The sequence below is a fragment of the Pithys albifrons genome, chromosome 6 (assembly GCF_047495875.1).
Source record: "Pithys albifrons albifrons isolate INPA30051 chromosome 6, PitAlb_v1, whole genome shotgun sequence".
Lineage (NCBI taxonomy): Eukaryota > Metazoa > Chordata > Aves > Passeriformes > Thamnophilidae > Pithys > Pithys albifrons.
In genome coordinates, this window is record NC_092463.1 from 64,756,518 (window position 1) to 64,828,606 (window position 72,089).

Below are 72,089 nucleotides of genomic sequence, written 5' to 3' on the forward strand. Positions count from 1 at the left end.
CCACTGATTTTACACAACCATCATTGTCTTTTCCCTACCAGCTTAACAAACAGTTCTTCATTTGGCAGCATCCATATATTAAAAAGTGAAGTATGTTAAGCAATAGATGTAATTTCAGGGGAGACTTCATAATGCTTTTGCTGCCTTTCTGGATGAAAACCTGCTCATGTCATACACAGTAGCTCCTGAGAAAAACCCCAAACAAGCTACCAGAAAGGCATAGAGAAAACAAGTAGACAAGGGAAAATAGTAATCTCAAGGTCTCTGCCAGCTGTTTTTCCTGCTGTCTTCCCCAGCCTGGCTGGGCAGATAAGATGTGCACTGAAACCAGAGGGGTGCATTGCCTTCAGAGCCAATCCTTTCAACATTCTTACTGTGTTTCTTCTCATTTCCGTGTTTCTCATTTCTGCATTTCTCATTCTTCACAGTTTTTTGAAGAGTATTACACCACTCTTTTTCACCTTGAACTTCTAATCCTGCACTTGTGCCATCCTCTTTAATTGCAGGGAAACAATGCTGGCTGCCAGTCACTGCAGAGGCACGTTCAAAGCCATATTCTCAAAGGGCTGTTTGCATACACAAACCATGGAATTCTTTGGGTTGGAAGGGAAGGGTGAGTTGCACTGGAGACAGCTTTTCTTTGGCTGGTGTGTGGAACTAGGCATTGATGTCAAGCCTTAACTCATATAAGATCCCTAAATTGAGAGGAATACATTGGTAGTAAGATTTCCCATGTCAACATGTGTCAGTATGGGAAAATAAGTATTCTTTTAAAATTAACAGTCTATTTCCAGCTCATAAAAATGGTACAGTGTGTACCAAAAATGGCACACAGCTGTGATAAGTGTTTTCTTGATCTTACGTTGCATTGGGAATTACCAAACATATGAAGTTAATGCACTAATGAGAAAAAAAAATGCTATTCATTCTGCTGTGCCTGCTATTTATCAAGATAGAGCATTTTTTAAAAATTCAGTTATTATGAAATATAGTTAGTCACCTTTCTAAACGGAGCATTTCTGTGAGGGTTCCTGAGTGTTTCTTCAACTTTCTAAGGAAGGCAAGTAGGCCAGTACATGTTTATGACTAATACTTCATTCATGAGTAAGACAAGATGTAAAGTAACTGATTAAGGATCAGTGCTAAAGTGAGATAACACTCAACAGATGTAAAATTAGACTTCATCAAAAGGACCAGGAGAAGAAATTTGCATTAAAAATTACAGTAAAAAGAGAAGCAGTGGAAAACAGATACTGAATTAAATCTCATCCTCCCATTTTAAAAAATGTTGAATTCAGAACTTTTAGCCTTTAATTCTACTCTTGGACCATGGACACCATTTAGGGGTTTTTTATTTGTCCTCAATAACAAAGTCTACCAAATCTCATTCCCTCCCACTCCAAAACCCAGAAGAAAAAAATACACAAAAGCTCCAATTTTGCAGGTATTTTCCTTTTTTTTTTGTAATGATTACCCTTTTTTTGAGTAGGGTACATAGCAAGAAAAGGAAGAAATGATGATGTTAGATTATTAAGGAAGTGAAACCAGAAACACAGTAAAAAATTGTAATTTGAATGTTATGGGATAAAAGCTAATTGTATTTAAAAGTTATTTCAGCTTAGGAAAAATCATTAGTATACACTGGTAGGGAAAGGGATAGGGATAGTAAAAATGAGAAGCAGGTAAAATGTTTCTCTTTCTAGCTGTCCTTGCTAAGGAAGAGCATTCAGACACATAATGCTGTAAATACAGCAAAGGGAAATCTCAACTTATGGGATTTATTTTATAATGCTACTGTTGTTCTTCAAGAAATTTCTAGGTCACTTTCTAGTGTCCTGAGGGAAAAAATGGGATACATGAAAATTATTAAAATATGACTTGTTTTCTGACTGCAGGTTAGCTTTGGGAATGGCTGAAACACTTGAATTATTGTTCAAGTTAAACAGGAATATTTTCATCAGTGGATTTGGGGGTGGAGGGTTCTGTATAGAAATGATGGAGTCTGAACACGGGGTAAATTAAATAGAAACCTTTTCTCTTCAGAGTAAATATTACTGTTTCTTCTGCAGCAGTGCATAGGGCCTGAAGGAAACAAAAGCTGTGATCTTTGGGCAGGGTATTTTTGTGTATTGTGGGCATAGATGCTAACAGGTGTCATTTAAACATTGTTGAAGTTTTATACAAAAAGTGAAATTATTAATGAAAGTTTCAATGGCCATTGCCTTTTTGGACTAATGCTGCATGAAATAAAACCCCATTGCTCTTTTATAGCACCTTTGAAGGTGCTTATATTAACTCAGTTAAACTTCAGGATCTCTGTCTCTTTAAATAGTGTGATGCTCACACAGCAAGACACACCCACACTTGCAGTTTTCCCACCTGCTGCTTACGGTCAGGCAGTGGGAACTAGTGGTGCACAGAGCACTGAAAAGAGAGATGAATTTACCCACTGTTCTACCACTGGAAAAAGTCAGAGCTGGCCAGTGTTGCCTTGGCTTCAGATCTCCTGCTCTGGGTACCAGCCCACAGGTTTTTGGATCACACAGGATAGATCTGACATGCATTGCTACAGCTGTGACAGGAAAAGGGGACTTTCAGAAGGATAGACACTAGTCCTGGGTATAAAAGTATACAATATCATATTAAAAAGTGTAGAGGATAAGGAATGTGTTTGGTCATTAATTTTATTTATAGAGTAAGGGTAGATCTCATTTACCCAAAGAGTCTTGCATTAGACATCTTTTTTTTGTATTTCCTCAGTTGTACTAAATGTGAAATACTGTACCTCTGAATTCACAATTCCACTCAATCACTTGCTGGAAAAGATGAAAGAACAACACTGAAAAGGAGATTTTATTTTATTTTATTTTATTTTATTTTATTTTATTTTATTTTATTTTATTTTGTTTTATTTTATTTTGTTTTATTTATTTTATTTTATTTTATTTTATTTTATTTTATTTTATTTTATTTTATTTTATTTTATTTTGTTTTATTTATTTTATTTTATTTTATTTTATTTTATTTTATTTTATTTTATTTTATTTTAGTAACAAAGTGGCTAGCTCTAAGAAGGCAATGCTAGAAGGTTTTCTGAAGGAACTGTAACTCTCTTCAGAAAGTTATTGTGTTAAACATATACATATATCTATGTATATATGCACAAAGTCTTTCACTTTGTTTCATAGAATGTTTTTCAGAGTGTTTTTTCATAGACAGAATTATTTTGCCACTCTTGTTCCAGGAATTTTCAGTTTTAGGTGATTTCTTTTCAAAGTTGTTTTTCATTCCTCATGTGAACATGCTGTGAGCTAAGAATGCAGCATGAAAAAAGCTAAAATTACATTAAATGTGAGAACTCAGGGTAAGTTAATTACAGAAGAATTTCATTGCAATATCAGAAAATAAAAATTTGACATTTATTAGCAATACAGACAAAATTACATTTGGAAACCCATTCCCCTGCCATCTGTCTGAAAGTTACTTTTTGAAAAGAAAGACTTGAAGGAGAGAGTAGGGCATGGCAAAGGAACTGCACCAAGAGATTTGCTTCTCTGTGAGCTTCTGAGTGCTGCAATGCTGAGAGAAGTTTATCATGCCCATGTAGCAATTTAAAAAGGGATGAGATTTCCTGTGCACACGACATAAAATCACGATAAGAGCCTGATGCTTGGTTAGTCAGAAGGGGAACAGCTTTTCAAAAAGAAAGTAAATGTGGCTGAGTCATCACCTCTGGGAGCAGGAGGATTAGTGAGGGAGAAGCAAAGGATAAAGCATGGAGTAATGTAAGATTAATGGAGACCATTGCTATGTTTCACTTCCAGGACTTCAGCAGAATTTTAAAAACCTGATAAGATAATTTTCAGTTGATTCAAAATTTTCAGAGGAAGGAGAAAATCCAGATCTATAGTTATGATGGCAAACTCTTGGGTTGAGATAATGACAGATTAACAGGGAAAGCAAAAGCTGCACACACAAGCAAAGCAAAACAAGGAATTAACTCACTGCATCCCGTGGGTGGGCAGGTGTTCAGCCATCCCCAGGAGAGCAGAGCCCCACCACAGAAGACAAATGGCATCACCCCAAACATCTCCCACTGCCTCCTTCTTCCCCCCCACTTTATATACTGAGTGTGATGTCCCTTTGGTTGGGGTTGCCAATCCTGACTGTGTGTCCTCCCACCCTCTCATGCACTCCCAAATTCCTCACCAGCTTGGCAGTGTGAAAGGCAGCAACAGCCTTGGCTCTGTGTAACACAACAAAACCTTCCATGTTACCATCACTGTGTTCAGCACAAATCCAAACCACAGCCTCACACTAGCCACTGTGAAGGACATTCACTTCACCTCTGCCAGAAACACCCCAGGAGGGCAGGACACAGCCCCAGTGCTCCAGGGACAGGTATCAGGCTGCCCAGGAGGGAAGGACAGAGCCCCAGTGCTCCCGGGGCAGATGTGAGGCTGCCAGGAGGGCAGGACACAGCCCCAGTGCTCCAGGGACAGGTGACACAGCCCCAGTGCTCCAGGGACAGGTATCAGGCTGCCCAGGAGGGAAGGACACAGCCCCAGTGCTCCAGGGTCGGATGTGAGGCTGCCAGGAGGGAAGGACACAGCCCCAGTGCTCCAGGGGCAGATGTGAGGCTGCCAGGAGGGAAGGACACAGCCCCAGTGCTCCAGAGACAGGTATCAGGCTGCCCAGGAGGGAAGGACACAGCCCCAGTGCTCCAGGGACAGGTATCAGGCTGCCCAGGAGGGAAGGACACAGCCCCAGTGCTCCAGGGGCAGATGTGAGGCTGCCAGGAGGGCAGGACACAGCCCCAGTGCTCCAGGGACAGGTATCAGGCTGCCCAGGAGGGAAGGACACAGCCCCAGTGCTCCAGGGGCAGATGTGAGGCTGCCAGGAGGGCAGGACACAGCCCCAGTGCTCCAAGGACAGGTATCAGGCTGCCCAGGAGGGAAGGACAGAGCCCCAGTGCTCCCGGGGCAGATGTGAGGCTGCCAGGAGGGCAGGACACAGCCCCAGTGCTCCAGGGACAGGTATCAGGCTGCCCAGGAGGGAAGGACAGAGCCCCAGTGCTCCAGGGGCAGATGTGAGGCTGCCAGGAGGGAAGGACACAGCCCCAGTGCTCCAGGGACAGGTATCAGGCTGCCCAGGAGGGCAGGACACAGCCCCAGTGCTCCCGGGGCAGATGTGAGGCTGCCAGGAGGGCAGGACACAGCCCCAGTGCTCCAGGGACAGGTGACACAGCCCCAGTGCTCCAGGGACAGGTATCAGGCTGCCCAGGAGGGAAGGACAGAGCCCCAGTGCTCCAGGGTCGGATGTGAGGCTGCCAGGAGGGAAGGACACAGCCCCAGTGCTCCAGGGGCAGATGTGAGGCTGCCCAGGAGGGAAGGACACAGCCCCAGTGCTCCAGAGACAGGTATCAGGCTGCCCAGGAGGGAAGGACACAGCCCCAGTGCTCCAGGGGCAGATGTGAGGCTGCCAGGAGGGCAGGACACAGCCCCAGTGCTCCAGGGACAGGTATCAGGCTGCCCAGGAGGGAAGGACACAGCCCCAGTGCTCCAGGGACAGGTATCAGGCTGCCCAGGAGGGAAGGACACAGCCCCAGTGCTCCAGGGGCAGATGTGAGGCTGCCAGGAGGGCAGGACACAGCCCCAGTGCTCCAGGGACAGGTATCAGGCTGCCCAGGAGGGAAGGACACAGCCCCAGTGCTCCAGGGGCAGATGTGAGGCTGCCAGGAGGGCAGGACACAGCCCCAGTGCTCCAGGGACAGGTATCAGGCTGCCCAGGAGGGAAGGACACAGCCCCAGTGCTCCAGGGACAGATGTGAGGCTGCCAGGAGGGCAGGACACAGCCCCAGTGCTCCAGGGACAGGTATCAGGCTGCCCAGGAGGGAAGGACAGAGCCCCAGTGCTCCAGGGGCAGATGTGAGGCTGCCAGGAGGGAAGGACACAGCCCCAGTGCTCCAGGGACAGGTATCAGGCTGCCCAGGAGGGAAGGACACAGCCCCAGTGCTCCAGGGGCAGATGTGAGGCTGCCAGGAGGGCAGGACACAGCCCCAGTGCTCCAGGGACAGGTATCAGGCTGCCCAGGAGGGAAGGACAGAGCCCCAGTGCTCCAGGGGCAGATGTGAGGATGCCAGGAGGGCAGGACACAGCCCCAGTGCTCCAGGGACAGGTATCAGGCTGCCCAGGAGGGAAGGACACAGCCCCAGTGCTCCAGGGGCAGATGTGAGGATGCCAGGAGGGAAGGACACAGCCCCAGTGCTCCAGGGACAGGTATCAGGCTGCCCAGGAGGGAAGGACAGAGCCCCAGTGCTCCAGGGACAGGTATCAGGCTGCCCAGGAGACAGAGGCCAGCAACAGCTCTTTGTCCTCGCCCCTTTTGTGAGGTAGCAATCCTTGTAGGTATTCAGTGTTGGAGGTGGATCCCAATGTCAGTGGTGGGCACCTGAAAGAGGATGAAAGTGCCTTTCCACGAGAAGGAAAGTGCCAAGCTCCACTGCTTCAGGTGCGGAGGATTTGCTGCCCAGGAGAGGTGAAAACCAGCAACAGCTGTCCAGACACTTTTTGTGTTGGAGAGGTTCTCAGTTTTTGTACTTGAAACCATATTTTGAATGTGGAGTCCAGAATGTGAATACATACAGTGCCTTTTCTTGTGAAATAAAGGATGCAGCAGCATCATGAAGGTCATAGGAAGGAAAAAAATGAAAACCAGGAATATAAGAGCAATCTCTTAAGAAGACATTGCAGTCCTTTTGCAAAGAATCTGCTCCTTCTTAACAGACACCTTGTTACTGAACTGAAGGTGAAAGGAAGGCAAGGCATTTTGCTATGTAAGAGCTGCCTAAAGGTTTTTAATCTGTGTTTAGCTTCATTTACTGAGTAGGGTGAGGAAGGAATCTCATCTTCTCCTACTAAACCCACACTGTATCCTGAGGCAGTAAATCTTTCCCTTCTCAGAGTATTTTGAGGGAGGAGAGGAACTGAGGAACAACTGGAAGCAAAATGGGGGAAAAGCCAAGTACTCACCACATTCCAGATGCTCCCAGACACTAATTCATCCAGTGGGTGCTGAGGAAGAACACGGGTATATCCTGACTCACTGCTTGTCTGCACTCTGTCCATCCCTGAACTTTCCAGAACCAGGTTGAAGTACAGGAACAATCAGGACTTAAAACAGACACAACACAACACAACAACACCCCTTCTATCATGAGCAATATGGATGAATTAACAGATTATCTCTCTGAAAGGAAAATTAACTTGATACTTGGATCCAAAGTCAAGGAGACCTTTCTTAATTCCTAAATTTTTGGGGAACATTTGCATTCTTTCTCTTCATATGGTGTGTAGTAAGGACTTTTTCTAGAAATCAAGCAAAATATTTCAGGAAACCTATAACTTTTTATAAAAGTCTGTTTTTTTTTTCCTTTGGAGAGAAAAGAGAAAAAGGAGTGGGTGTACTTTTATCATCTCCAAGTTTTACACTAGGCTGAAACACTTCAAATGGAAACAGTTATTTTCATCTTGGTCTTTAATGTCTTTTACCACTGCAAAGTCTCTTATTTCAACAAAGTAAAGTGGGAGTTGGAATATGAGTAGAAATAAATAGTGCTAAAAGAATGTGCAAAGGATGTTTGATGCTAGAAATTCACTTTATAATCTGGTAACTGTTTAGCCATAATTATATCTTCTTTATTTTGTCCTTACATGGGAATTTGCTTCTTTTTTAATTTCTGATTTCCCAGGAGTTCTCATTAATGGTTAATATCATTTGCTTGAGTTCTCACACCAAAAAGTCTTCTGTCTTTGCAATAAAATGCAATTTTATAAGTAAGAATACTACCTTATTTTCTATGCTTTGTTTCTGCTTTATTTTGATTTTAGTATCTTCCCCAAAAGTAAAAATTTAGGCTGGATAATTAAAGTTGAAAAGAAACAAAACTTTTACCAGATTTTTCTCCCAATTGTTTTATTATCTACTGCTTGTATTTTCTTATCTATGAGCTTGTATTTTCTTTGAATTATTGCTAAAATTTGTCAGATAATGAAGTACAGATTTGAAATGAGAACTTTCTGTAAGTACCCATTTTCTTCCACCAGTGAAGATGGAGCAGAGCAATAGTGAAACTGAGCTTGATACATTTTTGAAGTGTATCTTCATTCTCTTCACACTTTTGTACAGTTTGAACATTCTGTCTCCTCTAGTTTGATGTTATTACTCCTGATTCATATTCTGTTGTCACCTGCAAACCCAGCATAGCCTCTCTGTGCTAGAGCCATGTGGGGAGATCCATCAACAAGTAGAAATTACAGTACTGAGAAGCGATGTCACTTATCAGGGGTAGAAATGTATGGCAAATATTAATATTTTTAATTGCACATTTATTATGCAGTCCACAAAAGTGCATTGCCTCCATTGTTAAACATGAGGTTCTTACTCTAAAGATGTCTTTTTCCCGCTAATAAAACCCTTACCTGTAAATCCAGACTTAAGTTTTGCAGTTGCCTGTCATCAGAATGATTAATTTTAATGGTTTTCATTTCCTACTTCCCAACCCTGTGGCTGCTTTTTGACTTCTTTTATGCAGATCTGTGTCCTTTCAGCTCTTAAATGTATCTGCTCATTTATTCATTGATTGATTCGATAATGCAAGGGGAGATTTGCAGTTATTAACTCTTGTGATGTGAAAATGGCTGAGAATAGAGGAGACCAGATACCTTGAGGACACATTCTTAGTTTTCTTTGTGTTCTTCTTTAGACTTTGGCACTTTGCAGCTTGAACAGTCATGAAAGCAAAAGGAGTGGAATGGCCAAAAGCATGAGTTAAAAATCTCTGGGGTATTGATCTAGAGGTCAGTGTTTCAAGGGGTTTTTCCTAACAAGCCATAACAGGGCAGAGTGACACCCACGTTCAACAGTGTCTTCTGCTTTGTGACATTTTCAGCACAAAGTCCTACATCACAGAAGACTTATTTGTGTTTGAAGTGCCAAATCGTTTTGTCAGGAGCACATGAGCATTTCTGCTGCCACATTCCCTGGGGACAGGTAAGGGATGTACTGGATCCCTTTCTTCACTGCAACACCTGCATGGAAACTACAGAGTTCCTTACAACAGGAGGCTTAAGAAAAGCTTCACAAACATTTGCTTTGTGTTGCTCCATCGAGAAAACTGAATGAAGTTTCTGTTTCTTTTAGGAGCTTCCCACTTGATTGTGAGTATCAGTGACGGGGAGAGCCAGGGAGGGAAAAAGTCAGGGTGCAGGTTATTGAGAGAAAGTGCAGTTGGTGCCTTTTCTGCTGTCACTGCCTCAAGCCGCTGTCACAGTTGGAGCAGGGAGCTCTGATGGATCTTCTGGAGGCAGTTTTAGGAAGTGCTTGTGAATTAATTACTCTTTCTTTGGTTTCCCTTGGGTCTGGCTTGCAATGCAGTTTTTGGCAGTGACATGTGTGGGTAGTCAAGGAATTAATGATATGTCAGTGGAAAGGATTGCTGACACTTCATGCAGTCAGTGGGTACTTCCCAGTGACCTTCTCACTCCTTCTGTTATAGCAGGAAAAGCCTTTTTATAGGCGTGTACAAACAGCAGTTCTAGTGAGGACACTTTATGCTTTCCTTTTAGCACTCTCCATCCACACAGTGCTCTTTGCATCTGAGATTTAGTGTAGCTTTCTTTGCTGAAGGTATTGAAGCTCATACCCAGAGCTCGACCTGCATCTGAATCTGCAGCTTCCAAACCTACCTACCCCCACCAGATGTACCCTCAACAGTTAATTCTTCTTATCTTTAGAGAAATAAGACATTCTGCAACACTGAAACAACTTCTAAGGACAGGGCAGAAGAGGCCAGAACTCAAGAACACTCAGAATGTCTTTTCAGACCTAGACTACTATTTTTGAAGATAGACAAACCCTGCCTTTTTGACTTTTTAATTTTTATTCATTACTTCCCAAACATTTTAATTAAAAGCAGTTGGAAATTTAAAAGGTAACATTCATTTGCAAAAATAACATTAATGGAGTTCTGCCAGTGGTATTACTTCCAGAATTGAACTTCCACACCTACAGAGATTTCACAAATTTTTCTCACTTTTGATTACTCAAGATTTGCATTTCTCTGAATAAAAAGCTTCTGGGTTTTTTTTCCTAATTCAATCAGATCCACAGCTGGCCTACCACCATAGGGAACATTTGTTGTAAAAATGGCCAGGACATACATTTTCTTGTTGTTTAATTTAGGCACAGAGGAAGCTGAAACTAAAAAGGAATATAGAACAGAAGTTTCAGTATTACTGACTGAGCTAAGTTTGCCAATGAATACATCAAAAAGGCAAATTCTCAAAGACATAAAAACAGAGATTGGCTAAAAGCTTGGCTATAATACTCTTAGTGCAATTGTGACTTTTTCTTTTAAATTCTTTTATGTATCTTCGATGATACATTTTAGAGATAAATCTCACTCTCTAGAAGTATCTTCAGTTACATCATACCAGAAGAGTGGAACAAAAAAAAAAAGAAACCTAAGCAAAGAATCACTTATTACTCTAATCTAAACACACATTCAAATTCAAAATTACCTACATTTTAGGGGAAGAAATCCAATACCCTTAGAAATGGAATGTAAGAAACACCTCACATGTCAGGGTATGAATGCCTGTGTGCACCATGAAGTATTTAAGAATAAAAGCAAGGTTTACTTTGTAAGTATGTAAAAAACCCCTTGCATTCCACAAAAAAATTTAGAGCAGGAGTCAGTATTTTGATAAGTAAATGCTTTCAGCATACAGGAAATTAGAGACAGAGACAGAAACAAGGACATAAGGTGGGGGGAAGGTTTGAAGTTTTTAAATTATATTCATTTCATACCTTGTTGTGAGAATGATTCTCACAAACCAGACTCTTCCTTTTTTATTTTGCAGAGTCTTGTACCTGTAAGCAGAGATTGAAAACAGAACTGAGAGTAGCTCTAAACAGAACTGAGAGTAGATCTCTTCAGGACCTTTAGTTATCTCTGTTTGCTCTCTGAAACTCTTAAACCTTTTCTCTCCCACAAATACAATCTCTGATCGTGCTTTTCTTTTTTTTTTTCCCTTTCCCAAGTAGCAAAAGACTTGCTAAAGCAATAAGGTAAACTTGAAGCATTTGAACAGTTAAATGAAATTTAGTTTTCGTCTGCAATTTTATTTTGTCTGCTCATTTAATTATCATTAATGTCATATAACAAGGAATATGAGGTCACGGTTTTCCCTGATGTCCTATATTGAGAATTCACTGACTTTGCTCAAATCCAGGAGTGGAAAAGAAAAATAAAAAGAAAAAAGAAAAAAATAATTCTTGAAGTAGGATTTCACTTTGGCTGTGAGACTGATGTCAAGAAGCCTGTTGACAAATCAATGCTAGAAAGAGGATTTAAGAAAGAGGATTACTGTGTCAGCATTCTGCAGCATGCATTAGGCACAGTTTTAAAATTCAGTTGGTGGTACAGTGTTTAATTGATGCTCTCGTGCTCACTATTTAATTTACAAAAGACACTATTTAATGGAAAGCAGGATAACACTGGCAGTTGAGCAGCACCTCTCAGAGAAAATCCTGGAGTGGGCCCCAGTTTGTCATTACAGCCACATCATAAGAGCCTGGGGCCGGTTCTTTCAGCAGCCACCAGGCTATTGTCCTTCAGACAAGGGTCTCAGGATGTTCATGGTCCCATTAGGGAAAATCCTCACATTAAAACCACTTACAAAACAGGTGATCATGGTTAGAAACAGGAATGCTTCCTTCTGCTCCAGGGGCTCAGCTTATCGTCTCAACAGCTGATGGTCCTCTAAAAAATGTTAAAACCAGTGTCAATAGATACATTTAGAGACAGCTGAGCTGAGCGCCAGCAACACTCTGATCTAAGGGAGTCTGGGGCTCTCCAGATGAGCACTGCAAGAGTAAGAGCAGCTAATAATTCCACTGTGCAGGGCTCCCATTCTCAGGCAGTTCTGATCAGAGGAATTGCTTGTGCAAGGAGCTCCTCTCCAAAACCAGGAGTGTTCATAACCTCACTGAACAAGTGCCCTGGCAATTCTCAAAGCTCATCCATACAAATGAGGGGAGATTTGGGTTGAAGCAAAATGTCCCAGAGTAATCTGCATCTGCATGTCCAGGAATACAGACCCCAAGAGCTGTTCAACATCTTCTTGTGCTGGTCACATAAACCCCAATCTGTTAAGAGATGGCAGAATGCAAAGTGATATCATAGAAACTAGTTTTCAAATACACTTTCTGAAATGGTAGAACAAAAATTTGTCTAAGATGTGAATGGTTCTCAGTTCACATACAGCGACTCTCGGTTTTCATTTGGTTGGTTTTTTGTTCCTTTGGTTTGGGTTTTTGGGTTTGTTTTTTTTTTTTTTTGGTGAAGATGGCTTGCATTCGAAACTTAAACCACTGCAGAAAACCTAGTAAAAGAAATTTATTTTTCCTCATTGTCAATACTTAGCAGCAATATCATTGAGTTAATATGCAGAAACTTTAAAAGAAGTATGCTTCAAATCTCAATTATTAGTGTGCATCTTACTAGGAGATTATGTCAGCTTTAAAGAAGAAAGAAATACACAACTAACTCAGGCCACTCACTGGAAAAAAACCCTGAAATATCTCCACATGATTCTAAGATAAAAATGACCAGCATTAAAACACACACACACACATTTAGAACATAAATATTTAATCTGTTGGTGTTATTGCCTATCATAGACAGAAAGATGTTACTACTTTTGACTTTCCCCTCTCTTATATGAGCCTCATCTGTCTGTACCTGTTTCTATATTTGTCAAAAGTGGTGTAATGCTGGCACCAAGAAGCTTCATAATTCTTGTAGCCTGGATTTAAATTCTGTATTATCTCAGAGGCAATTTAAGGAGAATCTGTGCAGACAGAATGATTGCATTATAGGCAGGAAAAAGAGAAAATGTATCAGTATACCCTGTTCAGAGCTGGATGGACTGAAACACACATGTCAAAGTGGAGGTTTGCACAAATCTCAGGAAGAAAATCAGTGGATGTATGTTGGAAGGGAAAGGATTAGTTAGAAACACGTATTTGTTTCAGCTTTAGTACATTTCTCTTTTGTACTTTTAGACTTGTTATGCAAGTACCTGAAAAAGAGAAATTCATCATTTATAGCTTTCATAAAAGTCCTTAAGATCTCCTGCACCTGGTGAACACTTTTTAGCATGAAATAATAGCTTTCCAGAATTGTAGATTACTTTTCTCTCATATTTTTTCTCTGGAACTGCAATACATGTGTACACTGAATTAGAGATACAATCTTTCCACTTCAACAGTATGTCTAGGCCAGCGATAAACCTGCCTAGTGCCTGGTTCAACTCCATAGTAACGAAATGATATGAGCTTTGTAAAACAGAAATGCGACACAGCACTCAGCCTACTCTCAGAGCTCAGCACTGGAAGGCTTTCCTGCCCCTGACTGGATTTACATCAGGTGTCCACAGTGACAGCACCACAGGATCAGCTCTGGGGAAGCTGGTCAGGCACCAGCAAAGGAAGGGCAGGCACTGGGCTGTTGACACAGAGCTCTGGCACACTGGGAACCGTCTCTGTCACTCTTTATCACACACTGAAGCCTGCAGTAGGTAATTCCCACCTGGGCCCTAAGCAGCTCTAATTAGCTCTGCAGCTGTTTTATTGCTCCCTATCAGATCCTGCTTTATCACCCAGAATTAGAGCCACTTCTCTCAGCCCTGAGAGCCCCTTTACTGCTCCTGTGGCCACCCTGGCACATCCCAAGGGCCCAGGTGAGCTTGGAATGAAACCCTTGTACTGCTAGTCCTTTGTTCTGCTATTTAACTCAGCCAGAATTTTGACATGCAAAATATCTGAAATATTGAAGAGCAGCTTTTATTGGGTTTTTAGGCTAACATTTCACAAACTTCAGGTTTTGTTCATCAGTTGTGCCAATTCAGAAAAATTGCACGATTTTATAAATGTATTCATTTAATTTTAGCCTAGCAGCTTGACTGGCATTTGGAAGAAATAATGAACTACTAGGCAAAAATTTCTTTAGAGAAAACACAATGTTAAATAGCTACTAAAATAAGGTCTGATATTCATTTTCTAAGCTTTTCTCAAGTAACACAGCAGTGAAGCAAATATTAAAAGGTATACAGGCATGAGAGCTTGTTATCAAATTTTAATTAGAATAATAAAAAGCATTTGGTGGAGTGTGTTTGGTAACATTTATATTGTAAAAAGGGATATTGTTTAATTTATTAATTTTATTAGCTCACTGATACATTACAATTGTGACTTCTGTATTCCATCACAGCTGGAAAAAGAGATTGCCTTCAAGGTGCAAAAATGATGGTTGTTTTTTTAATGCTAAAAGCACAAAGGAATAGTTGACATATTTTTCTTATGTCATTGCTTAATGAGTCATGAATTGTGGAACAAAATGCTAAGCCAAACAAGTGCAAATAAAGTTAGCCATAATTCATTGTTTTTTAAAGGATACAGCATGGTCTTATCTTTGAAATCCTGAGATATTTATCCATAATATGCAAGGTAATACCACAATTCAGTAGCATCCTATAATATCATGCTGCATCCAGCAGAAAGCATCACAAAGGGAAATTTTAAATCATGTTCTGATAACATTTCCTAAACTGTTTTCAAACAATATAATCCTTCAGAAATAAAACCTGCAAATCATTCCAGACATGGTTGATGTTTTTTGGCAGTCCCACACATACCAAAGCTTTGAGTCACACAGTCCATGCTCTCCCTCGACAGTATCATTATCAAAGAGTAGCTCAGTCGAAGAGCTGAAGGAGCAAAACCAGAGGTGTCTGTAACGAAGGCACAGTGAGAGCAAAGTGTGATGTGCAACACCAACAGATCCAGCACAGGGTCAGGGTATCCCACGGCTTCGTTGGTCACTGATCCAATAAAACTCTGGGCTGTTTACCCCAGTAACCCCAGTGGAACACCAGGCCTTTGCAGGAGCCCCTGTGTGCTGCTGTGGCACCACAACCAGCTGCAGCAGAGCACTAATAACCACTGTGCACACAAATCCTTCAGTTGGGTTCCTTGTTAGCACCTGCCAGGCTCTTTCCTTGAACATAACTACTTTATCTCATTTGGTAGATGGCTTTTTTTTTCTTTAAATCCCTTCTCTCTCACTTGGCACTCATACCTGTGGAATGGAGCTGTTCTACTTTTTTGAAAGTAGGGCAGATTAAAAAAAATATGTGTTTCACTGTTAATCCTAAGATTTAAGCACTTGGAATCAACTTTGATTCTTCTAGCAGTAAAACATTAGAATTTCTGCTGAAGTTGCTGGCTCGAGTATGACACAGAGCAATGCAGATGTGGGTAGCACTGTGCTGAGTTTGGCTGGCAGCTCCTCAGTTACAGCTGGCAATGAGATTCTACCTGTGTTTAGTTTGTCACAGCATGCTAAGCTGTTCTGTTGGTAATTCAGTATCCCAGGGAGCTTCTTGGCAGAAGTGCCAGTGAAGGTCGTCCGAGTAGTCCACGCTTCAGATCAAAGCAAAGGTGTATGTTAAACTTTTAGTCCATTCTAAGATCAATCACAGCAGTACAGAATTACCTATCTTGGCACACTGCTAAAAACTCAAATCTTTCTTTCATAGCCAGATCAAGAAAATTAGGTCAATCAGAGATCAAACTGGAATCCTCGGCAACCAAAGCTGTGCCAAGAACAACCCAGCAATAAGCGATTTCATTCCACAGAATTTCACCTGCAGTTCAAGTCTGCATTGATTATTTGGAATATATGTACTCAAATTTACAGACTCTGTCCAGAGTTGTTAATGTCAAGATGCACATTAAATGAAAAAAGTGATCCCTCCCAGCTGCCTCACTTGGTAGTATTTTCGTTTTGATTTTAGAAAAAGGACAAGTTAGTCACTTCCCCTCTCCTGGAACAAGTTTTGCCAGGTTCCTTCACCTCTGCTTGTCAGTCTCCCAAACACATTTATTCACCAAAAGCCTATTCAACTTATTTATTGTAGAAGATGAACCCTATGTTAAAGGGATATACAAGCCATGGAGCTGAAAGAGCAAAATTTGGGACTCTGTGTAACGTCTTATAAAACTAAGCTGACCTTCTCCTAAGTTTCTTTTGCATAAGCACTGCAGCCAAAATAAGAGCTTGTGGGAACCATCACTCATTTGGAACAACCGTATTGTTACCACCAAAGCCTTTTGAAGATTTGGAGGTTCCAGCTGCAGTTTGAGGCATCTTATATTCAGAGCAGGATCCTGGTAAAGCAGCAGCAATACTGTTGCCAAGACTACTTTAATGGAGTTGTGAACTAAAGGGTGAAGCACTAATTAGCTGGTCAAATTTCCCCCCATGCCCCCAGAAAGCAATGAGAGATACTATGATACAAAAAAAAGTTGTAATATTTTTTCAAACAGTTTATAGAGACTTTAGGGCTGGGTTCAGCATCATAGATGTCAGTAGGAAATGTGAACAGTGGAAGAATCACAACCTTACAGTGAAGTAACTTCTTTTCAGTATTGTTACTCTTGTTAGAGGTCCCAGTTAAATTCAGCAAAGTTATTCCAGATAGAACTTGAATAAGTAGGTCATGGAGATCTTTGGTTTGTCTTTAATCCAGTCATATGAAGAGCTTATTATGACAAAAATAGAGAAATGGGAGAGCAACAGCTATTACTATGTCAGTTTGAGCCACAGGGAAAACTTCAACAGGGATTTTCTACTTTAGGTGTCTTGTGTCTCATGAATGTTTATTAAGAGATATAGATGGTAGGTATTAATCAAGAGGAAATTGTTCTTTCCCTGTTCTCCATTTAATATGTGGCCTGTTTCACTAAAACATAAATATTTTCAAAACATTCTATTAATCATATATCACAATATGAGGTGTTTTCCATTCCATTTGCGTCTCTTAGCTTGAAGTATTATTTTCCTATAGTTCCCCATTATTTTCTTATAGATGTTTGCCAAATAATGAACAGAGTACTTTACAAACACATACCATTCAACTCCAAACTTACACAGTAAAACAGGATTTTAAATTGGCTAATAATTCATTCTTATAGTGAAGATTTAAAGAAAGAATGAGAAGAGACATTTCATTTATTTCTCTATCAGAGAATGATTTCAAGAGAGAATAATGTTCCTGAGACTCAAAGGTATTCAGGAAAAAAAAATCTATTGAACTGAATTGCCCAGGGATACCCAAAGGTTATTAAACCAAAAGCTCACAAACATCTCAGTACTGCAAGTAATCTAAGTCAACTTCATGTTTCTAATTACCATTAATCTAATTGACATTGGGTACCCAAATATCTTACAGATCAAAGCTCTAATAAAGTCAAGCCTTACTCTTTCACATATTTTATGAGTAGTCACACTGATTTTTCATCTTTTGACATTATGATGGGTCAATGCTTTTAATATTTGACTCTGTTCTCCAGGAATGTTTTATTTGACTGGTCATAATCCTAGTTGGGAGGTCTTTGGGGTTTTATTGCCATAATCTTCTGTCACCCTTGAAGGGATTGATCTTTCCTTGTCCGTTAAAATCAGCAAAGGCTCCTAAGGATCGAACTGAACCAAAAAGCCAATTTTAAAGCAGTGTCAGGGGTTGTTTCATTTCACTGCAAATAATGTTTCCCCGTAGGTTCTCCGTCATATAAAACACCAACCATCCAGGCTCTGGTCTGCAGAAACAGGCAAAATGTTCAGCCTGTTCTTAGCCAAAAGCAGGAGCTTTGACAGTGGCATGATTTGCAGTTCCGTTTGAGAGTGGTACAGCTCAGCATGGATTCTACAGACACTGATATTTCACTTTATCTTGAATTTCCTACTAAGCAGAGGGAGGATTTGCACCACCAGGTTGGAGAGACCAAGCTGCAAGAAATGCCCCTTCTCTTCATGTCATGAAATCTTGCTAAGTTGTTTTACCCCTTTCTTATAGGAAATGTAGTTCTTCAAATAATTTTTTTTCTAAAGAAAAAAGCCACCTATTAGAAATGAGCTTGAAGAGGTGCATGACAAAACTCACTGTGCCTATTGGCAGCAAAAATGTAATCTTTTCTTGTAAAAGTTTCCACAAAACATTTAAGACTTCAAATTTACTTATTCCTTTAAATGTAATAATTCATTTTGTATGTTAATTATCTATTTGTATACAAAGTATCTTTTAGCATACAATTCCTTTTGAAATAAAGACATGGTTATATATACTGCTGCTAACATCTCTGCTAATTAGCAGAACTAGAGATGGAACAAAGCAGAGTTCTAATTAGCAGAGTTCTTTGTTCCACCTCCCACAATGTATTTCCCCTTTTTATTTGAACATGCAAATATAAAACTCCAGAACCTAGAAAATCCTCACAATATGTCTGGGGTTTGTTTCTTCTTAATAATAACTCTGATTTCAGATATTATTTTCCCATATTTCTCTCAGCCTCTCCTTACTGAAAGAAATTCAAACAAGCTCAAACCCAGTATGTGTTGCTCTCTCAGAAGCAGCCCACAGAAACCTACTTTTCACTGTTTAATCAATGAATGCAGAACTTGATTAATTTTTTTCCCTTTGAAACCTTAATCCTATGCAGTTAAGGTTTGAGGACACTGCTGCCTGCTTGCAAATATTCCACAGGGTGATAAACTGCCACATTAGTAAAGTGAATTATTCATTGCAAATTATTTGCTTCTTTTTACAGAGCACATTGCATTTCATATATAATTGCCATTACACATTCTCCTCAGAGTGCTGGCTTTCTGTTTTTCATTGAGCTTTCCATGCTCCCTCATGCCCTTCCTCTATTAGGATGCTATTTTACTAAAATATCTTTTCACAGCTGAAGTTCAAATTGTTTCTGTGTGAGACATTAGAGCCACTTTCTTCCACTGTCCAAAACAGCTCTTCAAATTAAAAACCAAAAGGAGACAGTCACCATGATCTCACAAAGCCATGACAAGGGGAATAGTGCTGGGCAGTAGCTCACTGTGAAGGCAAATAATAAAGACAAAATCCAGGCAAACAGTCCAACAATGGAGACTGCAGCAAACTGATATAACACAATAGATTCCTCAACGTATCTGGGAAAGCAAAAGGAAGCACGAAGACAAAGCCATTTGTGTGAGAATTTTGCAAGACTTTAATAGCTCTATTGCAAGTTGAAGAAGCAAAATACAGACTTTTCTGCTTAGATAATCAACAACTTCTCACACTGGTTCTCAGCTTTCATTTGAACTGCTGTTTCCCTATAGAGATAATTGTATGGGCACAGTGGTTAATGTGGATGAAACCTGCCCAAACCTCACTCCATCTCCTGAGCACCAAACCTCCCCCAAACTCCTGCACACTGTGGGGCTGCCACAGCAACCCCTGGGAGCTGAGGACAAGCTCAGAGACCTCTCAGGAGGTGGCCTAAGGTCCATCTCCATGATACAGCCAATTTGGAGCAGCAGGAATTGCTGGTCTGTAAATAAGGATAAATGTTAACAGTTGGGATAACTTCAGAATTAATAGCTGCTATTGCTGTGGCTGTGAATTCTCCATTAATAATTTTGCTTCCAGGTTTATCTCTTCAGTGCCATGAAATAAGAAATTTTAGCACCAAAAAAAAAAGTGGATTTGAGTTGCAGAATCATATGAGAAAGAACTTCCAAACAGAAAATGCTCCTGTGGTGGAAAAGATCATATCAGTACTGCCAACTTTACCGATTTCTTCATGCTAATTTTTTTCTTTGAGTTTATTTCCAAAAAGACATGCTGTTTCTCAAATAAAAAAAAACTATTCTTCTGGGGCTGAAACATCATTGTTCTGTGCTATTAACAGCAGTCAAGTCTGTGGTGCAGAAATATATTTCTCTACATCTAGATTAATTAGAAAATCAGATTTATCACACTGTTATGTTCTTTCCCCTCTTTTCTTTGTATTAACACTTCTTAGATAAATTTTGTTCATACAGAGGCATATAGAAAATTAAGCTTGAATTCTAATTAACTTCCTCTATTGTTTCAATAGTGATTTGGTTTGGTTTTCTGTTTTGGGTTTTTTTTTTCATGAGGCTGTATTCAAAAGAAGAAATAGTAATTACAGTCCCTAAACATTAATGTGATAAATGGATTCCTTTCCCTCACTTTATTTTCTTTGGGAGAATTGTAATTTCACTGGTTAATATTTCTCACTCTGTATTTTCTTACAGTTCTAATCTCCAGAGAGGGAAAACAAGATGTCAATCAGGTGAGTGATTATAAAGAGATAATGGTGAATAATGAGCATAGTCCATGAAACTTGCTGTAGCAAACCCTGAGATGTTTTCATACAGTTCTAGCTTGCCCACAATCAGAATGGATCAAAATGTATGAGATGAAGGCAAAAGTTTAATATAAATTACTTTAAAATCTGTATACATGGGGTTTTTATACTATATGATATAGTAATTGAGCTAATTGAAGTTAGAAGCAAGCAATATGAAATTGCAAAAGGCAATTTTAGAGATTCCACAGCTGAACTGTGACAGATGCAACAGTCTGGAACATGGAATGCACAACCCTTTTTACACTGAGATACACAGAGCATTAAAACATCTCTATAATAAACAGATGCTATGTGCCTATTTTTGGAATTCCTTCCTCTGTAATGCTCCCTCAATGGAAGATGAAGAGCACTTATTGTATTGTTTTCTCCTTTCAATTGTAATGGTCATTGCCTTGGAATATGCCAAGCAGTAACCAGTTCTGCAGTTATCAGATATCTCAGCTTTAGTCCTGCATTTACCAATAACTGATGTCTTAATATTTTGTATATTCAGGGCCATAAGCACCATTCACTTCCACTTCAAAGAGTGCTTATAAATAGCTATTCTTTAAAACATGTTTCCAAACAATTCTTGGCATGTTACAGAGATTTTTTTTTCATTTCTCAGTGGCTCCATCTTACGCATCTGACAGGAAAATACATTTATTTTTAGTTCCACATATGACTGTTTGAAGGACAATGGTTACAAGCAAAGCATCACAATGAGAATATACTAAAAATGAGGACACCAGAGATTTTAATGTCTGCAATATAAGCATCTACTGTGCTCCCTCACAAATAACTATACTTGATGTTCCTTTTAAAAGCAATGGCAAACCCTTAAAATTTTCCTGGAATAAGTAGAATTTTAATGCTCATGTGATTCAGTGCTCCTTGTTGTCAGTCAGTAGCAGAACATGGTTCAAAAGGGTCTCATCTCACACACAGTTACATCAGGGTTTGCATTTTAGCTTTGCCTTACACAGGTGTGAACACCCTTTTTCTGAGATACACATGGAAAAATGAACTCTGAGCCTGAGAAGCCTTGGCAGCTCAGCTTTCCCAGCTCAATACTGTTTGCTAACAACATTCCTTCCAAAAAAACTCGTGTCAGCTCTGGCTTATCACTATTCAAATTGTGGCAGAATGCAGGTATATTCCTAGTACATTATTTCAAAGGCAAATATTCTCTCCCCATTAATAAGGGGAATGGAAATCTGTTGGTAACTACATCTGAATCAGAAAAAATACTTCCCTTACTTTTCTGGTCTTGCTGATCTCCACACTGATTCACACAAATCTACTCCTGGACATCAGAATCTGATTTTCACATCCAAAGCCAAAAAAATCTGTTAAGACATTTCCATTTTCATTACTTTTGTCATTTGTCATTTGCAGTTTGGGAAAGTTTCTGATTCTCGTTACTCTAATTACACTCCTATCATTGCAAGTGAGTGATATGTTTCATTATCATTTAATTGTTCTCTTAGCATATATAGCAAATAGACCATCACTGCAGGCATATAGAGATTTTCACTACTATTCTCTCTATCACTTTTAGCTACACAGGAGGTGAATTGTAGTGGTTGAACTGGGAGTGTGAGGGTACTGATGAAAGGAAATATCCAAAGAAAAACCCCCAACAGTCAAAGCCACTAAGTGGCTAACACTGCACAAGTGAATGAATGACTGCAAGGTTTCCTGACCAAAATTAGCCTTTGCAGGTTCCATGTGGGGTCTACAAACACGTGAGATAACTCCAGAACAGCAGAACTGAAACCATTAAAACTGAATTTGAGATTAAACTTAATGGAAAAAGGGAACACACAAAAAAAATGAGACACAAGCATTCTTCCTCTGTGTGAATCAGGGTGCAGGATAGCAGCAAAGACCTGAACAAATGAACAAAACTGCATTACCTGTGACCCTGTGAGAGTCTCCATTGTGTTTTGAGACTCAAAGCTGCCCCCACAGAGGTGTACCAAGCAGTGACAAGGCTGCCTAACCTACCCTGACCTTGTGTGACATGAACTGCCTGTCTGACAGAAAGGGAATACAAGGCACCTGCCTCTAAAAGGTGCTTTATAAGGAGATCTCAGCTGAATCTGAGTACTGACCACACTGCAGAAAGCAGATTAATTGGACGGTGGGGTCCTGCTGTCAACTTCTGTTACTGCAAAGCCACTTCTTGCACTGCAGTGCTTGGGAAGGGGAAGCCAGGGGTGGGGAGGGCAGAGGATGGTCCTTTTTGGTTTAGGAGTAAGTGGTAAGAGTTTCTTTTGCTCAGATCTTTAGAAGGAACCTCATGGACACCTAGTCTCCTTTAAAAACTCCAGGCTCAACTTCAACAAGGTAGAGAGCCTGAAGGTATAGACTCCAAACACCTTGGAAAAGCATCTGGACAACAGCAGGAGCCTCATAACACCATATTTTTAAAGTATTCTTTTTATTTTTATTCTTTTTTTTTTCCTTATAAAGGGCCTCAGGCCCCTCAGTTGTAGGTCTAGAGTCTACTCTATAGTCAAACATCTAAAGTGCAGCCATCACAGCAGGCAATCCCCACTTATCTCAGTCTGCTTCACAGTAGCTCTAGATACCTTCCCAAGCAATTTGAATAATTTACAGCCCTTCTTGCCCTTCATGTATGTATATTTAAATTTTATGCTTCAGCTACCCTACATAGATCACTGGTACAGTAACTGAAATCAGATCAAAGGATTACAGTCCTCTGAGCCCCACAGGGAATAGTTTCCCATGAGAGACAAACATTCACATCTAAGAGGCCATGAACTGCCAGTCCTTCGGTTGACAAAAGGCATGAAGATGGGTGATGGATGTACTCTGGGAAGGAGAGGAGGAGTGGGGAACCCAGGAGGAAGAGCTAGACTGGTGTGAGGGCATAAAAGCACAAGGGTTCCTTTGCTGAGGTTGCTCCTTGAAGGCACCAGCTCAGGCTGTTTCTGTGCTACTGTGCCCTAAATAATCTGCTTTATGGAACTAGACATCTCAGACTGTGCCATAGAAAGGGGTTGAACCAGCAGGGAAACCTGGTCTGAGTGCAGTGAGTGGAGCATGGAGTCAAGCAGGGCACCCTTCGGGTCACTGGGGCCACCCAGTGTGGGTGGAGGGGCCTAGCCCCAGCAGGGAAGGGCTCTGGCACTGCAGTGTGGCTGCCACAGAGTGGGGTTAGTGGCCAAACCAGCAACTTTCCTTAACAGTAACCAATCAAGAGTGAGTAAAGTAAATGGTTGGTTTGTCTGATGTGCATCATTGTGTAAATGTACACAATTTATGATTTTATATCTTCAAAATGAAGGACCTGCACTATTTAATGGAAGGTCCATATACTATTTAAATTGTAATCTGTAATGAAAGGTCCATATACTCTTTAAAACTGTAAGCTGTTTTCATGTTCTAGCACATGAAGGTAATAATTTGGCCTAGAGAATCAGTCTTACACAGAGCTATGGAAGCAGGTCATACTGCATGTTTTCTACTTTATAAAGAACATATGGAGAAGGTGAGGAAAGATTTTCCAGGGATTTGGTAACTGGTATTGGATTGGAATTACAGCACCGAGTACAGTTTTTAATATATTATCACTAGAATCAGCATAGCAACTGAGAACTTAATGCAATCTGAATGTAAGCAGTGAGGAGTCTCACTTGTTTCAATGGGAGCTGCTTCCACCTACATCAGTATAAAAATGATAAAGTGTTGTGTTTGTGTTATTGGCATTTAATTTCCTTGGTGTCATTTCTTGTGGCCGACAAAACCACAGCTGTAGGGGAGAGTACACTCCCCATTTCTAAACTTTTTATTTTGCTGTGCTTGGGAAAAAAAGAGGCAGTCACAAAAAGATTTTCTGAGGTTTTGTTTATTTTTAGTTTATCTCTCTGGGGCCTGATGTGTTGCTCAGGGCCAGCCAGAGTGCAGTTTTCCTTTGATCTGTGTTCTGGAGCAGAGGGGCACAGACAAGCCTGATCTCTGTGTAACACTAGTTGACAAACCTGAATAACTTAAAGCAAGATCACAGAGCAGAGACCATATGGGGAAGGAAAAGGGCAGCCTGAATTCTGCCTAGAGAGCAGTAAAATGTGCTTGAAACAGCTTATTACATGTACTAAATCACTCACTGGGATGTACTAAATCTTCAATGGTGAATCAGCCTCTGATAAAGGGTTAATTTAATAAGCAACAGAGCGAGGACCATCATGAAACTTCAGAATTCTTACAGTTGTTGTCCTTGTTTTTTAGAAAAAAAATAGATCTGAACTATCTTCAACAGAAACTAAATTGTACCAATTTCCAATTATCAAAGAATCATAAAATGGTTTGAGTTGGAAGGGAACTTTAAAGATCATCCAGTTCCAACCCCCCGCCAAGGGCCGGGACACCTCCCACTATCCCAGGCTGCTCCAAGTCCTGTCCAGCCTGGCCTTGTACACACCCAGGGATGGGGCAGCCACAGCTTCTCTGGGCAACCTGTGCCAGGGCATCACCACCATCACAATAAAGAATTTTTCCATAATATTTAATCTAAGTTTACTCTCTTTCAAAATGAACCCATTCCCCATTGTCCTTCACTACATGCCCATGTCAATAGTCTTGCTCTTTGTCTCCTCTAAGTTCCCTTCATAGATTGGAAGGCTGCACTTTCTTAATTTTTCTTTTTTAAATTTTACCTTTGGGCCTGTGCCATTTGCTGAAGGCTGGTTCTGCAACCTGACCCATTACATCCTCCCAACAATGCAGCTTCCCTGAGTGGCAAGAGCATTGCTGTGTGTGCTGGTTTAAAGGTGAACCAGCAGGGGAAATGAACTCACCACGAGACAGATTTTAAGTCAGACCTAAAATTTAATAATAATATTACAATAAAAACACTGACACAAAAGGGAAATTGCTTTCAACTCACAAAAACCCAGCAGTATAACCCAGTGTCCTGGGGCACAAACCCAAGGGGGTTTGGTTGCCCTTGGGCTGAGACCCCTGTGGGTCCCCCAAGTCCAGAGCAAAAGGAAATGAAAACCCTGTTGGTGCAGGCGAGGGCTGTGGTCTGGGCGAGAGGGGTGATCTCCTCCTGTCGAGGTCCTGCTGCTCCTCTGGATCCGATGAGAAGTTCCCGAGGGCTTCTTACCCACCACTTATGTACCCTCAGGGAGCACTCAGTCCCTCCCCCTGGGCGGGGACTCACACAATGGGTGATTAACTCTGGGAGCCAGGGGGTGTTGAGCTGTTGATGGCCCATGAGCAGCTCTGCCCCCTCAGGCTGGGTGTGAAGGTGCCAATGACTCCCTGGGCAGCTGCTGCTAATGGCCCATTGTCCTTGGGAATGAATAGAGGGAGTAGAATACACAGTGTCAACTGGTCCCTCCTGCTCAACTAGGACACTGTGGCAGAGATTTGTGCCCACCTCTGTCTGCCTGGGCCCCTGAGCATGAAGCCATCCCCTCTGCAGCAGGTGCTGCCCTTGGGGAGGAGCCCCTGCTGCCCCAGGGCCAGGAGGGGCAGGGCAGAGGGCAGCAAGGGGAGGAAGGACAGGAACAGATCCAGTGAATTCCTGCCTGAATGAAGAGGAAAAACCTCACCAAAATAAACCAGGTAAGGGATGATTATAAGCAGGAGTATGTTTGATAAATCAAACCAGTGGCACTAGAATGTAAAGACTGAAAAGTTTTTGCTTCTATAAAGTATTCAGTGCACAACACTAAATTTCTTATGCACAAACAGGTCTGTGGACTGGCCGAGGAAAGTGCTATTCAGCTTCCTTCTGCTTTAAAGGCTGCTCCTCTACAGAGCAATCCATTAGCATTATCACTTTGCATAACACCTTCTCACATTTATAATTTTAGAGATGATTTCTGGAATTTGTGTCCTGCTTTGAAATGTTGTTTTCCAAGTTTTGCCCTTCTGGATGAAAAAAAGGATGCAAACTGTTCTGTAAATGACCATAAAACACATTGCTCAAGTGCTTCCATTTTTCTATTTCAAAATCATTTTTGTTAGAAATATATAAAATATAAACATTTAACTTTTTCTACTTTGTTGTCTATAAAGAATGGGTTTTATTCATTGGTATAATGGTGCCATTAAGCAATGGAAGAGCTAGACTGAATTAAAGATTAATAGTTCTTGTTTGCATCATTAGTTTAAACGGTGTCACCAATAGAGGGGGGGGTTGTTATTGACAGTAACCATGGCATGTATTGAAATACCATCATGAGGCACTCACTGCATCTTCTACATAGAAGTGAAAACACAATTGGCTACAAAATGTCATGCTGAAGTTGTAAATCAGTTCTATTTTTCATAACTAACACTAAGTTGAGGCCACATCAACATTTTCCCTCAAGGATTAAATAGGAAACATCATTGCTCTTTCGTGTTTTCAGCTTTGTAAGGAGCAGAGAGAAATTTGATGTTCAGTATTGAAATACTGGAGCGTTTGAGTAACAACAGGAGGGAGTTTCCTGGGGGTTCCTTGCAGGTGTCAAATGACTCTGCAGACAAGAAGGGCAGATCTGCTCTGTGCCCACTCTGCAATTTGCTGTAGTGCATGGAGGTTCCCCACTGGGTTTCTGCTGCTTTTGCATTCTCTTAGAAGTCACTAAAAGGGTTCTGCCATGTAGTATCTGAGCAGATAGAAGATATATATATAATTCATCATATCCCTTCCAAAAATGAATAAAACATACACATCCAAGTATGCTGCAAAAAGCTTCCTATTCTTGTGTAAAGGCAACAGTTAACTACCTCTGAAGAGCTCTGCGTAGCAGTGTTGGGTGGTGAAATCACTGTTTTGTAGAGTATTTTTTTCAGCTAGAAATCAAGCAACTCTCTCCTTCCACCTCTTCGTAGTAAGATATTGAATTCCATAAATGGAATTTCTTCCTGTGGAGGTTCCTTTACAGAGCAGCCAAATAAAAAACACCGTGTGCTCTGCAGAAATGCATTACAACGACATTTTGTAAGGCAAATGAGCACTATTGATTCTCCTACACTACCTTTCATAAAGACATTCCAGACACAGGAGCCCATTAAATGCTGAATTTAACTGAAAAGTTTAAAGCTGTTATTTAAATTGGAGTATTTCACAGGAAATACCCTGGGAAAGCAGCTCAGGAATAACCACACCTCATCCCAGCTGCAAAGACTGATACAGATGGCTTATAAAAGATAAGAAATGTGAAGCATCATTGCAAATAGGCAAGAGAGATGATTGATAAGAAGTCACCAAGTGAAGCAATGGAGTCCTCAGTAGCCTTAAAAAGCTTCAAGGACATTTTATTCAGGTTCAGTGATTAAGTTCAGAGGATGAGAGAAATAGTGAGAGTAATATTTATTTCTCAAATGGGGAGGATGTTTTAATGTGTTCCATTGTGAAGAGATGGGAAAGATGATTGTAGGAAACATGAGCATAATCCTGGAAAGGAAATGTACTTTCAGTCTATCCGAACAAACTGGCAGAGAGTGGAACAGCAGAGAGTGAAACAGCAAATACCACCAAACTTCATGTACTATTCCTGCTATAATTATTCTATATAATACTTCCTAAGACTTGGCAAGAAAGCTTGCAGAACTGGAAAATATTTATTAATTTCATGAAGTGGATTGTATAGTGGCTGTCTGAATTGGTGCTGGGTATTGCTTTATGCTGAGTTGCAATGGCTAAGCCATTTCACAGAAATTTTTACATTTTCAGATATGAATTAGATTCTTCCAAGTCTGGGATTCATTTCTGTTCAGGATTTTGCTTAAGTCACTCTTGAAACTAACACACAGCTTAGCATTCACCCTGCCTAGTTTCACTAGTGGGAGAATACTAAAAGTCTAGTCTCACCTGGCTTTTAGGCCACTTCTGTAATGAGTAAAGAGACACACAGACAGAGGCCTTTTCATCTCTATTGTATGATCCATCCAAGCCTGAGTTGTACTGAGATGGTTTTTGTACTCTCATAGTAGTGTATACTGAGGCTTTATTTGTCAGTTCAGCAGTACACTTGGAGTGGCTTGGGGTTTATGGGGTGCTCAAGGGTCTGAATTCATATAGATTTGAAAAGGTTTGCAGCACCCAGTCTCCTGTGGACTCTGGGGAAACTACAGATATTTAAGGTATTTTTTAAACAGTAATCTGCTACATTTGGAAAATGAGAGTGAAAAGCATCCCTGCTTCTGTATTTACATTAACTTCAAGAAATGCATATAATTTCAGAAGAAGTATGAAAGAACCACTAATTGAGGGGGCTCAGCAAAGACCTTATCCCAGTGGGAGCAATTTCCAGTATTCAGAACTGCTTGACTTTTTGGCATATTCACCTGATATACTTGATTGAAGAAACCCCAGAAGAAACTTTCATCTGACCTGGTATGTATGGCAGTGTCTACACCTCCAAATTAGTGTTTATAGCTTACCACCAAGGGGTTCATGTAGTTTACACAACTGTTGCTGACCAGGCTCTAGTGAGACTGCACACACCAATGTGATGTTCAAGCAAATCCCAAGTTTATTCAAAAACACAGGTATATATGACCTCAAGTGACCCCGCCCCAGGTAGAATGGTCTGACTCCAATTGGTTGAGGCTGGAAGCATGTCCTTTTATGGTGAAAATGAAACCTGTAAGGTGGTCATTCAGACCCACCAAAATCAGGGCTGCAACACACAACCCTCCTCTGGTAACCTTCTCTGCTTAGGAGGAGACCCCATCAATATTGCTAACCTTCTCATGAAGAACTGCACTTTTCCTCCTTTTGGTACAAAATGTTGCACAAGTTTGGAAGTGTTCTTAGTTTGTTAAATCCTAGGGCTCCAACTCCAATTAAAGGCTTTAAGGAGGCATTTTGTAAATGTTTTCCTTCCAATTCCTTATAATCTTACTGACAGTTACAGGTATTGAATAATACTCTGTATTCAGTCAGATTATGTACTAGAAAGTGAGATGGTCTTGTTTCTTTAGAATTTCCATTTAGATTGATTTCTGATTGCAAATAATTCCTGTGTATCATACCATCACTGCTTCATACAGCTCAAGAGGGGTCCATTTCAGTGATCCTGAGATTTACACAGCCCATAGCAATAGGTTACTGAGAACAAACAGTTCTCCAAATCTCAGAACTGTACTTTTCCAAGGAAGTGCTTTTCTACATTATGAGATAGTTTGCCAACCCAGAACATGGGCAAGGCCAATTGTCTTGTCTCCTTAGAGCTGGTGAAAGGAATTAGTATATATGTTATGTTTTGCTTTTGGCAAAGCTTTTTGTGGGAAAAATTAATGTTACTCAGAAAATGTTACCCATTCCTATTCTATATTAAAAAGATTAATTTATAAAATTACCTATTTTTAGCTGAAGTGCCTTGGAAGAATTTGTTTCAAACATTAATGTATTTTTGATAAAATTTGATGTTGTGTGCTCTGGTTTTTCACTCATGAATCTTTAATATGAAGGCAAGGGATAGACTTCTGTGGCAACAAATATCACCCTCCATTAATCATATAACCCACATTTTGCTAAGCAAAGCACATTCTCCATAATCTCATTTATCTGTTTTCCATTTACATTTTCTGGTACAGTGGAATTATAAACAAAACCAGTTTTCTTTCCTTCCACTTAGCATTGAAGTTGGAGCACTGAGTTACAGCAGTTTTTACCGTGTTATATTCTGCACTTCTGAACTTCTTGCTCTTTCTGTATTTCAAATTACTGCATGTGAGACTGTAGAAATCAAGATCCTAGCCATGAAATGAATGGTTAATTGTAATTGAACTGGCATTTATAACCCAGGCCCTAAGGCACATCTGTTTCTTCATATTGTCAGCTTGCAATTGTTCAGTCACGTGATCATAGTTGTATTCTGTTGTCTGTGCCAGGAATTATCAGAAGAGATTCAGAGTTCACAGACCATACAGTGACATTTAGAGGAACAGGAGCCTTCTGCCTGTGCTAATGCTGTTATTGGTTCTGCCTAAGGTAGAATGGAAATAGGTAGTGCTACTGCCATTTTATTTCCACCAGTTGTCACTGAACCCCATTACACATGACAGAAACTTGGCTCTATATTCGGGTTGGTTCCACCAGCTACACAGTTACCCCTGATGATGTCAGAGATATGACATGTTGTAATAATGTGACAAAACATCTGGGACCTGCTGTGTCTGCTCGAAGACCTCAGCAGGGAAGGATGGGTTGCTTGTGCACTGTTTTCAAAGATGCTTTCTATCTCTAATTAAAGGGCTTTCCCCTACCTCTTCTACATTTTTAATGTATTATGAACAACAACCTCTCGTAACTTCCCATCACACATACAGAGTTTATGCAGAGTTTGTGTATTTTTCTTTAAATATCAAGGGGTATAGTGGTTCTGAAAGGCATTAGTCTTGTGCATTGGGAACAAAAACACTGTTCTCCTGGGGTTTGTATTTTAGCCAGCAAAAGTAATTCTGGGGGCAAGGTTTAGGTCCTGCCACTTGGATTTTTTACCTTTTTTTCCCTTGGATTATAGAAGTTAGGAATAAGTCCTGTAAAGACATAAAACCTTTTTGTTCCTACAATACAGACTTCATTTTGATTCCAGAGCAACACCAAAAATACTAAAAAAAACTATAAAACACACTTGTAGTTTTGTACATAATGGGAAAAGAAAATATTCATTAATGGAACACAAAGAAAACTTTATCAACAGAGCCCTTTATTGCTCTCAACACTTTTGTTCTTCAAACACGTATAACATTTTATTCTTTTAAATGTAGCCTAATTAGGAAGGCTAAGAATTAAACTAATCTATAACTGTATAACATGTATCACATATTCTTTTGCACTGACTTTTGGCTCATTATCTTCTTGACCTTTCAAATACTTATTTAGATGAAAAATACAAGGTAAGTGACATAATTTGACAACTGCTTCTTCCAAAAGGTATGGAAGAAACAAAAGCAGGTTAGTAATGTATGGACATTTACAGTTTATTTATTATTTAAAATATATTCAAGAATTTTGCATCAATATCCTTCTTCTAGAGATGAATTACTCTTTTCTTATGAAACAAGTTAAAAGCTGTTCAGTTTTTGTGGATGGAAATTCATGCCATTTAAACCAGGGGCAGTTTGAACAGTCTGTGCAGTTTTAATTAGAATCCACCAGATGGCAGAGGAAAAGGAACTTGAGTAACAGAACTTTGTGGATAGGGGTGGTTTTGTCTCACTGACTTATGCAGTCAAAAACTCTTGCTCTAAAGAAAAAAAATCTTCATTGTGATATTAAGAAGTTTAAGAGTCAGTTAAGTGTTTTGCCAGTGCTGGGTGATTGTGAGAGGCAAACCGGGGAGGGCAGAGGAGTTGGACGTGGTTGTGATGAAGTAAACAGTGTCCCAAAAATTTCTGTCTCTTCCAAAATGATGTACAATAATAATTCAAAGGAATTTCTAATTACGAATGTCATCCTGAGAAAGCACAGCATTAAGCATGTTCCTAGTTTCAAGTGCCAAGTGCCCGTGTTAGGGACGGCACATCATCGGCACCTGAGAGCCCAAGGCTGCCACCTTTTCTCTTGGCGCAAAGCTCAATTGTACCTTGGCGCAAGTGGGTCTGGGAAATTGCCATTTTTCAGCCAAGAATTGAAGATGGATGAAGATTCCTCCCAGGGAAGATTCCTCCCACGAAGGGCTTGCTGCTTTTGGAGTGTTAGGAAAGGCGCATCCTTGGCACCCTTTGTGTCCGGGCACCTTTTGTCTTCAAATGTCCCGGATACTGAACTGGCATCCTTCCGATATTACTGTGGAAAAGTCTTAACAAAATTCTCCCTAAAAATACACCTGCTGACCTTTCATCACTGTATCCAATAAGTTCAGGAAGAAGTGCAAGTGAATATAATTCCTAGCCTTTTCTTTCTTCACTTCAGTAACTCCCTTAACAAGGTGGTGGTGTGGGTTTTCTTTTTGTTGGAGCTATTTATGACACCAAATTGCAGTGACCTAAATAGTTACAGTAGCCTCTGGAAAATACTAATTTTTGACATTAAGTTTTAGCTCTCCCATAGCAGTCGAATTTAATTGCTTTCAAGTTCACACCTCATTTTTATTGAAGCGAAAGTCAGGTCAAGATTTAATTGGAACACTTCAGGTCCATCTATAATTAACCCACAATACCGTACTTATGACCACATCTTGGAGTCATTACTCAAAGCTTCATCTTTCTAATCCTAAAATCAAGTTAAACCTCCTGTTGAGTTTACCGGAAATATTACCAAATGCCAATGGTTACACTAAATTTCTTTGAATTCAACAGGGCAGAATTGGTTGTTCAGGCCGTGGCTATATGAGCAAGCAGAGAAGCACAACAGCCAGATATTTGCAGAACAAAATTGGTGCTGATGATTAAAGATCAACTGACTCTCTATTTTGGGACTTTTCTACAGAGTAATTCCAGCTTGGTTCACTGGGACATCCTCTGCTTCAATTTATTTTCAGCTGAGGTTCAACACATTCAGAACTGTTGATCATAAAAATTGTTAAAAATATCACAAAAAAAACCCCACAACTCAAAGAAGCCCTACCCCCAAAAAACCCCAGTGTCTACACTTTGAGTCTTAGTTCTCAGTTCTTAGTTATGATGGTTCAAATTTTCACATCATATGATCAATTTTTGTTTTCTTCAGGTATTTTTCCTAAAAATTCATTAGAAAATTTAAAGTTTCTTACCCATAAAATGTTCCAAAAATTAAAAACTGTCATGTTCCATCATGAGCAACCTTTACAGAATCGCAGAATGGATAACATTGGAAGAGACCCCAGTGGCTCACCTGGTCCCAGCTCCTTGCTCAGGCAGGACCATCTCAGAGCACGTGGCACAGGGCACAGGGTACAGGGCTGCATCCAGGGGGTTTGTAGAGATCTGCAGTGAGGAGACTCCACACCTCTCTGGGCAATCTGTTCAATGCTGGGGCACTGCACAGGAAGGAACTTCTTCCTCATATTCAGGTGAAACTTCCCATGCATCAGTTTGTACCTCTTGCCTCTTGTCCTCCTGCTCGGAGCCCCCAAGCAGAGCCTGGTCTATGCTCTGGACGCTCTCCCTTCAGCCCCTGATGGACATTGGTGAGGGCCCCTCTTAGGTGACTCTGCTCAAGGCTGAACAGCCCCAGCTCCCCCAGCCTTTCCTTGTAACAGAGACTCTGCTCCCTCCAACACCTTTGTTCCCTCCTCTGGACCTGCTCCAGGAGCTCCATGTCTCTCTTGTCCTGAGGAGCTCCAGGCTGGACACAGCACTGCAGATGTGCCTCCCCAGGGCTGAGCAGAGGGGCAGGATCAGCTCCCTGACTTGCTGGCACTGGTGTTCCAATGCAGCCCAGGGTCCCATGTGCCACAGGGGCACTGCTGCTCATGGACACTTGTCATCCACTGGGAGCCCCAGGGCCTTCTCCTCAGAGCTGCTCTCCAGCAGCTCAGCCTCAGCCTGTGCTGGGGCAGGAGGGGCAGGACCTGCATTGCCTCTGTTAAACTTCAGGCAGGTCTCTGCCCATCCCTCCAGTCTGTCGAGGCCCTTCTGAAGGGCTGCACAGCCCTCTGGGCTTGGGCCACTCCTGCCAGGGGTGTGTTGGCAGCAAAATGCTGAGGAGGCACCTGCCCCTTCATCCAATCATTGAGGAATGAGCTGAACCACAGTGGGCTCAACATTGAGCCTGGGGGGGCACCACTAATGACAGGCATCCAACTGGACCTTGTCCCACTGATTGTGATCCTCTGGGATCATTAATAGCATAATTCAACTTCATTTATCTACAGATAAATAAAGAGAAATCCTTCACATTGAAAGCTGACATGACAAATAATTCTTTGGTTTCAGTTTCCAGCAAATAAAAATGAGAAAACAACGGACAGTGGCACCAAGAATAGTCTTTGAACTGTTTCTCTCCCAACAGGTCTTGAAGCATCAGATGGATTTCTTCCAAACTGTATGACTGGATAATAGCCAGTTCCTACAAAGCACCTCTTTATCCTGGGATAAACCTTCGTTTATTTTACTTGCTCCAAGAAATGCAATAAGAACTTCCTTTTTTTTCACCTATGCAACCTACTGCCATTAGAGGAAACTGAGTTTCTTCTGCTATGGCTGGGTTTTTTTTCTGGGGCAACAGAGTGATTCATGCTTGGATTTCATTAATAATTTTGATAAGAAGCATGCCAAAATTGTATTCAAAGCCATGAAATAACAGAATAGATTTTTTTTTCTTCCAGTTTTGTTAAAGAAAATGAATTCTGATACTGATTCTGGAAAAAAGGAAAGTTACTAATCTTAAGATGCCATTTAACAAAGCTAATTGGTCAAATTCTGCTTTCTTTCTACATTGCCACTTTTCTCTAATTTTGGTAAAATCAAAACACTTTCTATCATAATTTTAGAACTTAATTTGTAAAATACAGTTATAAGAGAACAAGGCAAATTATTTCCAAAGTTAATACCCCTCATTATTAGAAGGTTGCACTAATTTTTTAACTTAATTAGTTTAGTATTCACATCAAATATTGTTTCATAGTATGTGGTTTTGTTATTTTAAAGAAATATTTTCTTGAGTCTACTCTGTGAACATCTGGGAAAAACTATGATTATCTCTTTTCTTATGTAAACATGTTTCTTCAGTCTTTCACTTCAAGGAATAATGTCCCAATGGACAGTAATTTCTGTAGTTCTTTTCAGCTCTTTTCATAAGCCCATTGCTTGTACTGAAAAATGGTGAACCCCTGTGTGGATACAATCACTACAGTTTTGCACTAGTTGCAGTATAATAAAGGCAATTCAAGCAGAGTTAAGAAAATTAATGTCTTTTTCCTTACATGCATTGGGTTTTATTCTGTGAATTCTTTCAAGAATACTGTCCTAAAAAGGATTCCATTGATTCCGTCTATTATTTCCTCTACCATCACACATTTGCTCACTGCCTGAGCACTTGAAAATCACATTTATTATTTTCAAATTCTCTGTATTTCTTTTTTGTTGTGTCTCAATCATTTATGACCAGCAGTTTTCAGCATGCACCCACTAAAGTGTTCCTCAAGAGGAGAGCAGAGGTATCATCACATCTGGAGGACTGAGACATTTAAGGCACCCTGAGCATCAGAGCCTGGGGATGTCTTCATTGCTACCACTCCCATCCTCTTAGCTTAATCTTTTCTGGAATCTGTAGTACAGATCCCACTTACTTCATAGGACTAGTTTTCCTCTGCAAAGCTTGGCACAAAGGCAGCAGGATTAGGACACAGTAGCTGAGGATTGAGCTTTCCAATACTGTATTTACAGCAGCAGAGATTTCAGCTGCCTCCCTACAGTGCTGTGATGGTTCCTCTTTTTCCACTCTGGTGAAATGACTGGACTCAGTTCATGTCAAAAAAAAATGAGAATTATTGTCTGCACTTAGTATAGTTGTTTTATTGCTAAATCAAGAGTTCTGTGGCCATGAGTGTAACCAATAGCTGCTGGTAACAGTATAATCTTAATCGACATTATATCATTCAATCAGAGAATACCAGGTCACTTTCTAAAGATCCAGTGATTTAATTTTTATGGTAAAATATAATTCCTGTAAGAAATGCAGAGCATTTCTGGACTATTTAGAGAAATAACTCATTTTTTGGTAGAATGTAAAGAATGCAAGGCACTCACTAGTCAGTCTGCTCATCACTCTGAGTGTGTAAACAATGTGATTGCTGTAAATTAATGACTCTGACATTTGGCCTCTAACTTCCAAAGGTGATACAACAGGCTAAAACATAAAAACACTGTATTTTAAGAGGCATTTTATTTTTCATGCTAAGCAACATAAAATTTGAATGTTAAAATTAAAAATGTAATTGTCTTACATATAACCAGATCTGATATCTGATGACAGCAAGCACTTTTCTGTGACAAAGCCATTTGCCACAGAAGCCATAAAATGTACCTACTAACAGGTAAATACATGCATTCTTTACACTGAAGCACCTGGCCTGTTTCTGTGACAAATACTCTCATTAAGGAAATCTGTTAGCATGATGTCTTTCCATCAGTTCCCCTTTTTTCCATATGGCTGGAATTCATTAATTTTGTATTCTCTGAGTGGTTCAAAGTAGGCAGATAAAAGAATTCATCTTTTCCTCAACTCAAAAATGAACAGCAACTCTTAAAGGAATTATTCCCTTTTCTATGACTTGGGCACCTGGGTTTGCTCTGTCAGCTGAAAAGTGAATCACCCAGAGTAGCAGACAATGTTCATCATCTGGTTCCCTCATTCTTAAGGAAGTAACAGAAATATAATTCCTACAGAAATCAACACAGTTTGTATCATTGAACCTTGGCACGAGTTGTGTGCCTGGCTGTTTTTCTAATAAGAATTACTACTTGCTTATGAAAACCACAATCTGTTCCTAAAATAAAACAGAAAGAATGCCGCTGCTCGAGGCAATTGAGCGTAACAGAACCTTGTCTTGCATGAGAAATGTATAAGCTTTGACTGGATACAAAATTGCTCTCTGCTCTTTCATGCCTCAGAGTAAATGAATGTTGTATCAGTTTCACTGTGGAATCACTGCACAGTCTGGGAGAGTATTTACAAAGTCTCCACTTCTTTTGTTATTTTAGAGTATTATTTATTTCAAGTAAAGGACAGGAAAATAACAGGAGGATAAATACAAATAGTTATTGTGAGGAGAAAAATCTCAAGTGCAGTATTATGAGGAGCAGGAATTCTAAAGCAATTACTCTGAATTTTAAAGTCAGATTCCAGTTTAGAAGGTCAGTAAGATAAGATCATACATTCTCAAATCTCTGCTTATTTTAATATGGCTATTATATATTATATAGCCTAGATACCCAGTCTGACATTTTCACAGTAATTAATTATTTGTGTTCACAGTTGTATTGGAATACATACAGTTTCTGTAAATTGCTTATTTTTGAATGACTATCCAAAATAACCCCCAGAAATCTGCTGTTGTGTTACTAAATTGTTCTTTGAGATGATGTTTATTCTCCCTCTCACGGTCCCTCAAAAAAATAAAAAAAAAAGCCAAAACCAACCCAACACAACCCAAACCCCCCAAATGCATAGCCCATCTAGTCCAGTACTGAGTGTCCAGAGTGGAAACTGTGGGTTCTCCCTGGGCAGAGGAGTTTCAGTGTGTGAGCCAAGTCTTTTTATTTTCCACAACATTCACAATTTTTACATCAGGTACATTCCCTTGTAAAGTAAACAATCTTCTGCGGAGGGAAAGGATTTCACAGGACAAGTCTTTGAGGTTTACAGTGACACACATTCATTACACACTGCACACGGTTTATACAGAGTTAAGGCTAAGCTCTATTGGCTAAATTGAACCTCACACCACCCAATTACAAACTTTAATTGGTTATAACCCATATCTCACCAGTCCAATATTTAGATGAACTCATCCTACCTGTTTTGAGGTGCACCTCAGGGGTCCCATGTGAAAGTCAAAGTGTTCTCATGAGAAGCTTCTGGGGAGTCACTGAGAACTCCTAGGGAGTGATTTCTCCTTTAACTTTCAACAACAGCTGTGCTCTTGTTGCTTCTTAGCTGATATCTGCTCCAGTCTCAAGGAGTTGATGCAAGCCTGGAAGGTTCAGAAGTCCAATTTCTGAAAGAAACTCCTCAACACCCTTGAATATCCCTACCCAGGTTTTCTTTAGCATCTGTTTTGGAACATGTGGCCCAAGAAGTCATTTAATTCCTTTTTCAACTCCTTGACCATCTGTCTCTGCCTTCTCCAGCGACAGCAATAACCAGACATGCATTACTCTATCAGTGGGGATAAATTACATGTGTTTTTACCTATCTTAAACCAAAATATGTGACTGTGCAGGGGCCAGCATATCACCCTGTATGTTTTTTAGGAAATGAGTTCCTACTTCTCTTCAGAATCAGAGCTGTTTAATTTCCTTCAAGCATCTGGTCCACCACACCGTGTCAGGGGTCACCAGTTTCTTATCATCAGCTTAGGCAGAGAGGAAAGCCTCGTTGTACCTCTGGGACATGTGGGAAGTCAGTCTACATGTGTCATCCTGTTCCCACACCTTCAGCAGCCACTGTCTGACTAGAGATGCTCCTTTCAGGCAAGGAGGTTTCTGAATTCCCAGAGGGTGTGCACTGTCTATGCTGCAAATCCTGCAGACTTGGTGTGAATTTATAATATGCTAAGTGGTCTTGACACACTTCTTTTGCTCCATTAGCTTTTCCTCCATTTACTTTCAAGTCAGAGAGATCAGCCTGTCGTGATTTGACCCTTGGGAATACTAATAAAGTTTCCCCACCTCTCACTTTAGGTCCTTAAGTTCTTACATTTAGGACTTTAACTACTTCTTAAGTCCTTACATTTTTAAATGTTAGCTTTAGGGTTTTAAGAAAATCATGGCACTTAGAGCTGACCTTATAATGTACTGATTCTGTCTGGTTTAGTTCTTGCAGCAGGAGTAGCAGCACTGGATCAAAAATCATATTACAGAAACTCTGCAGAGGTGGTATTTCAACTTGGGGTGTTTGTAGTTATGACTGGGGAGAGGGGAAAGAAAAATAGCATTAATTTAAGTTATTATATAATCAAATATTTATTTATTATATGATCAAGTATATCCAATGAAATCAACACAACTGCATTTTTATTAGCAAATATATATCTGACTTCTGTAAGATCAAATCCAGGTGCTTCTAAAATTAAAGGTATTTTTCCTTTTGATTCTAATAGGAAGTGCATTTACTCCAAAACATGTTTACTTAATGACATAACTAAAATCTTGAAATTGGTTTATTGTAACACATCTTTGGTCCTGCAGAAATGTTTTCTCCTGACAAATTTTCATCCATGTTCATACACAGGTGCACAGGAGCCAAGTTCCTGCTGCACAACAGTGAATTTGGGCTCAAGAAAGCAAAGATTTTGACCTGAGAGTTCATTCTCTTCGAGAAAATGTTGCTTAATCTCTATTAAATATCGAAGACTTTCCTTGTTTTCTTCTAGGTCAAGACATAATTGTAATAGTTCAATTGGATTAATGTGGACCTGTGGGCTTTTACCTACACATTATAGTCTGTTTTTACACAGAACACAGTTTAGCACTCACCTTATCCTGAATTAACCTTTACCTATGCACTGTGTGAACGTTACAGTGTCTCCTTATTTCCTGATTTCTAACAAACCGTAAGATTTGCCGCCCTTGTGGGTGCACTGCTTGTTCCCGACAGCCCCCTGGCAGTGCAGACTGAGCCTCTCCCTCTCACGGAGCCCTGAGAGCCCCTCGGAGCTGAGGGCGTGAGTGCCGATGGCACCAGGAGCAGAGCAGCTCAGCCTGGGGTGACGCACCAAGCGCGTCACTGGACGATTGCACATCGCTGGGGCCGAGTAAGCTCCTGGGAGTGTTCGTGCGTTTAAAGATAAGTACGTGGTAAGTCCTTTGCTGCATCAGGAGCTAATAGAGCCCCTAATCCTTCTGCATATCCCAACGCTGGAAACTCGGTATGTTTGAAAGGGAGATTTAAGGCACGCAGCAAAGTCAGTCGACAGATCTTCCATCCTTGCATTCACGTACATTTTGCTCCTGGTTTCAGTATAAACAGTAAATCAAACTATCCTCAGAGGAAAGGGGGATGTGCCTTCCAGAGCCCAACCTAATGAAGTAATGTAGGTAATTAGGTAAAGGCAGACAAGGAAGGGAATGAGTATCCTCTGCTTCTCAGGTGACCATTTCTGACACTGCTTTGTTGATTCCATTCATCTTGCTACATCTGCTCCCCTGGAAGAGACATTCTATGTCTTTGGTGATGGGAGATGTCACGTCTGAGAGGCTGGTGCCACAAAACCAGTGCTGAGGATGTGGCAAGGGTGCCTCTGGAGCCCGGCATGTGTGAGTCAGGCTGATGGGGAAAACCCCTTTTATTATACTACTTGAATGATTATATTGGACAGGTAATGATGTTAACTGACACCATCATAACTGATACCATCACGACTGCAGAAACTCGAAGGGTCTTTTAAAGGGTATTTTTATTTTTATTTGCTAAAATATGACTCCAGCACCTTCCTGGGTGAGCCCTGCTGTGCTGCCAGTCAGGGTGTGAGGGGCACATGGGCTGCCGTGGCTGCAGGCAGGGATGTGTCTCCTCTGAGCCCAGTGCTGCCCATGGAAAACGTGCTGAGGCAGATGGGGAGTGCGGGACACGTGGGGGCTGGATTTGGGCTCCCTGCCAAGGCAAAGCCCAGCAGTAAGAAAGGGTGTTTCAAAACTCTTCAAATCCTTAAAGAAAGAAGTAAGGGCTAGTCAATAAGGTGTGAATTTTACTCACCTTCAAAGGTGAGCGTTGTTGGCATAGAAACCAAAGGATTGTTCTTTACTCACCTTCAAAGGTGAGCGTTGTTGGCATAGAAACCAAAGGATTGTCCTTTAAAGGACTTGGTTGGTACTGTTCTCTCAGAGCTACAACTGTGCTGTGTTGGGAACAAGCCAAGTGGTGTTTCCTTCTTGGTGGCTATGTGATTATTTTGTGTTTTTCTTAAAGATAAAAAAATCCTTCTACCACTCCTAAAGATGCAAGGAGGACTAGTTCAGCACTTCAGATTATTGAAAATTTCTATGTGAAAGTAGTTCAAAATGATCCATGAAAGAAATTAAAGCTTTAATATGCTTGGGTGTGGATAGGGAACAGTACTGAATGGAGGGAAATGCTTGTGACTAGGATAATACACACACATTTACGCTGACTCTGTCTCTACTTTCTTATGCACCATTCCCTATTAAGTGGGTGAAATTAACCTGCTGTTTCCATCTGTGTGAGTGTCATACTTTTGTAGCAATGAGAGTTTGAAATTTGTGGGTTTACTTTTTGATGAAAAAACATACTTTAAACTTTTTTATACTTTTGCTTAAATAAATAAGATTGTTTTTATAAATGTGTAATTGCAGAATTCTTCAAGCAAAAGATGGTGTATTTTGCTAGTCCACTCCTAAAATCATTGTTGTGGTTCTGTCTTTAATGTGTGCAGGTCACATTTGAGAGCTATCTATCCAGGGTCACCTGGCTTTGGCCCTCTCCTTATTATCTCAGCTGCTCTGTCTGCAAGCAGAGTGTAGCATGGAATACTAAAGTTTGCTGCAGTAAAAGAAAAAGTAGTCCAAAAAGTTGTGTGTGTGCTTTTGCTAAATGAGCTACACAAACAACATATGCTCTGCAACTTCCTTGAATTAAAATAATTGCCATGCATTTATTTGGTATTTGCACCTACATTTCCAAGTTCTGAATAACTGAGAAGAAAAAGTCTTAGTGCAGAGCAGCAACTAAAGAAATAATACCAACAAAGAAATCCTTTTATAGACTATTCCTATGCACAAAAGCAAAAACTGTGTCAAGAAGTCCTGGTGGAACAGGCCACTGTCTCTCTCAAAGATACCCTGCAGAGAAATCTGCTTGTACACCATGCCCTGGGAAAAGCTTAATTGCTGCAGTTCAGAGTTCACTCCTGGTTTAGGTGGAAACCACCCCACACACCTCCCTGGCGTATCCCACCCAGTGCTGACTGCTCACTGGCTGGATGGATGTTTGGGAAGGGAAGGACTAGATGTTTTTCCTTTGTTCTGATGTCTGTTATTTGCTTCTCTACTTTGAAAGTAAATTGAAATTTACTTTCATAGGCAGATTTTCTGTTAATGAAGAGTGACTGCAGGCTTCTTGTGTCTTTCTTTGCATTTTAACAGGATTTTTGCCCCTGTCTTTTTAGATTTGACAGCAATAGTGGAAAACATGAGTAAAAAAAGAGCAGCAGCTGGGGCAGGAAAGAATGAAAGAATTGCTGCTTCAGTTATCTGCAAAAGGGCAAAAGAACAGCTGTTATTTTTGCCTCCTAATGGGAAAAAATGCATTAAATATGCTTTTCTTTTAAAGTCATGCCATAAGCTGGTTACTATCTGTAACTGTGGTAACGTAAAGTAGTGTGAGGAAGGCAAGATCCAGTGAGTTACATGAATATTTCAGTCCTCAGTGCTTTACTATGGTTATTACTTTTAAAAAGTACAGGGTGCAGAATGGAGCAATCATGAAACAGCCCCAGGAGTTGGTCCAGCTGTTAACTCAAGACTGAATATATGAGTATTACTAAGTAGTGGCCTAAAGCAGATAATGTTGCTGTGATTTAACCCAGAGGTCATAAGCAAGGCAGCTCCTGAGTGAAGCTGTCTCAAAATAAGTTCATGGAGACAACCCTAAATGCTTAAATCTAGTTCTTGTCCCTGAGAGTGACCTGTGAAAGGAGCTGTGTGTGATAATCCCATGGTAGATGATTGTCACCAGTCAGTCTGAGCAGCAGCTGAGGGCACTTGGTGTGTTCAGCTGGAGAAGAGGAGACTGAGGCGAGACCTCATTGTGGTCCTCACCATCTTCATCAGGGGAAGTGGAGGGGCAGGCATGGATCCATTCACTCTGGTGGCCAGTCACAGGACTCAAGGAAGTGTCCTGAAGCTGAGTCAGGGGAGTTTAGGTTGGATATCAGGGAAAGGCTCTTTCCCCAGAGGGTGGTGGGCACTGAACAGGCTCCCCAGGGCAGTGGGCACAGCATCAAGGCTGCAAGAGCTCCAGGAGTGTTTGAGCAATGTTCTAAGGGACAGGGTGGGATTCTTGGGGTGTCCTGTGTGATGATCCTCATGGCATATTCTGTGATTCCATGATCCTCTATGAGAGAGCATCAAAGTGTTCCCTGCAGCTTTCAGGGTCTTTGTGGAGCATGTGTGAATGTTTAGACAGGCTGTTCAGTTTAATAATCCTGGCACATCCTTCACTTAATCATTCTGGCTCTCCACTGATTTAAACTACAGTTTAAGGGCACAGCCTTGCAGTCTCCATTAAATAAGAAGGTTGCTAGCTGAGGATCTGGAGCTGGCAGATGCATTATCCTAATTACCAAATGAGAAAATTTACAAAATCTCTTCAACTCCACTGCCTCCACTATTGCAGATGATAGTCACTGAAACAAATGAGGTTTTGGCAGATTGCTGTAGGCAGGAAAGGCATCAGTACATGGGGGGGATGGTATGGGGTGTGTACACACATAATATTTTGGGGGGAAGGGTTGTAAACTGTGCTGATTCCACTTACTCTGTGGTTACCCAGCAGAAACTTGTATTTTACCTTGTAGATTCTTTTTTTTTTAAAGCTGAATCTTGGGCTTCAGCATAACTTCATTCACTTACTAGAAAATTTGCACATGAAACACAGTCATGCCTGTAAACTGCATCATATACTGCAATTCAAATGGGCTGCTTCACAGTCCTGACTCACTCATTCTGCTGCCTAATCTTCTAGTGTGTATTTTTTTTTTGTTTCATTTCAACAAACAAAAACCCTTCCTGAGAGTAGTTGAGTGTGAGGTCTTCCAGTGTTCTTAAACTGCTCTGGATTTTTTAGGAGCACTGCTCTGTGTGCAGGGTTGACAAGAAGGAAAAGCTTTGACATCTCTACTAGGCATCATTAAGAATTTCCTGTTATTTATTCAAACAGAAATATATTCAAAGTCATCAATAATGGCAAAAATTGTTTGTCAGCAAAGGGTAGGAACTGGCATAAGAAGTAGCAGAAGGATCTAATGCTTTAGCAGAGAAGGAGAGCATGCAGCCTGAGCCATATATATTTACCAAAGTGAATGTTATGATGCAAATATTTTAAATTCTTAGCATTTCCCATTGCTATTTAAAAATGTATATATTTGCACCTATCTATGTAGTAAATAAAACATGTTCATAAAATGCATCTCTATTTTTACAAAAGTGGTCTGGGAAGATAGTGATATATTGAATGGTCTTTTATATAGACTGGTGTCACAGTGCACTGTACAGCAGAGACCAGATTAGAGATAAAACTTTCTCCAATACTTTACAGTTTTCTTTAATTGCACTGTGTTGTGGTTGCTTCAAAATATCTGCCATCCAAATCTTGGAGTGTAAAAGCGTATAATTTTCTGTGAGGTTTAGCCCAAGTGCTTTTGGCATGGAAGGGCCACTTTCTGGCTTTTGAAGCCTAAATTTGCATTCATATGGATATCCACACAGGCAAAGAGTGTGATGTGTAAAGAAGGTGCCCCCTGAAGCAGGGAAGGCTGAACAGCACTCTGGGCTGCATCAGGAGAAGGGTTGCAAAGGGTGAGTGCTGGGTCCAGTCCTGACGCCCCAGTACAGACATGGAGCCACAGCAGAGAGTCCAGAACTTCATCACCAGGAAGATGAAGGGACTGAAGCATCTCTCATATGAGGGAAGGCAGAGAACTGTGACTGTTCAGCCCAAAGAAGAGAAGGGTTGCAGAGGTCTTACCAATGTGCACATATATTTGAAGGGATCATATAAAAAAGATGGAGACACGTCAGTTCCACTAAAACAAATTTATAAAGTCAGTAATTTCAGCTGGAAACCTAAGTCTGGTTGCAATTCAGCAGTACCTTGAACATGAGCACTCTTCAGAAAAAGCCAGAAGACTGCTAAGGAAAGTGGCCAAAACCTTTTTGTTTTTAAATGTCTTCACCAGTAGCACAAGAGCAGTCCTGTAGATTACTGGCTAATGAGCCTCAAAGGGAAGCAGAGTGGGACTTCCCTGCACCACAAAATGCAATGTAAACTTTGACATTTTCAAGAGGACTCTTAGTTTGAGAACTGTGACAGGGTTGGACTGTGGCTGGACACCTGCAGCTGGTTCTGATGTATTTTTTTTTTCCTGCCCAAAATGTCTGAGAAGCTTTCCTAATACATGGGATGTCTTCCCCAGCCCACAAGAACAGTTGTAAACAGAACATATGAAACAAATGAAAGGATATTTTTTAAATATAGCTTTGGGAAGATAAAAACTAGTGTTATTTTAGGTCTTCTGGGAAATTTAATTTTGTAGAACAAAGAACAAAAGCCAGTGCATGTTTCATAGAAGAATTAACTTCTGTGTTAGGTAGAACATCATATATGGAACGGCATTACAACAGAATTTATTTGAAACAGCCCCTCAAAGTGGGATTGAAATAGGCAATATCTTGGTCATGGTGGCCTTTCAATGACAAAGTCTGTAGGACACTGATGTTTGGTTCCTGAACATCCAAGATTGTTTTCCCAGCAATCTGAAGTGCAACAGGTTGAAAGGAAGTCCTGCACCACAAAAAGGAACACAATTAGATGATGCAATAACCAAGTGTACCTTATTGCAAAGGAAAAAGTGCTTCCTTTTTCCATAACAAACGTGTAGATCAAAAGGCATTTTTCTTATGAAAGTATAATTTAAAAGCTCTTACATTACATGTTTCTGGTGAGGAAGCATTGTTAAAAATTCTCCTTTTACAAGTGGCTCTTTCACTTCACAACAGAAGAGTCTGAAGCGAAGTTGGCCTTTGAGCCACTCATCTTCTCAGCTGTTACAATGTCATTTTTCACTGGTGGAGTGCATAACCTCAATCTTGAATCAGTTTGCTGCATTAATGTTTCTAGTGTCAGACTTCTTCACAGAATTAACCTATTCTGATTTACACTTGAAATTAGAGCTGAGATTCTGGCCTTTGCCTTTTGACATAGAAATGAGTAAGGAACTGGAATATGCAAAGTGATTTCTGAACTGCTTTACAAAAACTGTGCTTTTTAGTTTTTGTTTTTGTTTTTTCTTTAGCGAACAAGTAAGATGTTACATTGTGAGAGCCCGGATTTGTAACTAAGACTGTGCAAAAGTTTCAGCTGGGAACTACTGGGAGTCTACATAAAAAAAAACCCTCTTCGTAAAGGTTGAGGCTTTGAGACCAGGGCATTATGTACATATGTATCTTCTGGCTTTATATATATATATGTTAACTGCTAAAATCTGATCAAAGGCTTGAGAAAAGTGTGCTCTTCTGTCTCTGTGGGGAGAGAACAAGCCCTGGGGCTGTAAAGTAAACTAACTTTCGGCAGAGAGAAAGGACTTCACCAACAAGCTTATGAAGTTTATAGTGAAGACATTTTATTACACAAAGCACACGGTTTATATGGGGTTAGGACTACAGCTTATTGGCTAAAAGAGTTACACACCACCACTCCAGATACTTCAGTTGGTTAGGAACCATCTCTCACAAGTCCCATGTTTATATTATTTCATTATAACCATAACCCTAACCCTAACCCTAACCCTAACCCTAACCCATCTCTCACAAGTCCCATGTTTATATTATTTCATTATAACCCTAACCCTAACCCTAACCCTAACCCTAACCCTAACCCTAACCCATCTCTCACAAGTCCCATGTTTATATTATTTCATCCTGGCTATTTTCGTGCACCTGCAGAGTCCTGTGAACTCCCACTATGTGAATTCTTGGGGAGTAAACCACCTCCCTATCAGCCAGCAGCAGCTGAGCTCCTTGCTGCCTCTGGCTGATAGCTCAGTCTCACAGGGCTTTCTATAGATCTGAGTTGCTCACTCTTGATTTTACTGTAACAACAGGGCTGCCATTGCAGTGGTTTGCATCAAGTCTTTTGAAGAGGATGGTCTCATGGAAGGATGAAGTCCCTTTGCCCAAGCTGGGGCTGTCATGGCAGAAACCCCCTCCTGCTCAGCTCCTCAGACCCTCGAGCAGATGGGGCCTGGCAAGAAAACCACTCACAAAGCAGGACTGGGGCTCCAAAGAGAAACTGGTGAGGTTTATGCTGCCTCTCCTTGTGAGAGCGTATCTAAAAAAATCCTATTGGCCAAACTGAGGGGCAAAGCAACCCTTATCCTTTCAAAGCTGTTGTCTCTCAAGATCAAAAGGCAAATGGTGTTCTGTTTAGGGATTAAAAGAGGACATGGGATGTCAGAGCATGGAGTTTTAAAGAGTAAACAGATCCTTCTCTCAGAAGCACCAGGTATAAGCTACTTTGTGTATTCTACTATGCCTTTGAATAGGGGAAATGTCTGATTTTTTCTTTTTTTTTAGAGACTTTTATGCAGTGCATCTGTTAATGTTACTTTGCAGTCACGTGTGGTGTGGTTTTAGGATTGGCTCCTGCTTCCTGAGAGGCAGAAGGATTGAATGGCTGTGTGTACAGCGTGTCTTCCTTGCTATGCTCAAATTTGAGTTACTTCCTAAATATGTACTGCCATGGTAAAAAGAGTTGCAGTTCTGACATGATATGTGTGCTTTGTTTGTTTAGATCTTTTGAGTAAAATCATGTGCTTCACTGAAACATATTAAAAATGTTTTCTTTACTGCTCCAGGTGAAGAAAGCGAGTGTTGACACTCCTATGAGAAAAGGCTAAGAGAGTTGGGACTGTTCAGCCTGGAAAAGGGAGAGCTCAAGGGACACCTCCCAGCAGCTTTCCAGTACCTAAAGGGGCTAAAGAGGAGTGGAGAGGGACGTTTTACAAGAGCATGTGGTGATAGGACAATGGGGAATGGCTTTAAACTGAAGGAGGGCAGATTTAGAATATGAATTATGAAGAAATTCTCCCCTATGAGGGTGGGCAGGCCCTGGCACAGGTTGCCCAGAGAAGCTGTGGCTGCCCCATCCCTGGGAGTGTCCCAGGCCAGGCTGGACAGGGCTTGGGGCAGCCTGGGAGATGTCCCTGCCCATATCCCTTTCAGGTCCCTTCCAACCCACACCATTCTATGCTTATATAAAATATTGAGCTAAATACTTCCTCAGTGCTCACCGACAAATTACTAACTCCTACTTATAATGCAGCATCTGTCTGTGCCAGTTTGGGCTACAGTTTAGCAGTTATTGCTGTGGATTCTGCTATAAATCAAAGGTGCAGTGGCTCTTGTGCGGTTTGTGTTTGGTTTTTCCTGCTCACTTCAGGAGGCAGATTCTTAAATATCAAAGAACTAGCATATATCAGTATGAAAAATCTTTGTACTTAGTAAAGTTCAGAAATGAGAAAATTACTATTTGTGGAGCATACCTTGTGATTAAATACCAAGACAGACATTTTTTGAGCTTCAGTAAGGAAAAAATTATTTTTGAAGAATACCATATTCAGAACAAGTTTCCTTGAAAAAACTTATGAGAAGAAAACACAAACAAAACCAGAAAGTTCTATCAGCAACCAGTTTCCTATTGGATGGTATTTTAGTATTTAATGTGCTTTGCATGTTGTGAGAATTTATTTATAAAGCAATATTTGGCAGTTTGTTATGGTCAGTACAATAAAGTGCTTTGATGAGAAAGGTGATAGTTTGTGATATGGCTTAAGTGGCACAGTTGCAATCTTTGCTTGTGTTTTTAACCTCTCAAATTTTAACAGTTCTTGGCACTAAACAAAGTTCTAGGATCATTTTTCATTTAACAGAGAGAGTGTAATTCGGCGGGGGGGGAGGGGGAAGATAGGGCAATCAAAAATGAGCTATTCAACTTTTATATTAAAAGTTTAAATATTAAATATTGGGTTTTGTGCACTTCTTGGGTGGGAGGCAGCTTAGGTTACCACAGAAAGTAAAATCTTTAGTCTGAAAGGAATTCCACAGTAGGAAAAGGGCACATGTTGGTAAGTTCCTATCACCACAGAGTTTATAATTAATTCACAGGATCACATATCCATATTGGATGGAGGATGATGACTATTGGAACTGTTGACATCAAGAAATAACTGAGCACAAGTAGAGTGGCTCGGGGAGGGAAGTGGAGACAATGGGAGAAAGAAGTGGGGCTAAACCTGCTGCAGTTGGAGAATGTGTGCAAGGAAACATCCCAGGAAGCTGGAAAGATTGGACAGCTTTTCCTGTACACTGAATTTGCATCTCTGGACCTGTGAACCTGTCAGTGCTTGTAAACAAACCACAATTCTAAGTGATGTTTTTCTTTAATACAAAGTGGTGAAGGAATTTATAAAACTGGCTTGGCAGGAAATGGAAACAATACTTTTCTGGATGGTGCTCCTTGACAGTGCTCTGTGTTACATGAAAGCTCTGATAGGAGATTAGTGTAAAGAATTCTGATACAGGAGAAAGCACATGACTATGCTTAATCAGAGACAAGAGGTTTTTTCCTTCTTTGTTTTACATTGTCCAAACTGTGTACAAAGAAGTGACATGTAATTCAGACATAAGAAGGGGGAGTTTTGCAGGGGCAGAAATGGTTGCTTAGGTTTGGACAGCAGGGTGCTGAATCCAATTTGTAACATGCTAATTGGACAGGCTGGAAGCCCCTGAGATTTGCAAGTAGATCATTTGAAAATGCATGGGGTGATAATTGAAGGCAAATTAGCAATTTGGACATCAGGTGTTCTGAATTTGCTCAGTACAGGAGAGCAGACAAATATCTTTCTGTTCAGCAAAAAGGTAATTGAAGGTGCCAGAGTGCAGAAGTCTAACACAGACAAAATGTAAAAACCTTCTTTGTGACACAGTGTCCTAGTTCAGCAGGAGGGACCAGCTAACCCTGTGTGGGGGTAATCAAAGCTGTGTATTCTACCCCCTCTATTCATTCCCAAGGACAATGGGCCATTAGCAGCAGCTGCCCAGGGAGCCATTATCACCTTCACACTCAGCCTGAGGGGGCAGAGCTGCTCATGGGCCAACAACAGTTCAACACCCCCTGGCTCCCAGAGTTAATCACCCATTGTGTGAGTCCCTGCCCAGGGGGAGGGACTGAGTGCTCCCTGAGGGTACATAAGGGGTGGGTAAGAAGACCTTGGGAACTTCTCGTCGGATCCAGAGGAGCAGCAGGACCTCGACAGGAGGAGATCCCCGCTCTCACCCAGACCACAGCCCTCGCCTGCACCAACAGGTTTTTCTTTTCCTTTTGCTCTGGACTTGGGGGAGCCACAGGGGTCTCAGCACAAGGGCAAACAAACCCCCTTTGGGTTTGTGCCCCAGGACACTGGGTTATACTGCTGGGGTTTTGTGAGTTGAAAGCAATTTCCCTTGTGTGTCAGTGTTGTTATTGTAATATTATTATTAAATTTTAGGTCTGACTTATAATCTCTCTTGTGGTGAGTTCATTTCCCCTGCTGGTTCACCTTTAAACCAGCACACACAGTGGCTGTCCATCCTCTGACTGCTTCAACACTCAGACTTCCATTCTTCTGCTGTTATGATGTTTATTAATGGCATTCCATCATCAGCTTATTATTATACTTGACTGCATATACTGTACACAGTTTGATTTATTTTATAGTGTCTCAACATCTTTCTCACAATGTCTTTTTAACTGGGCACATTGATCAAGGAATGCTTTTTGAAACAGAACTGGCACTGCCACTGAGTATTCTTTCAAATAACTGCTTTTGCAGAGGTAGTTCACAAGCAGGAGCCCATCTCTGTGTTCAGCAGAGGTATTGCTTATTTCCCTTCTCACTCTAAATATTAGTAATTTGAAAATATATACCTACATTTGAGAATACACAATGCCAGCCAGGTGGCAAGTCTTGAAATGGTCTAAAAGCTGGGAAGAAGAACAGCTGATTTACTGGAAGCTTTCCTGCTTTTCCCTCTCTTCTGGGTTTACAAGTCACTGCTCTTTGGATAGATGTTTTGTTGTCCCCAGTCACTCAGCAGTGGTGACCTGGGCCTTCAGCCTCTGCCTCTCACATGGAGTATAAATATTTTCTGAGTTCTTCCAGTCTGCACTTTGGACCTGAGGCTTCATGGCTGAATCACTCAGTTAGTAGCTTGGTCAGGAGTGACTGAAAAAAATTATATGAACTAGGCATGGCACTTCACTCATAAGGAATTACAGACTATAAACCAACCTCTACAGAAAAATGCAATAGATTTTCTGTGCAGAAAACCCTAATCTATTGTAAATTACCTTTTCCATTAAATCCTTGGAATGCTATCAGTCTGATAGCAATCCTTGTGTGCCAAAGGTGGCTCAGGGATGAACAACAGGGGAAGTGAAGTAGGCCAGGTCCAAACTTGAAGGCATCTGAGAGAGTTTGCTCTTTGGATGACAGGTGGATCTATCCAGCAAGCAAAAATATTCCAACACTTCTGACAGCACCACGTCCATCCCTCGTGAAATCCTCTCATACATCTTAATATACATATAACAATGTTGATAGAGTGTGGTCATTGTACCTCAGATTGGCACTTTCAGGTTATTTTATTCAAGTTCATTGTTAATTTTGATTTTTTTCCAAACTTCAGTATTCCTTTTTTTTTTAACAACTTTTCACCATTTTCCCTACTCCTCCTTTAAATATATCCTTGTTTTACTGCCAATACTCTTAGGACTGTGCTCTCTCCTTTTTTAAGCCTGTCAATGCTCTTGCAGACTGATGTGTCTCCACATGTTTCCTTTAAGCATATTTATGCCCTAAGCGTCCTGTTTGCACCACAAATGTGTATTTCTGACCCTTTTTTATCAGGATTTTTCCATTTCCAAAATGTTTCATTAAAAGTTGTCTGTTCTTCCTTGGTTGTCTTCCAGTTGTGTTCCACATCAGGCAAGCACTTTTTCTGTCTGGAAACTCTCCCTTAGCCAAATCTTGCCAGATGTGGATAATTTTCCGACTTGTTCTCTCTATTCTCTTGTTCAGTGAGCGTAATAGCTCTGCCAATTTGTTTAGAGTAACATGGCAGTTGAGAGTTTTGAATTGTCTATTCAGTAAGTCATCGGACATTTTTAATAATAATTTTCACTAAAAAATTTGCAACTTCCAGAAGCTAAATTCTCTGTTTTTTTAAAAAAGGCTTCTACCTGTTATGAATGAGATGCAGCTTCTTTTACATGGATAATAAATAACAATTGGAGGGAGAATAAAGCTGATATTTTAACAACATTTTAAAACTAAATGAAGGTAAATTCACTTTCTTTGAGTGAAAAGATTAACATGAATTCTTAATGATTTCTTTTTGGAGGGTGGGGAATGTTCTTATATCTTGACTTTCTACCATAATACAACGAGGTTTGCTACCTGTTTTGCATTGGTTTTGCCCAAGGTCATACAATTTTGCTACAATTCTGCCATGAGATAATATAGAGATGCTGTGAGATGTGGAGCTTGGAGGTAATTTTTCCTGAGGCTCAGCCTGCATTGGGGTTCTCAGTGGCCCTTGTGTTTGTAGCACACTGGAACCTTGTCATGCTGAACTGGGGACTGCTTCCAGCCTCTGCCTGAGCTCCAGCAGGTGTTTGGCTTGTAGAGACGTGAGGGACACAAATAGGAGAGAGGAAAAGGGTTAGTGAAGAGATAGCATAGGATGAATCAGGTTTTTCAGCTGCTCTAGGAACTTAAGAAAAGACTAAGGTGAGGCACTGGCAGAAGCACCTAACCCAGCTCTACAGACTGCACCATTAACTTGTTAACTGGATGTCCTGGGTTGAGCTGGCAAAACACCAACTGTCCAAGACAGAGTGAAAAGGGCTCCTCCTCCCCCCAGCCAGCCAAGGGAAAAAGAAGAGGGAGAGAGAAAAAAAAACTTCCAAAGCCAGGTCTATGCTGAAACTAACTACATGTATTTATACAGAAAAGAGAAAATTAAGAGGAAACTACAATATAACACACACTTACACAAGTTATGTATAACAAGAAATAACTTCCCACTTCCCAGTAAACACAAATTCTACCATTTTAACTACAAATCATGGGGAAAGTGCAGAAGTTGCAGGCAAAACTGACTAAACGGCAATTTTTTTCCCCTTAGGAAATGTTAGTGTTTTAGTATCTCTTCACAGATCAGAATAAGAAGCTACCACTTTATTGACAAAGGATGCAAAATTTAAAATATCACAGGAAAAAACCAAACAACTATTGCCAGGAGAAGATGGAAGAGTTGGAAGTGTCAAACTGTGTTGGGAAATGCTGTAGCTGCAGAACCTCCTTTGCTAAAAAATAAGGAACGGCTACAGAGTGAGGTCTGACAGGGTGGGATGGAGTCACAAAATGCCACAAACAGACTCCCACTCCTTCCCTCTTCAACTGCAAAAGCTAGTGTATATTTTTAAATCTCTTATGCTTGGTGTTTTGGTTATTTGAATGGATGGTGAGGAGGAGGCAGTGGGTGAAGGGGCAGGGCTGATGGTGATGTTTGTGTTTTTTAAATGAGTTGTGAAAGCCTTAAAATACCTTTACAGATTTTTATGAATGGAAATGAATCCCTGCAGTGTCTCTTCTGAGAACAGAAATGTGCATCAGGGTTTGCTGCTGCTGTTGCTGAGTGTTTAGACAAGGGATTAAACTGCTTTTTTTTTTCTGCTGTGCTCACCTTTCCACAGCTCTTCTATGAAATGGCCCACTGTGTTCTGCAGAGAAGCAGAAGTATTTCTATTCCTTTCTCCGTTCTCCATCCCTTTTATTGCTGGAGTGGAGGAATTATTCCACACTCAAGTTATCAACTGATTCTCTGAAATCATGCTTAAGTAACTGGGGGGGGTATTCTTTTTTTCTTACAAGAGTGGGAAATGTTAAAAGTAATTTCTTAATATTTAGAATATTTGGATCTATAGTATTTCATCACACCAGACTACCATCAAAAAATGTTCTGGCTAGTCTGGGATTAGTTGAGGATTTATGTTAAAAAATAAAAATAGGATGCCCTAATTTACTCCAAGTGTCTTCAGAGGAAAATACAAGGTGTGTGCAATCTTGCTCAGCCTGTCTTTATTTTGAAGCTACACAGCTGCAATATGCTATTTTAAAGTCCCTTCACAAGCAATTCTAGAGGGGGGTAGTCTGATTTCTGAGCATGCTTTATGTTGGCAACAAAGGTCACAAGTTGTCTTAAATGTAAAGTGGTTTTTAAGTGACAACCTAAATAGCATTTCCTCATGGCAGGGTTTGACTGTGTTGTAAATCAGAGAGTGCTCAGGTTGGTTCATTTGTTGGATACCTTTTCAGTCATAAACAGTGGGGCAGTTCTTCAGGAATGTGGGAGGCTGAAGGGATTGGGAAGCCAAGAGAGAAAACAGGAGTATTTGAATTGGAGCACTTGGTCTTTTCTCTTACTTGTCAGAGCCAACAGTTTAAGGTCAAAAATAAGTCTCCAAACACATTGTCCTCCTTTTTCAGTGCTGGCTGACGCTCCCCCTCTGACTCACCAAATACATAACTGATATCTAGATTATCTCACAGTTCTGATTATAACACTTAAGACCCTTCTTTTTGCATTAATAGGGAATTTTAAGATGCCATGACATTGTTGCTAAACTAGAAATCAACATTTTAATTGAAAGTGGCACAAGAAACTGTTTTCAGTTTAAAGACATAGATGGTTGTGTTTTGGCCAGGACAGTAATATTTTCTTTTTATTCTTCTAATAACCAAGATCATGAAAGTGCAGTACCTGCATCTCTGCTTTGCTTTTGCTTTAGTCGTTTCTTACTTAATAGAAGAGTTTGTAGGGAAGGAGGAAGGAGGCAAGGAGTGAGGGAAGGAAGGAAGGAAGGAAGACAGCAGACAAGATTTCACTTGTTTCTCTCCCTTTATTTCCTTCAGGTTCTGCTTTAGTTAAAAAGTAAAATATACATCTTTCAGTGATGCAAAAAGAATTAGTTGTAGACGGCCCATTTCCATTGTTAAGCACTCTATAACATGATGCTAATTTATGTCTTGTATCTCAATTACTCAGTCAGGGAGAGCAGACTCTTGTGCTGCCCCTGCTGATGAGTGGCAGAGATTAGTAGGAAGAGCTGCAAGTTCTGAGTCCCTGATATTGGATGTCTCCAGGAACATTTTTCCCTAACCACTTGCACAGTTCCTGTGCGTATTAGGGACTAATGTGGAATGTTAAGAAGAAACTAATAATTGAGAACTCCCTGAAGAGGTTCACATCTGTAGGTTTTTCAACAGAGTAGATTTAGGTTTCCGTGGCAGACATCACACACATCTGTGGTCAAGGATCCAGCCAAGGGTGTTCCCCACAAGGACTCGAGATACTCTTAGCTCAGCTGGGGCAGAGTTTCCCATCTGCACTGTGCTGTACAGATGAGTGAACATCAGTGCCTCTCCCTTCTCAGAGGGCTGGGGAGAACAAACTTCATGGCAGTCACAGATAAGCAGAGCAGTGTTATGGAGACTGTACAAACTGTAATATTGACTTCTCCTCCTGTAATCTGATTACAGTTTGTCACTATAACATAAACCTGTCTTTGCTAGAGAATCAGTTGAACATTAAGTACCCCTTAAACATATAAAAAGTGAGAATTCACTGTTGAACAATGAAAGAGGTGTTATTTATATTAACTTTTAGAGTCTGTTTGTGCTGACTTGTCGAGCTAATACTAATCTGCTTGAGTCCTCAGAAGACCTACCCATGTGGTGCCAAAATAAATGCTGTAAAATTCCAACACAGCACGACGTGTGTTGACTGCAGTATCTTACCAAAAGCAGTTTGCAAGTGAGTGTAGAAACTCTGCATTACATTGTCAGTTTTATAAATAGTTTTTCATTTTTTTATGTATTCAGTTGCAGTACTGTGCAAAAAGTTGCTTTCACTGCATATCAAATCTAGTCTTTATATTTAGGAGTATCAGTATTCTGTTAGTAGTTATACACACCCATTTAACTCACCTAAAATGCATGATACCCCTGTAAGAACTTCAGAGTCTTTGTTGGCAGTAGGACTGAGGTAAAATAAAACGTCAAAGTTAATTACCTGCCCAAGCTATTCATGCAATGAGGAGACTCACATGAAGTTAATAAGCTATTTTTATTGATGTCCATTACTACAGAAGGAGTATAAATATCTTCTTTGAACAGTCCTCAGAATTTGTGGATTAGAATGCTGTTTAGTTCAATAAAGTTCAGATATTTGCTGCATCTTTGCAACATGATAACTTTTTTTAAACCCTAACACCTGTTTAGCAAAAAGAAATTACTTCTGCTGCTTATTAGATGAAGGACTAGAAAAAGAAAGTAAGGTTCTTGTATGCATTTATTGAACCAGAGCTACAACATGAACGAAGAAACTCCTGGATGGAAAAAAGCTGTTCAGCCAAACCAAGCAATGGACAGAATTAGCCAATGTCTGGCCTCAAACTGAAAATTTAACCCAACATCCCTGAGGTTACATGATTGCTACGGTGGGCTCTTGTACAGGCAAAACAGACAGGCTATGAATATGCAGCAGACTTCAAGGCGCTTTACGTAATTTTCTTTGTTCACCAGCAATTAAGCTGAATAGTTCTAATGACTGTGAGTGTATCTGGAGTTTTATGTTTACTTACAGTACAGAAATCTGCACATCTGAAAGAGCACTTCTGCTATGCAGGAGTTGGTAGAACATTGTACCTCCTGTATAAACTGCAAAAATGCCTAATCCAACACCCACTCCCCCTCTTAAAGGTCTAATATTAGAATTAAATTTGAGTGAGTCTTGATTGCCTCACAGGTAGGGAAAAAATATTCTGGTTTCCAGGCATCACAGTACCTCTGTTTTTCATGATTTTGTGATATTGTAGAATACTCAATCTGGTTACCACTTGTAATTGAGGTAGTTGGTGAGAAGCCAAATATGTAACTACTGAGTAAAAAAATATTATCTGTATTTACTGATGGTAACATAGAGCATGTTAACACTTAGATGAAGTTTAGAATGTAGCCTATTGTATAAAAATATATTAAAAAGTTGTGATTTCTGTCTAAAAGGATTCACAAGCTAAAAGCTACAGGGAAAGGAGAGGAAAGAACAGCTATCTGAGGCTGGGAGAATGAAATCCATTTGTTGAAGGTCAAAGTCTGCAGTGAGGGCAGGAATTGAACCTTAATCCAAGTTTATCACTTGGCTGTCAGAGCACCTGCTTTCTTGGATTATTTATTGGATTTCCTTGAAAATTTTTACGATTTGTTACTTTGAAGAGACTTCAAGAAACTTTGCTGAAGGCAAACTTGAATTACTGTTCAAGTCAGTCCAAGTTTCAGTGATTTGTACAGGGTGAACCAGTTGGAATAGGTGACATCTACAAATCTGCTGCAAACTAAATTATTCTTTAGGAGTCTTTTGGCTAATATTAAAAGGATTACTTGAAAAACCTGAGTAATCATGCCAGCAACTTTTTGTAGGGGGTTGTTTTTTGGTTTGTTTGGGGTTTTCTGGCTTGTTTTGTTGTTTTTTAATATTTAGATGGTTTACAAATGCCTGTGTATCTGTGGGAGAAACTCCTGCTGCAAATGTACTGCACAAAATGAAGTGTGCACAACTGATTGGCTAATTTATTCATTTTCTGACCTACTTTGGACTAGATTGTTTTATTGTCTATTAATTGTTCTAAATTTGCTTTGAAAGATCTGAAGATGCAACCATACTGGGATAGTTTCAGAAAACAATTGACATTTCTTGCAAGGAGTTACATAGTTTGCAGGAAACTTTGAAGACTAGATGGGAGCATGGTGCACTTCCCTGCGGGAATTACCAACCATTCAGTGAGGAGTTGGACTCTGTGATCCTTGTGGTCCCTTCCAACTCAGAATATTCCATGGTATCTGGGAATTATCTTGGTACCAAGCTCAGAAGAGGGAACCCGTTAGGGAGAGTGAGAGAAGCAGAGCACTCCTCACTTTGAGGATATGACAGATACAGGGTTTTAAATCTTAAAGGTTCTGGTTTTATTATTATTTTTCACGTAAGCCTGGTCTTCTAAGCCCTTGCAGTATATCTGACAAATGAATAGTGAGTTCTCATTGAAAGTAGCACAGGAAAATTTTGTGTGCTCACTCTGGAAATTCAGTTTATGGTGATCATTCTAAGGCAAATTGAGGCCTTGTGACACTGAGTGCTGTGTATCCTGACAGTGCTGCCTTTTGCTGTCAGAATGCTGCTTTACCACTCTTTGGAAGCAGCTCCTTGAGAACCTGCCATGAGCAGAGGTTGCTGTGCATTTCTTCAACTGCCAGGAGTTTATCTGGCATGGAAGGACATGTAAATGCAGGTTAAAATACTCCTGCAGTATCCTTGCTTAGTTTGCAAAATGCTTCATGATCTTCTGATAAAATGTTTAGCTCTTGGCTGCCAGTTCAGTATGAAATTACTTTTGTGACCAAACAGGAGTGCAGACAGTCAAAGAGCTAATTAAGTTAGCTCCTTCCATATTGACCCACCTTTCATGTATAACATAAAGAAAGAATGATGGGACAAGATGTACTCCAAAATCCATAATGTTGGTAGGAGTTGTTGAAGTGATCAATCAACTTCACAAAAAAAAAAAAGCAAGCAAACAAACAAAAAAGCCAACAAAAAATGAAAAAGGAGTGCCAGTTGTGATCCTGCTTATGTACAGCACCACTTCATTTGCATCAGAACAGTGTCTGCGTTGTGGCTTTCCCAGCACTCTGCACTCTCCACTAGCAATAGAGCAGTCGAGTTTAAAATCTCTGCTGACAGGAGCAAAAGTGCAACAAACCCTCAGCTCTGGACATGAGGAGAGCAGGATTCAGGCTGTTCAGGGAATCAGCAAGCAAAGTGCCCTGGGAAAATGTTTCTTCATGGGGGCCGTCAGTGCTGGGAACCCTCCAAACATCACCTGCTCAGGGCACAGGAGCAGCAGTTCCCAAACTGAGAGTCCAGCAGGAGAGGCAGAGGAAGGCTTGGCTGAGCAGGGATTTTCTGTTGGAGATCAGGCAACAAAGGAAGGTGTGAGCCCAGTGGCAGCAAGGCCAAGTGACATGGGAACAATTCAGAGATGCTGCTTGTTGCTGTAGGGAGAAATTTGTGTAGCCAAAGCTCCACTGGAGTTGGAGCTGCCAGAAATATGGGGGATAGTAATAAGAGATTTTTCAAATATATTAATGGCAACAGGCAGTGTGGAAATATCATTGGCCCATTCCAGGATGAGGATGGTCACATCCCAAAGAGGGACAGAGACACGGCAGAGGAGTTTAATGCTTTCTTTGCCCTCAACATGGATGATGGACCAAGGGGGTCTCAGTGCCCTGAGCTGGAGGATCATGACTGTGAGAATGATCAACTCCCAGCTGACCCTGAAATTATGTGGGATCTGCTGCTCTGGCTGGATCCCTACAAATCTTTGGGACCTGATTCACCACAGAATCCTGAAAGAGCTGCTGATGCCATGGCAAAACCTCAGTGATGATTTTTGAGAAATCATGGGAATCCGAGGAGGTCCCAGCTGACTGACTGTATATGTTGCATTATACAAATAAAGAAATTAAAGATTCCCAATTAAATATTTTTGCAGTCATTCAAACAATCATCATCTCTGTAACAACTGAAGATATATTTCTGGAATACATGATTCTTGTTAGGGCAGCTATGTGAGAGACAAAGAAAAAGAAATGCAGTTTTATCTTTTGTGGAGAGTAGAGGGGTTGCTGTTTTATTTCAACTTAATCTTGCTGCCATTATGCCAATACACAGGGCAATGCTAAATTACAGCTTTATTGAGTTTCTCTGAAATATTTCTGGTGTTAATGAAGTCTTTGATAAATATATATAAACAAGGTCAGGGAAAACAACTGTCCTGATTCCTAAGGTCTTGACATAGGTTATTGTGTGCAATTATGTCAGATATAAAAATAGCTTATCCTGCTTGTTCTGCTTATCTGAGACTATTCAATTCAGCTGCTGTCTCCTGTAAGTACTGAACTTAAAGCAGAAATGCAGAGGAGCAAAGGGTGGAAATTCTCCAGAAAGCTTTTGTCTGGTGGGTGGCTCTTTCCCAGGTGCACCAGATAAAGGTGTATCTACATACACTGTGTCATTTTATGTAGTTGCTCCTACCTGTTTGTGGGCTTGTTTGGGTCTTTTATCTTCTCTGTGAAAACACAAAGGACACAAAGATTCTAAACAAGCAATAAAACTGAAGTTCTTGCCCCTATGGGCCAGGGTTCATTTCCTGGCTAACCAATACTTTGCCCTTAATGACCACAACTATGAAAGCTTTGATGTCAGTTACTGCTCACAGGTTGGATCCTCTGTCCATGGGATTGATGATCTTTTATTATCTTCTGAGATTGTTTTTAAACACAGGCAAGGTAGAAGGTGAAAATCTCTTTAAGCAAAAGGGTATGGGTGGGAAGCCTGATCCTACCGATCCTCAGGGGCCCTCAGTTCTTAGATTGCAGCTGGCACAAGTTCTGTAACAATCTCCAGGCCTTTCTGTCTTCTGACAGACAATACTGGAAAACTTCTGATGCCTAAAATCTATCCAGTGTAGAGCTGATTTGTATGCAAGGCAAGTCGTGAGTATAACAGGGCCTAAATTGAAAATAAAAAAGCGAGCAGCAGAACTAACATGTGCAATCAGTGCTGAGAGAAGTGTGTGTCAATAAAATGGGGCTGCAAGAGCAGATTTATCTCCCCATTGTATTTATGCAGGAGATCAAACAGGACATAAAGGTATGGAAAGAGGGAGTAACCACAGAAGAAATGAATCCTGCAGAATCATGATTTTAGGACAGAAATGCATTCAAAAAACACAAGATATAAGCATTTACCAGTGAATGAGGAAAGAGCTGTATATTGTAAGGGTTGCTGTAGATCTGTACAGCTCAGGATCAGGCTGTGGCTGTATATTCTTATTTTGAATAATACCACAGACTCAGCTGTCAGTTTTTCATTGAATTTCAACTTACATATAAAACTGGAATGTTTTTCCTTTTTGACCACAGTTCAAGGCACTGAAGTAGCCTGGAGTGTACTGTGTTGGGGTACAACAGAATTATAGAATGTAAAAGCCTCCTTGACCAGAAACAAACTTCAGTTATGATTAAAACATATTTTGCCCTTTACTCTTCATCAGTGTATTGCCATGCTCTGAGGTTTCAAGTTAAGCTGACCAAGTAATAAAATATAAATATATATGTGCGTCTATAAAAAAAAAATCAAATGGATAGCAAAAAAGGCAAGTAAAGAGGACTTAAAAATATTGCAGACTCAGAAGACTCAAAGGGAGAATAAAAATACACAAAGGTGAAAGATGAAGATTTCAGAGAGGGTTGTGGTAAAAAATCAGAAATTTATAAGAAATGAAAGGTCAGTGAAAGAGACAGCCAAGCATCTGGTTGACAGCGGTAGCAATTTATTGACAAAAGCAATTGGAGTGCTAAGAAATTAAATTAATTCTGTTTCAGTGCTTGCAAAGGACAGAGTGAGATGCCAGAACCAGTCATAAATTCCCCCAGAGTGAGGAGCAGCAGTGAATAAAACACGGGTTGTGCCAAAAGAAGTGCTCTAGAAATTAGAAACCCTGAACCTGAGAGCAGGTTAGAGTGCAGAGCTGGTGCTTGTGAGCTGAGCACAGCACAGCTCAGGGAACCTTTGGCCCTTTCCTGAGAACTTCTATTCTTCTCTCCCCTGGAGGAAACATCACTGTGGTAGTTGAAAGGAGGTTCTGCAGGGTCCCCTCTGTCCCTTAAGCAGGAAGGAACACTTCTAGCTTCACCTGAGTTTTATGTTTGATATAAAGGTTGTTATGATTATTTTTTTCTAGTGCAGTAGTTGTGACTGCTGTAAATATGCCACACTTGGTGGGTGCACTTTGAGGTCTTGATGGCAGTTGGAGAACAGAGTAATGTCTGCAAGGAGTAGAGGAAACATGGCATGCTCTGTCTGAGGGAGAAATAGGGCAGCTGAAGATGAATAATCAAGGGGGGAGTGTGAGTGTGTGCTGCATACAGCACAGGAAAGCTTGAATCAAAATGAAACGGAAATTCAGAGGGGTAGAAAACGTGTTGACAAGTTAGGGAAGGGTAAAAATGTTTGAGGAGATGAATTGTTTCCTTCAGAGAGAGGAAATGGTGGGAGCAGATGACACATGGAACACTTTGGGAACATGCTGCAGGCTGCCTGCTGAAGTTCAGGGACAGGCTCTCTACCTCCATTGGTTTCCATCCCTGCTCTTCCAGAACCAAACTAGAGCTGCTCTGGCTTGGGAGAGATCTTGGTGGTCTGAAGCTGTTCCTCAGCAGCCTCCCAAGTCTTTTGCTTTCCATGACTGACTGTGGAGAAGTGCAATAAAGTTTGTAGCATTAGCTTTAAAACAGTGCACTACCAACTGGCAGAGAGGACCTAGCAAAGGACTTCAATACACTCACTAGCACGAGTTTTAGTAATGAAGCCATCTAATTCATCTTGTATTCTTTTCTGTAAAGCAGATCTTGTAAGTTATCTGTGAATGAAAATGTAAAATATGTTAATTTAATATTATTTCCCATGAGTGACTATATATAACTTTACTAATAAAACTTGTGATCAGGTACAGCAGCTTTGAAAAAGTGTTCATAATTTTTTTTCTGGAGAAGATGCAGCTTCATCTAAAGAAGTTTATCCATGCTCAATAAGACTTTTAGAGCCTGAATTCCAGAACTTCCAAAACTTCTCTTCTGCAAATTCTGTTTACAATCTGCAGTATATGGAATTAGGGATCTCCATGCATCTTTCAGACAGTCTGGAATTACTGGATGGATCCTGATGCCCAATAACTCTTTTCAGTTAGGGTATTCACAAAGGAAACATATTTGGCTTTTTGGGGGTGTGAGTGTGTGGGTGGGAGGGGAAAGGGGGTGTCACCACTTTTGAGCAAGAGACCTCTGAATTCTTCATGACATCGGAAGTGTAAGCTAAGACAAACCCTTTACCCACAGAATATTAATTAAAACATATCTAAATGAGTAGACCTTCATTATTAGTTTTTTGATAGTGGAAATGGACCAAGCACATCAAACTGTATCACTAGACAGTGCAATGTGCCTCATTAGTGTGTGCATCATCATAATCATCAAATTGAACAAGTTGGGTGTTTCCACCCTGTTAGGATCACATGGTGTGAATATTTCATATATATATAAAAATGTGTGCACATCTCTATGTTAAAACTCTCATTTTTGGCAACAGGAATAGCATCAAGCTTTGATTAAACACTCTAGGCAGTGTTATTTTGTTAGGTAATAAAAACACTTCCCTTTGGTGAATGAAACCTGACCTCAAGTTGGAACACTGAACGTGGTGGGAACACAGTATTGTGTTCTGCTAATGCTGAGCTGCTTTTCTTAAAAATGTTGACATTTAATCTTTTGATTCCTGGAATATGGAGAACTCTGTGCCACTCAGCTCAGAGGTGTTTGTACTTGAAGGGCTAAGGACACTGTAGGAAATGAAACATCTTGTCTGAGTCAGTCTACTGTGTGTTAAATGAGTTATCCTCTGTGGATGCATAATTTCATTGCCTGTATTAATTACAGGGAGGGTTTAGAGGCTCCTTTAGGTGTTTATAATACAGGTGCCTCCATTGAGCTAAGATAAATCTCTCAATAGTAGCTTTGGAATAAGAGAAACAGAGCAGACCTTGCCATTATAACTGAGGCTTTCCGACTGGTAGTCTTTGATGATTGCTAAATAAATAGAGAGGACAGCACCAGACAAGGATTAGTAAAGAGCAATTTTTTTTCCTTTATTATCAGTTGCACTAAAAATTGATTTTTCCTCTCATTCTGAAAGAAAATTTTTTCTTCCTCCACTGTTTTGTCTTTTTTGATTTTTTTTTTTTTGGTCTTTGTTGGTTTCCCTACTTCATGGTTCTTTTCTGCCTCTACCCTTCCTTTTGCTTTCTGGTTGGAACATTCAAATTGGCGTTTTAATCAGTGAAGGACTGCAAAGTAAAACACAGGTTTTCATCAGCAAAATTACAGATGCACAAGAGTGCATGTGCCATGAAGGAAAATGCTAAGTAGACTGTGGATGCTGTTTAAATAATGTGTGCAGCTAAAAAATGCGTGGGTGTCCTTCTGGGCATCAAGAGGGAGAGGAGTTCATTGTGCAGTGTTTCTTTCCCCAGAAACAGCTGGAAGATGAAAGTATTTAATATTGCAATTTTCCCAGCACAGATGCATAAAACTTACATTGGTGTTACGTAGTTTTGGGAATTATTTTCTATGTAGAAAGATTTATTCCATCTCTATTTTTCTGGTACATTTTCTAGTTCTCACACTGAGCTTGTGGCTTGAGTTTTCTTCACACAGCCTTGTTTGGGGAGCTGCTGCCCGGACACACAGTAATGTCTGTCAAACACTCGATTCGTTCTGCAGCCTGAAAAAGCTGGAGCTCCACAAGTCTGTGCTGTGGGCTCCTGTTCCAAGAACTGACGCACTCACAGCTCTCACCAATCCAGCCAATTCCCACATGAGCCTCTCCTTGGAGAGAGCTTCCACCTCGCAGCGCCTGGTCCTCAGCACCAGAGGCTTCATTGGAAGAAAGAGGGCAGAGAACCACTTGCCAAGTTTTAAAACAGAAACCATCGCTGAAGTGAACAGTAAAGCTGCGCTTGAGTGAGGCATAAACTGCTTCATTCAAATGTAAAATCTGTTGCCTCCCACTGCTGTTGAAATTGATCGGTGCCACTTAACTCGTTTGAAATGAAATAAGGTGCATGTCAACAGAAACAGAAGGGCTGGGAGGGTGGCCATAATTCTGCAGAGTTATCTGTTATAATTGGTATTCAACCAGAGCACACACTTGAGGGGACTCAGTAATGGAAAAGAAGAAATGTCTTCAACAGTGGCCAAAATCTGTGCTATGGTGATGTAAACATCTCATCGGTGGAGAAACAACCAGTTCACCCAGAGATTTCTAATGTACATGTATTTGAAACTGTCACAGTGCAGGTGACAGGATATGGTTCATGTAGGACACTGTTTCTGCCTTTCCAAACTTCCTCAGAGGCTGTGACATTCACTGGTTAATAAAATGTTCATCCCTACCATTTTAATCCTGAAAGCATTTTTTGTGAGGCTTAATTATTTTTTGTGAGACTTAATTATTTTTTTGTGATCAATACAATTAATGGCATTTAACAGATTCAGGTGTTGAACATACTAGTGGGCAACTTCCTTAGACTTTATAAAGAATATCTCAAAATTCTTCTCAGTAAAGTCATTGCCAAAGTGTTAAAAATTATGTTGCATAATAATAAAAACATTGTGGAAAGTTAATCCTGTATTCGAAGTCTTCTTCAGTAATGTTATTTTCTACCTTTGTTATAAGGGACTTCAAGTCCATTTATCTCTACAATTTGCGTTTTAATGACAGATGGGTAGGGAAAGAGTATTAAGGAAAAATCCCAGCTTGGGACAACATATCTAATAAAAGAGTCTTTTGAAGCTGGTGTTAGCTGCTTCTTTATGTCAGTGATGCCAGCAAGGCAAAAAAACAGTAGAAAACAAGAAAATTGAGATACTAATTAATGCTTTGGCAAGGTTCTGTTGAGTAATGCACTGTGCTGGAACTTCATATGCATAGCAGCTCCTTGTTAGATCTGGTTGAAATACAAACCTTAAGTAATGATTTTTTTAAAAAATTATTTAATAAATGGTTCTTCCCCTTTACCCATAGTAGTCACTGACCTTAGTTATCCTTTGGTATTTTATGATCTGATAGCACTGAGTGAGTACAAAAGAGAACTTTGCAGAAATCATACATCAAAATTGTCAACTGCTTCTGGATAGTCCTTAGGGGGAGTATTTTTTCCCCCAAATTACTTTCAGTAACAAAGAGGGGTGTATTTTGTTTTCCACAATTTATTTGCCTACTATAATTACTTTAATAAGGTGAACACTTCAAAATAAACAGGCCCAGGCTGTCTGGTTTGACTTGGTTGTGTATATCTATCTCTGTTTTGTTGATGCCTTTGATAAAATAATACTTGTGCTGCCAGAAGGACATGACTTGGTTTAAAAAAAGAAAAGAAAAAGTTTCCAAGGGTGTCACTGTGTTGTGACAAATTCACTGTGAGAAGAATTGCAGAAGAACTTACTGGATAAAAGTCAGACATTTCAGTGTCATTATGGCAGTGGGGATTTTGCCTCTGCATAAAGATTTAAAGGAATAATGTCTTCTGGGAGTCAATTTGTGCTTAGAGTGTGCTCAGCTTCTGCACATGGATGCCACAAAAGGTACATCTTCGGTGTTTATAGAATGTGAGATTCTAAATATGAATACAGTTAATGTGAAATTCTGATGATTACTGAGTAAAGTGCCAGCCTAGCTGAGATCTAGATTCAAGTGCTCTAATTTTAATGTAACCGTTGCAGTTCTTATTTCTTTCTAACTGGATCTTGAACCTATTAAAGAACTGCAGCTAATAATTGGAATTAGGCCTATTGATTTTTGTAAGTAATTTTTGAACTACTCCAAGCAATTCTCAGAACATCAGTTAAATTAGAGAGCTTTCTTCAAGTAGAATTTGTACCACTAATATTCAAAATTAAGCTTTATCAATATGCATGTGGTTGTTTCAGTGGCTTGCTTAGTTGTGTGTCTCAAGCTCTTCCATTGTCAGGAAATTCCGTGAACTCTGCAGCAGAGAAGGATTACATTGTTGTTCATCCCACACAGTAAAATGATGATATCTTACAGTTGTTCTGTGCTGTCTTACAGCATCTTTGTATTCTACAGTCTTTTCTCAGCAGGCTTATCCCAAGGGTGGTAGAACCAGGAATATCAGTGTGCTTAGGAGGCATCAGTTGATTAATGAGCACCTATTCTGAGCTGTGCATTAGACCTTCCGCCAGTGAGATTGTGTTAATTAGCTAAATGCAAAGGCTCCCCTATCAGCACACAGACAGATTGTGATATTTTGAAAACAAAAATACGATAAAAATAATGTTAAACATGTGCAAATAAGTAGCAAAGTATGGCAGATTGTTCAGGCTGCAATTCTTTGGGGACATTTTGTTCCACATAGCTCTGCTGTTTTGCATGGCTTATGTATAAGAGGACACATGGGTTTTGATATTTTTAAAGCATGTCCTAGAAGGCTGGTGGAAAAAATTGGGTGTAGTTGAAATTCATGAGGGTTTCCCAAAGGAGGAACCAAATCCTAAGTCCTAAGCTAAGGACAGACAGGTGACTGTGACAGTGAGTACTTGGTGGCTGGAATAAAATTCTTTCCAGAGAGAGTAATCAGGCATTGGAATGGGCTGCCCGGACAGGTGGTGGATTCACCATCCCTGGAGATTTTCAAATGCAGATTGGACGTGGCACTGAGTGCCATGATCTGGTAAAGGGACTGGAGTTGGACCAAGGGTTGGACTCGATGATCTCAGAGGTCTTTTCCAACCCAATCGATTCTATGATTCTGTGATTCTAAACCTGGAAGCAATACTGTTGCAGGTGGATCTGTGAAGATGATGATGAGCTGGGGAAATCAGGACCAGAAGCCCTTAATTCCAAGACTGTTGTTATGGAAGTTTAGTTTAGGTGGTGTTTATTGCATGGGTTTTGGTTATAAAAGCTCTGTGTACTGCCCCCTCCTCCCCCCTTTTTCCCCTCATAGCCTTTCCCTGGTTTGTCCTCCATGTTGTCTTCTTCCCCTCAGACCATTTATCCCGCCTTCGCCCTGAACCCTATCCTCTTATTGGTCAGTTTTCCCGCCTTTGGCACCTGCCTTCCCACTGGCTGCCCCGTTGCCCTGGTTACACACTCCACCCAATCTCATCCCAGTTCTGGAACCTTCCCCCCCCAGAGCCCTATGAAAACCCACGTTCCCCTCAGGAAATTGCCTTTTATGTCCTCATCGCTGTCGCGTGTGGAGTGCGTGTGAGGCACTGCACTGCGTGTGAGGCACTGTCTGGCAACGGCGACCAGTTGGCACCTGCACAGGAACCCTGGGCAGACTCCTACAGAGCAGATTACCAAATGTCACCCAGCTGAGGTGACAGAGTTGCTTGGCTCCTCACCAAGTTGGCTGCCCACAGCTCAGCATGGTGGAATCATCAACCTGCCTGCCAGGTGAGGCAGGTGAACGACCATGAAGTTGCGTTCCCCTTCCCTATAACGTTTATCTATTTCATTTTAATTGTTTCAAACAATGGGTGCATTCCTTTCCAAGAAGGAAAAGGAATATTGGCATCGGTTTAAAAGCCTAATTTACCTGCATGGATGTCCCCTCAGTAAAGTTTTCCTTAAAGCACTTATTAAAAGGATTTCAAAGAATAATTATGTCATTCCACACAAAATTGCATGTGGGGATTGGGACAAATTAGGAATCAAATTATGAAAAGCCACTTGTGCTCATGATTCTCTGGCACCTCAGGCAGCGTTAGCGTGGTGCTTGATTTTAGAAATTCTGGCAAAACTTGAAAGAATAAAATTGTCTGTTTGTGAGGAAGGGACAGTGGATAGTTGTGGTCAAAGCATGGGATTGGCGTAGGGCGAAGAGCGAGGGCCAGAACGTGTGTTTTCAGCACTGGTATCACTTGCACAAAATGGCGCCCTCAATTCACCCTCACAGACCCAAGATGGCCGCTCTGCGCCACCAGCCCTTTCTACCGTCACAAAACTGAAGAACCAGGAAACATTTTATACCTTTCTGCTATTTAAGTTGGTAAAGCATGCAATTTTTTTTGAGTTCATTGGTCTCCTGACCTACAACTTTGAGAAAGACATATTTTTTTCTTATTTGTTGCTGTTTGTTCCTTTAGGTATGGCTGCCTCTTTTAGGACTATGGTAGATACAGAAGAGTAGGTAAAATGTGCTTGCTTACATGCAATAGATATACTCCAGGACTGGTTTTCAGAATTTGAAGTCTTGCCTATACTGGATTTTTCAGTTCTTCAATGTTCTGAAGAAATCCAACTCAGCTGTAACCTTAAAACACTTTTGCAGAAATTTTGAACCCTTATCTTTATGATAACGTTAATTATGTGGTGCTGATACCTGCCCCTGGTGACCACAGTAACTGCCAGGCAGTCCAGCTAAGGTGGTCTCTATTTTCCAGGTCTCTCCTTGTGTGAGGAAAGATGACATGAATAATGAACTGAATTGCACCTTTTCTCTCTTTTTGTAGCATGTGTTTGATCTGCTGTAGTTCAGAGTAAGGAGTCGGGGCCACATTAACTTCTAACTCCATGACTACTTTAGGTAAGCAACAGTACAGCTGTCTTTGTCATTTAAAAGAGAAAACATATGCAAAACACTGTAAATTTTTGTGTCAGTCATGACATATGAGGGAAAGAAATAATTTGGATGGGATGCTAAATTAATTTCCTGTTAAAACTCTTGATCACAAATAATTTATACTGTTCCGGCTGTCAGAGAAGCGGAAGAAAATCTTCCATTTGTCAGACTGATGCTGTATTTGCCATCTTGGTTAATAATTTCTCACTGTTCCTAACACATGGGTAATCATGACAGTTGCCCACCAGTCTTTATACATTTTACATTATAATGAGTCTGTTACCCTCAAATGTTAATTTGCACTCAGAAACCTGGCTACATTTGATTTTTATTTTCCTTTGATGCAGTACATTGCTAATGAAAATCAGATCATTAGTTGGATTTATGAACCAACAGCTCTATCCCTTATGGCCAGAAAATAAATCTTTTCACTTACTCTTTTGAAACTGTTTATCTTTGATGAATTTGAGTATGTTCAACTAAAACAAGGAACGGGGATGCCTGGTCATCAAGCTTCTGATTGAATTTGGGGGTTTGGTATTGAAGTAGTTAAACTGATACCTGAGAAAACCCTTCAATATTCTGAATTCTGAATTTTCTGATTTTGTTTTCATTTCTGAAAATTGAATTTCAATATTCTGAATGCTTAAATTAAAAAAGCTTATTTCCCCCTTTTGTAGTTAGTTCTCAGCAGAGTATGAGTAATAACCCAAGATTTGTTATTGTTACTAACAGAGTAAATACCCAAATATTTAGGAGGATGTAGTGGGTTGACCTTGGCTGGGCAAATGATAAACAGAAATTCTTAAAATGTGCTATAAAACCCAAATAGGCCTCCTGTTGCATGTAGAAGAGAATGTCTTTGATAAAAGGATCTTACAAGATCTGAGAGCAATTATTAAATCGCAGCCTGGATGTTACAAAGGTGTTCCCATGTGTATTAGCACTCACAGTATCCCTCAGGGAAAATTGTCATGCACTTTTTTCTATTGCTCAAGTCTCTGTAATACACCAGCAAGCACTCTGGTGTTCTTGCAAAAGCATCCTTGCATAATTGGTGAACATTGATGCAAAAATGGGAAATTCAACCTATTGGGTTAAAGGAAAATATGTAGGATTGATATATAAGCACTTCCTTTTTCTTTTTAAGGAGCCAAAATGCTGTGAAATATTTTATATGCTAATTTTTTTTCATGTTGAAACACCATAAAATAAGAAAAAATAATGGACAGCCCAACTAGTAATTCTTAAGACCAACTGGTTCATGATGCATCTTAAACACCTGAGTGCTATGAACCATGTTACTGATGTGGTCACTAATAAGAAATGAGAAAAAGCTTCTCAGAGCACAAGGTAAAGTCATGTTCCCATATCAGGTGTCTCTTGAGTTCTTCAAATATCCTTTCACTGGTTCTCCAAAACTTAAATAACTATGAACCAAGGAGGAGGAAAGCAGAACTAAGTGCCATATCCACTTCACAGATGGATTGGCAGAGCACTAAACCCTGAGTGTTGTACTGGAGAAATGTGCACAAGCTGGTACTGAGACAAAGTTGTTACACTTGGGTTGCTAAACATGCTGCATCTCAGAACTGCTTATTCCCTGCATGGAGTGGGGGTTGGCTCTTTGCATGGTTTTTGTTTGAAAAATGGCATGGTCTTCCAGTCTTTTCAAAACTTTAAGTAGTTGCAGCAGGATTTTCTTCACCTAAGTTACTGCTACTGTCAGTAGCTGTTTGGGTTTTTTTCCCTATGGAGCTACTTCACTGGGAATCTGGTATAGTGTAGAAGCTTTAGATCATGTTGTATTTGTGCAGTATACATTGATTTGTTGTCATGTAGTATTCTTTAATATTTGCTATTGACTATGAAATGACTATCTGTATATTATTTATTATAGAGACAGTTAAAATTCAAGTGTAGTGAAACCTGTCAACCTAAAATTCCCTTTTCCATGACTGAAACACTTTATCAAGTTACCTGTAAGAGAAATAAATATCATGTTGTTGCTGCACTGTGTATTGTGGGAGGAATGACTGGCACTGGGAATGTCCAGGAGGAGTTTTGGCAGCACAAAGGACTCATTACTGTGACAGTGGCTGCTGTTTGCAGGGCCACGTGCTTGAAAGAATCAGTAAGAAGTCTTACATAAGTTTGCTCTCAAAAGCAGTTTGGTGCTTCCTAGGGAACAGGGCTATAGAAATAGCTCCTGTCAACAGCAATGAAGTGAAGCTGAGGGGCAAATGTGGGCCCAAGTAACATCAAGCAAAGGTCCAGCCTATGGCTGAAACTGGTGTAAGGGGGACCTTGTGCCTCAGTGCTGTGCACACAGACTGCTGCTGGGTAGCTCCAGTTTGAGTCATGGCTTGGTCTTGCAAAAGGTGACTGAATGTCAGGGTGAGCAATATCTGCCCTGCTGGGCAATCGATCCAGCCAACACGTCAGTCTGGGGGTCTAGGGAAGCCCTGCAAAAGCTGCTGAGAGAGCACTACAGTGAGGGCTGTGTAAAGGCCTGGGCAGTCTGTTCTACTCAGCTGTCAGTGGCTCGCACTCTGGCTAGGGGAAGTTCTTTAGGGGTCCTTTAAACACCTCTTTTCCAGTTGCTGTCAGAAGCAGGGATGGACTGTGTGTCTGTGGAACTATCCTTGTGTCCTCATTGCTTGTTTCATCTGCTGGATATCATCAGATTGTGTTCAAAAATAAATGAGAGCAAAACTCAGCCTGCAATTGCTGAATTTCAGTATTCAAGTAAGAGTGAAACTGTCTTTGGATTTAATAGATATGAAACTAATGGGTTTTTATGCAGAAAGTGTAATGAAGTGATTTGTGGCCATTTTGGAAGAGTTAATACTTTTTATCAACTTTGTGGTGCACAAAAGTTTGGGTGGTTTGTTTTTTTTTAAGGGTAATAAATAAATAAACACTGTATGTTTATCTATAATTTAATCATATATATTTAACTTCATTTACACTTTAAACACTT